General features: G+C 34.6%; 3 protein-coding genes and 1 long non-coding RNA gene across 6 annotated transcripts in view; 1 reads left to right on the top strand and 3 right to left on the bottom strand.

Moving 5' to 3' along the window:
* Eip74EF (Ecdysone-induced protein E74) overlaps window positions 1-18,088 on the bottom strand; it is a 408,268-nt gene extending 390,180 nt beyond the window's left edge. For both annotated transcript variants that reach the window (XM_088274249.1, XM_088274251.1), the window contains exon 1: window positions 17,391-18,088. The gene's annotated coding sequence lies outside the window, so the exon portion shown is untranslated. The remainder of the gene's footprint in view (window positions 1-17,390) is intronic.
* Window positions 18,089-45,400: 27,312 nt separating this feature from the next.
* LOC148300812 (uncharacterized) lies at window positions 45,401-47,812 on the bottom strand. Its single transcript, XM_088274294.1, has 3 exons — window positions 47,521-47,812; window positions 46,829-46,925; window positions 45,401-45,860 (listed from the first exon to the last, which is right to left on the bottom strand). Exons 1-3 carry the CDS (start codon window positions 47,638-47,640, stop codon window positions 45,628-45,630), a joined length of 450 nt encoding a protein of 149 aa, XP_088130420.1. The 5' UTR covers window positions 47,641-47,812; the 3' UTR covers window positions 45,401-45,627.
* Window positions 47,813-48,896: 1,084 nt separating this feature from the next.
* On the top strand, window positions 48,897-57,793 carry LOC148300811 (ubiquitin carboxyl-terminal hydrolase MINDY-3 homolog). 2 transcript variants are annotated; one of them, XM_088274291.1, is made up of 3 exons: window positions 48,897-49,109; window positions 49,231-49,650; window positions 55,793-57,282. In XM_088274291.1, the coding sequence occupies exons 1-3, from the start codon at window positions 49,103-49,105 to the stop codon at window positions 56,800-56,802; spliced, it is 1,437 nt and encodes a 478-aa protein (XP_088130417.1). In that variant the 5' UTR covers window positions 48,897-49,102; the 3' UTR covers window positions 56,803-57,282. The 2 variants fall into 2 exon arrangements, with proteins under 2 accessions (XP_088130417.1, XP_088130418.1); XM_088274292.1 differs by having other exon boundaries at window positions 48,902-48,962; window positions 55,793-57,793.
* Window positions 57,794-64,850: 7,057 nt separating this feature from the next.
* LOC148300810 (uncharacterized) lies at window positions 64,851-70,001 on the bottom strand. The gene is made up of 2 exons (XR_015838882.1): window positions 69,200-70,001; window positions 64,851-68,760 (listed from the first exon to the last, which is right to left on the bottom strand). It is a non-coding gene; the product is annotated as an uncharacterized LOC148300810 (long non-coding RNA).
* Between the last annotated feature and the right edge of the window lie 2,088 nt (window positions 70,002-72,089).

Below are 72,089 nucleotides of genomic sequence, written 5' to 3'. Positions count from 1 at the left end.
TTACCAATAAGCTACTTAAATTACATGGCTGGTAATCGCAAAGGGGGCAGGTACACTATCGGGCACTTTCACATTTTGACTATACACCCATATATTTAGCACTTGCTGTGCCCGGCCACGTGTTTCCGTCTCGGTCCGGTAAAAAGGAAAATAAATAAAAAAGAAAGCGCATGTTTAATATATTTTTATAATACAATTTTTGCGAAGCGATCTGAATATTTTATTATTTTTTTCTCTAACACTTATCCGCACCCCAATGGTGCATAGGGTACTGCATCGTATAGAAGCAGTGTTATCTTAATCTTTAAATACACGAAGGAAAGGTGATTAGACTTCCGCTTCAGGTACCAGTCCAGGGTCATATTAAATAAATATTAGACTGAAAAATCACTAATATTAATTTTGACCCTCTTGGGAATCGAACCCGGGACCTCTAGCATGGTAGCCTAGCGCGCTAACCACTACACTATGGAGGCGGACAGTATTTTAATAAAATTTAATAAAACTTTATAAAACATTGAAAATTGTAAATGACAGCAGCTGTCAAAAAGTACGCTCTCTGCCATGAGCGAATTTTGGTATTGCGCCTGTTCCTGTTACTTTCAATAGATGGCTCTGCCATTACAGTAAAACAGGTGCATTAAAAGCGTCTTTTTACATGTACACCATTAAATCGCGCGTATTCGAACGCCACGGGTTATTACTTTAGGAGATATGAGATTTTGAATAAACGAACATTTATGTTTTTATTTATAGAGATATCTTTTTCAAAAAAATTAGTAGTGTGGCTGTCAATCATGGGTAGAATGGTGAATTGTGTATAAAGTGATCATTTAACCAGCCTATGGCAGGTCTTAAGTCCTGGAAATACCTTAGCATCCGTATTTTACTTCATCTATGTCGAGATGTCAAAATGCAAGATTTCAGTGACCCTACCACTGTTGCGTTATCCGCCATCTTGAATCAAGTATATTTTTAACTTTACGCTAAAACTGGTATGTGTATATATATTATACATATGCTATATCTAGTAACATATTCGGTTATTATCTGACTTGACCTCGATTCAAATCATTGTTTAAAGTAAGTACTTATCAGCAAAGTCCTTGTGATGGTAGGCGTGGAGGTTAGAACGCCCGAAAACAAGATCCGCAATTAACAACCTTTAAAGTTATCTCTTGATCGCTTCAATTATTTTTTTTACTCATTCAATTACACCCGGGGCATAATAAAATATATGTGGAGCCAATACATAGACTTAGGAAAAAAACATGTTTCGATAAAAACTAGTTTCGGAAGCTACAGATGCTTCCATCTATGGGTTTAAATATATACTAAGCATCTGTAGCTTCCGAAACTAGTCGTAACAATATAATACTCTAGTGGTAAAAAAATAGTGTTTTTTAAATAATTTGTCTTACCACAAAGTAAATGCCGAAACAATAAATAAAAGGAGATACATAAATGTGGAAGAAGCGAAAATTGTCTGCAACGACATATTGCTGTGGCGTTCTAATCTCTCTGCCTACCCCTGCGTGGAAACGGCGTGCTGATTAGGTAATTAGTTTTTAGTTGGCAATATAATACAAAGATCGTACTCCGAGCCGATCTGTGCGTATCGGCTCCACATGTATTTCATTATGTACAATTTAATTAAGTTTTAACGATGTTTTATTTACAACATTTTGAGTGTGTCCAAATACTTTACAATATAAAAAAATAATAATAATGTTTTATTTTTTCATGTAGTTATTCGTGTAATTAATGTAGTTGGGAAAAGAAGCAGAGGAAGACCGAGAAAAACTTGGCACAATCGGGTTTGTCAAAGACTTGAAAGTGGCCGGGTCAGGAGTCGTAATAATCGTCGGGTATGTGTGAGGAGATGCATGAATGTAGAAGAGGCGAAGAATGTTTACAAAGACAGAGTGGTGTGGCGTTCGATTCTCTCTGCCTACCCTTGCGGGAAAGTGACGCGAAGGTTTGTTAGTTAGTTTATTTATTCATGATGCAAATTGCTACTACAGTCAGTTAATGAACACATAATATACGTTACACATTGTCAAAATATGTATACAAGTGTTGGAAATTGAGTGACAAAAGATGGATGGCTACATTAATTCAATGTATGCTAATTTCAAATTGTTTAAATACATTATTGGAGACGTCACATAAGTGGTTTCAGGTTGACTAGCCTGATTTCAAGAATGTATCATTGATTTTATTTGACGCAAATTTGTATTAAGTATGTAAAAAATTATATTACATATAAATCTATAAGTATTAATATAATATGTATAATTTTTAAATTAAACTCAAATCTAACATGACTTATTATTAAGCCTTTATCGCGCTCTCATTATTACCCTGAACTGGTATCTGAGACGCAGAACTGGAAGTGTAGTGCCCTATGCACCATTGACTGTGGACGAGGGTTTGAAGAATAAATTGGTTTGATGTCAACCCTTTTCGATTATATATTTAATTCCATCGTTTCAAATTTGAGTTGAATTCAATCGCTCCAGATAATGACAGTGTCAAATTCCATCGTTCCAAATTCAAATTTAATTTTACCACCCCAGATGATATTGTTTATCGAATTGAACTCAATCGCTTCAGATGACTGTCATATTGTTCAACTCCATCGCTCCAAATTCGAATTTCATTTTACCACTCCAGATATACTGTCCGATTCCAATTTTGAATTTCATTTTACCACCCCAGACAATAATACTGTCAAATTCCATCGTTCCAAATGCGAATTGAATTGAATCGCTCCAGATGACTGCTGCCATATTGTTTCACTCCATCGTTCCAAATTCGAATTTCATTTTACTACCCAGATGATATTGTCAAATTCCATCGTTCCAAATTCGAATTGAACTCAATCGCTTCAGATGAGTGTCATATTGTTCGACTCCATCGCTCCAAATTGTAATTTCCCGCCCATCGCATCGCAGCCACGTGCGGCGGGCAGCACTCGAGTTGCGTCACCCCGACACCGCCGTCTGCGCGTTGCGACAGTCCGCTCGCGCAGATATTACGGCGCTGGCCTTCGGTACAGTTCCCGCAAACTTAACCCAATGATAATGACACAGATACCTCGGTCGGGCTCGCACAATCGTCTTGGTGCTCGCGCAACCGGGAACGCGTGTCGGAAGCGACACGCGAAAAAGCGGAAATGTTGCGGAACCTCGGACCTATGCGCCTGGACGCAGAGCCGACATAGCACTACAGCTGCGGTACTAAGAAATACACAAAAACACGAGAAGAGATAGTCTTCCGATATTAAATTATATGAACACTGGGTAACGTAACTAACTAACTAACCATCACAAAGATAATAGAACGACACACCACTCTGTCTTTGCGAACATTCTCGCCTCTTCCACATTCGTGCATCTCCTCATACATACGCGCCGATTATATCGACTCCTGACCTGACCGCTTTCAAGTATTTGACAAACCAGATAATGACAAGTTTTTCTCGGTCTTCTACTACTCCTTTTTGTTTTGCTATTCTTTCTTCACTCGTTCGTTCCGCATGTCCTAACCATCTCAGCACACCATTCTTAATTTTATCGATAATGCTTATCTCAGCCTTGCATTCCTGCCTTATTTTACCATTCGAACATCTATCATACATCGTTTTGCCACACATTTCTCTAAGAAATCCCCTTTCGACTGCATTCAGTTTACTTTCATCCTTCTTTTTTTAACTCCATGCATCGCTTCCATAAATTAGGATTTACATACATAATGTATGTACGGTAAAAAATTTAAATAAATAGTATTTAAATATAAAAAAAAGTATTTTCATTATAATTAAAGTATTATGTACTTGCATATAATATTTGCCAGCCTCCGTGGTGAAATGGTTAGCGTGTTTAGCTACCGTGCTGGAGGTCCCGGGCTCGATTCCCAGTGATAATAAATATTAATGATTTTATACTCTTATATTTATTTAACATTACCCTGGACTGGTTGGTCCCTGAAGTGCAAGAGTGATCACCTTGCCTTCATGTAAGTAACGATCAAGATAACACTACGTCAATACGATGCAGTGCCCGATGCACCATTGAGTGCGGATAAGGCTTCTTTTATTTCCCTTAGTGTTTGTATCCTGCTTATACGAGGTAAATTTAAAATAAGATATTTTTACATAAATATATTAACTAGCGTTTTCGAAAACATATTGTATGGAAAATTTAAAAAAAGCAGTATGAGTTAGAATAATAATTATATATAGTTTTCCATCGAAGTATGTATTGGCGTATACGCCAGTACTCATATAAGGATAGTCTCAGATAGGTATGGCGTTCTATCCTCTTCGCCTGCCAATATTTCAAACGGTAAAAAAACGCGTATTTAAAATTCACTTAATGTATTCCTCCGTCCTTAGAGTCGACAAAAAGCGCACACGCAACTTGTAATGTAACACACACACAGACACATACAAGATTGCGCCCTGTGTGTGTCTGTGCGCAAGTATCCGACACACGCCAGCGCCCTGTGTGTGTGTGTGCGCAAGTAGCCGACACACACACACAAGCCCGCGATATTTGGGCAGACCGTGACCCAGTTAGCCGGCCCCGATTTTTACACTCGGCGTGTGTGTTGGTGAGGCATCACACATGCACAGGGCAGACTGTAGAGTCAAGAGTGACGTCACCGAGGCGCGGAGTAACAAAACTCGACGAGAGAGTTAAAGAAAATGAGAGTTTTCATTGAATTTCTTAGGGATATAGATTACGATCATGAATTACGTGAAATTATAGTAAATTTAAACGTAAAGAGTAAATCCATTCACGAGTAGGTATAGGCCATTATATTTATAAAGTTGGAGCCTAAGTACGGCCGCGATAAACGGTATTGCATAAGCCGTACTTGGACGATAGGTAATTTAATAAAAAAAACGATAGCTTATAACCAAATATTTTGAAAAATATGTATATATGTAGAAACAAATATCTTTTTTATCTCAGTTGGTTTTAATACAAGTTCGTTTCTTCGTCAGGACAAGCATCACACGAGCGTGTAAATACTTAAATTAGTCATATATTCACATCTTAATATAGTTGAAAAATAATATGAAATTTCTCATGATTACTGAGAATATTCACAATTAAGTAAAGAAATTTTGCTGACTTCTTACGATTATTGAGATTATTCACAATTTCAGATTGAAATTTTGCTGTTTTTTCGTGATTACTAAGAATATTCACAATTTCAGATCGAAATATTGCTGTCTTTTCGTGATTACTGAGAATATTTACAATTTGAGATTGAAATATTGCTGTATTTTCGTGATTACTGAGAATATTCACAATTTCAGATTGAAATGTTGCTGTCTTTTCGTGATTACTAAGAATATTCACAATTTTAGATTGAAATATTGCTGTTTTTCGTGATTACTGAGAATATTCACAATTTCAGATTGAAATATTGCTGTTTTTCGTGATTACTGAGAATATTCACAATTTCAGATTGAAATATTGCTGTCTTTTTGTGATTACTGAGAATATTCACAATTTCAGATTGAAATATTGCTGTCTTTTCGTGATTACTGACAATATTCACAATTAAGTATTGAAATTTTGCTGACTTCTCACGATTATTGAGAATATTCACAATTTGAGATTGAAATTTTACGGTCTTCCCATAATTACAGAGAATTTTCAAAATATCATGCCGAAATTTTGATATTGTATCATGATAAAGGAAATTTTCACAATTTCAATCTGTTTTTCCTTTGTCTTTCGAAAAATATTTCATTTCAGCTGAAATTTCAGATAATTGTGCAATTTATACAAAAAAATATATAATTTTTTCGCTCTTTTCAGACAAATTTCAACGTTTAATTAAAAAAGTATATTAAAAAAAAAAAAATATTACCACTTAAAAAAAAGTAACCTTCTTCAATATTGTTAAAAGGCTTGCAATTAAGTTTTCCATTTTCAATGCATTCTTTCACCATTCAATTCAGTTCCGCAAATTAATGAATAATTACTGTTTTAAATTAACAACAGTACAGAACGGTCACAACCTGAAATTACTCGGTCCGTTTATTTTCGGACATCGTACTTCTCCGAACGCCGAACGGTCTAAACCAGCCATACTCAACCTTTTTTTCTTCTTTCCGCATACGTATAATATATCGCTCACTCCTTTCAAAAACGTCATGTAATCAAAGATCGGCATTTTTCAGCTGTGACACAGCACAAGTCGCAGCTGTGTCACGCTGTTTCCGCATTTCCTGTGCAAATTACGAAAAATGAGCGGAACGCAGTCAGGTCCCCATTTAAAAACACTCGATCCACATCGCTCACTCCTTTCAAGAACGTCATAAATAAAAAATCGTAAATTTTTAGTTGTGCATGTTTTCGGAATGCCCTGAAAATGTACTATATCCCAGCAAAAGCGGCATATTTTTAGCTTAATATTTACCCGCTACAGGGCAGAAAGTGTTGTTTTTGCATTTTGAAGAAACTGAATTGTTTAATTATTTTTTAATTATACTACATATTTTTCAAATGTAGAAAAATCCTTTGCACAGTAAAAAGTTCAATAAGTGGCTTGATATTTATTTTTAATACATTTTATTATATTCTTAAACCTTAAAAACGATCTCATGAAAAATCAAGTTTTTTTTTATATTTGACCTTGTTGAGGGGAGTGAGCGATTTTTGAAAAATTACACGGGCCGCAACATTTATAACGAAAATAATCATTTCCCCCCCCCCCCCTAATATTTTAAACATTTTTTAAAATTTAACTTAAACAAAATAATCATACCAGTATTAGAGTGTCCTTCATAAGTAAGTTTAAAAATCGCCACAAATAACTTTAATTTAATTTTTAATTTGAGTTTCTTTTCCATTAATAACACTGAAATGTCGTGTAAAATAATGAAAATATTAAAGCAATTTTTTCAGCTACAGTTAATAATAAAACAGAAAAAAATGAACGACAATACAAAGTGCTTTTTAAACAAAAGTCTTGTGTGCTGCCACAATCAAAATTATTCGCACGCGTACTTGTCTTTCAGTTATATATTTTTTTTTAATAAATCTCAAGATATACGAAATTTAGAATATCACATTTTTTTAAATCACGATAATCGTGTTGAGGGCCGCAGATAAAAGCTTGGCGGGCCGCAGGTTGAGCATGACTGGTCTAAACGAAATGGAAAATACCGTTTTATATAAAAAACATTATGATATCAAAGTGGTTGCACGCAACGCAGTAAAATGCCAAAAAAACATTATTATTTTTTTACTTCAAGCGAGTTTAACAATACACACTTAAGAGTACCGGTAAAGGGATATCCAGTTTAATTTAATAATTTTATTATTATTACTGCTTTGAGAGTTGTATTTATTATTTACCTTGCTTATTATGTCCGCCTCCGTAGTGTAATGGTCAGCACGCTCGGCTACCGTTCTGGAGGTCCCGGATTCGATTCCCAAGGGGGGTTAAATAAATATAAGTGATTTTTTCACTGTCATATTTATTCAATATTACCCTGGACTGGTACCTGAAGCGGAAGGCTGATCACCTTTCCTTCATGTGTAAACGATCAAGATAACACTGCGTTTATATGACGCAGTGCCCTATGCACCATTGGGGTGCGGATAAGGGTTTTATTGTTATTATTATGCACAAAGTTTATGGATCATTAAGTGGATTTCACAAACATACATGAATGGTGAAGTGAAGTGAAACATGAAGTTGGCAAAAGAAGGATGAAGGCAGTCGAAATGAGATCTCTCAGTGCGGCAAAATATTGTACGATAGACGAATGTGCAACAAAACTATGTATGATAGATTTTCGTATAATAATATATAAGGAAAGAATGCACGGCAGAGATAAGCATTATCGATTAATTAAGAAAGGTGTGTTGAGATGGTTTGGCCATGTGAAACGAATGAACGAGGAAAGAACGGTAAAACAAAGTTATGAGGCGAATGAAGTGAAATTGGGCCTGAAGTGCTACATCAATCAGAAATACAAAAATATCATGTAATTCGTGATGTTTATTTTTATTAAAAAAATCAGCGTTTGACTGCTTTAGAGTGGTTTCTGGAGTTGAACTCGGTAACGGACCAACACACAAAGAGAAAATCGAAAGTAACAGCTGACTTTGTAGATTTTAAATTATAATATCGAGTAATTGGCCATTTGGAAAACACTGATACAATTTCTGGCGTAGGTACTCGTTCACTTAGATTTCCCACGTAAAAAAAAACAATATCACATATTTCATCTTATAACAGGTGTAATTTCGTATTTTAAAATACATCCATACAAATAAAGATGTGAGTTCATAACATTTTAGATGTTTCCAAATCCTTGTTCACAAATCTGGATTTCTCTACTAGTTGGTTTTATTAACTTACATGCCCCGCTGAGAGGATGGTTTTTTTGTGTATATTAAGTTAAATTAAATAATGTAAAAAGAACTCCACTGACAAGTCACACAAAATGGCTTGGTGGGTCTCTGCAAAAAAAAGCTAATTATTTTTATGAATTTTTAAAATAATGTATATAGTAAATGTATTTATCTTGTCAGCCTCCGTAGTTTAATGGTCAGCACGCTCGGCTACCGTTCGAGAGGTCCCGGGTTCGATTCCCAGGGGGGGTCAAATAAATGTAAGTGAATTTTCAACTCTTATAATTATTCAATATTACCCTGCACTGGTACCTGAAGCGGAGGGCTGATCACCTTTCTTCGTGTGTTAACTATGAAGATAACACTGTGTTTATATAATGCAGTGCCCTATGCACCATTGGGGTGCGGATAAGGGTTTGAAAAAAATATGTATTTGTTATTTACTTATAACCCTTACCCGCACCTTATGGTGCATAGGGCACTGCATCGAATTGACGCAGTGTTATCTTGATCATTACTCACATGAAGGCAAGGTGATCACTCTTGCGCTCAGGAACCAGTCCAGGGTAATATTAAATAAATATTACAGTGTAAAATCACTAATATTTATTTTCACCCCCCTGGGAATTGAACCCGGGACCTCCAGCACGGTGGCTAAACGCGCTGACCATTAAACCACGGAGGCGGAAAATGTATTTGTACGTATACAAATATATACTTAACAAATTAATATATTTAATTAAAATGTAACTTTGTTTTGATATCAATATAAATATTTTATTTTAACTTAATTATAATATCTACCGGTTTCGAAGCTAACCGCTTCTTTATCAAGATTGATTAATAGTATCAATCAGTCTTGATAAAGAAGCGGTTTGCTTCGAAACCGGTAGACATTATAATTAAGTTATAATAAAAAATTTACAGTGATTTTGAAACCAAGTTACATTTTTATTATAAAATGGAAAATCAGTTAGTGCTCCAAATATTAATTATAAATAAATGTTTCACTTTCAAAAAAAAATGTTTCACTATAAAACACTTAATCTTTCCATACAGTATTTTGACGGAGATTTCTTTAGATGCACTTTCCGAATGCAGTTCGTAATGAATGCATTACTTTGATAACACTAGAGTCATTGAACTGGTCCTCCGTTCACATTAGTTGGGAGTCAAAAGATAAAGATGTACCCACCTGACGGACGAAATTTCCCGTTATTTTCAAATATAAAACCATAAGAAAAAATATTTCAGATTCCGTTTACCAGCAATGAAAATATACCATGTAGCACTAACTATTTTCAACAACGTCATATATAAAAAAAAAACTTGAATTATCGGGAGATCGATTTTAAAGTTTAAAAATATAATGAAATGTATTAAAAATAAATATGTCCGCCTCCGTAGTGTAATGGTCAGCACGGTCGGCTACCATTCTGGAGGTCCCGGGTTTGATTCCCAGGGGGGGTCAAATAAATATAAGTGATTTTTTCACGCTAATATTTACTCAATATTACCCTGTACTGGTACCTAAAGCGGAGGGCTGATCACCTTTCCTTCGTGTGTTAACGATCAAGATTACACTGTGTTTATATAATGCAGTGCCCTATGCACCATTGGGGTGCGGATAAGGGTTTGAATTGAATATTGAACTTTTTACTGTGCAACAGATCTTTTTAGGCAAAACCTGAACGTTTTTTGAAAAATATTTTAAGTATATTTAAAAAAAATACTTAATCAATACCTTTTCATCAAAATGCAAAAGGAACATGCCATGTAGCGGGTAAGTATTAAGTTAAAAACATGCCGATTTTGGTGGGATATAGTACATTATCAGGGCATTCCGAAAACATGCACCACTGAAAATTTACGATTTTTGATATATGACGTGGTTGAAAGGAGTGAGCGATATGTAACAAAAATGCCATCGAAAACGTATGGCGAGTGTTGCTGTTACATTTAACAGATATTGCTGCCGTGCTTTAAAAAAAAACACTTATGACATGTATAACACAAATTTATTTAATTCTTTTATTTATTGTTTCGGCATTAACTTTGTGGTAAGACATGTTACAATGATTACAATAATAAATATATTGTTTCAAAATTCTTCACCATTGCTTTCCATTTTTCCTTTGTTTTCAAACTCCGACCCTTGACTAACCCCTTCCCCTTACTTTCCCCTCTCCTTATTTATAGAACAATTTTAAATTTTATATTTTAGTTACTATACAGACCTGAATGATGGAAGTTTAACTTCTGAAATATGTAGTCTATAATAAAACTCAAGTGGTAAAAAACGAAGTGTTTTCTTTAATCATTTTATTTATTTCATTAATATATTAAGATAGTCAGTCACTTTGGGTAATCTGTATCCATTTTTAATTTACATTTTACTTGCTAAATACCACAATTTCTTAAAATCTATTGTGACACGTGTTTCGATGCATTCCGCATCATTTTCAAATGTGTACAAACAAAACATTATTTTTTTACATTCTTTCAGACTCTTTTCATTCTTCATACATTCAGGCATCTCATCATAATAATAATAATAAAACCCTTATCCGCACCCCAATGGTGCATAGGGCACTGCGTCATATAAACGCAGCGTTATCTTGATCGTTTTCACATGAAGGAAAGGTGATCAGCCCTCCGCTTCAGGTACCAGTCCAGGGTAATATTGAATAAATATGACAGTGAAAAAATCACTAATATTTATTTTACCCCCCTTGGGAACCGAACCCGGGACCTCCAGAACGGTAGCCGAGCGTGCTGACCATTACACTACGGAGGCGGACATCATACATTTTCATCATACATTTTCAAATATACATTTATATATCAAACATAAAACAATTTTGTGACTCGATTTTTTCCAACAATGGCAGTCTTATTTTATCCTTATTTCTAGTAATATGTTAATGAAAATCAACATCTCCTCCTCCCCTGACCCCTCCTCTCTTTCTTAAACTTGCTACCTGATTCTACCTATTTATCATTAGAATCCTAGAATACTTTTTGTCAAATTGTTAATAATTGTTTTTTAGATTTTTGATAAAATCTATTACATCAGACAATAATATGTATTGACTTTTAAAAACGTCTGAGACATTACTATCTGTCATTAGAATCCTAACTGTCGATCAAACCTCCTCCCTCTACCTCCTTCCCTAAACTCCCTTCTTCCTTTGCCCTCCTTATTATCGTCTTTTGTTAATTTATGTTTCTTTTTAAATGTCAATTTGTAATTTACAACATTTTGAGTGTGTCCAAATACTTGTTCACAAAAATGCCCAGACTTCCATGTTCTTCTTCATCTTTGATGAGATGTCAAAAAAATAAAAATAAAAAATAAAATTATAATATCAATTTGTAATTTATGTTTTTTTAAATGTTCAAGTACTATCTGCCCACTGATTGCAAACGGCTATATATGGTATCAAACGTTTTGATCAATATCACTAGTCCGTCTTTGGTCGGTTGGAAGATATTGCTTTTTAGCAATAAGCCCGCCAATGTACTTTTTTATTTTCTGTACATGAAGTTTAAATAAAATAAATAAATAAAAACATAACACATATGGTTTCTAGTAATATGTCGAAATTGAATAAAAATGCGGATACAGCAAACAAAATACAGGTCACAAATGACATCCTTTGATGGATCTAGACCAGTGCAGTCTTCAGTTATGTAATTTTTAAATTAGGTTTATTTACGAATTGTGTTTTTTGTTTTCGTAAAACTGCATGCATGCATTTTGATCATGCGACCTGGTTTAGTTAAATGCACTTGGCACAGTTATCTATTATTTACAATAAAATATCTAGTCAAATTATAAGTTTAAACAATAAAAATGAAAATGAAATTTTCTGGCGTTTCTCGTGTGTGTGATTATAATCCGGGATTTGGACCTCACATACTAATAAAAGAGTTTCAATGGGAAGCTTCTTTTCATCTCACCAATAGATCGGCTGTCCAAACACAAAACACAGTAAGGGACAATAGATTTATATTATCCACTGACACTTGATGGAATTGCATTTAATATATTAGATTAAAACCAATATGTTTTGAATATTGAAAGCATTAACTTTGTGGATCATCTTGATATATTATTTCGAGAAATAAAAATACTTTGTGTTCTGATCCACTCACATTTTTATTTAACCAACTAGTTTCAATGTAACCCTGAAGAGGGCAACAGGTTGTTGCCGAAACTAGTTGGTTAAATAAAAATGTGAGTGAATCAGAACACAAAGTATTTTTATTTCTCGAAATAATATAAAACCAATACTTTTAGCTTTTCCACTTTATTTTTATTTGACCAGCGACCGGGTTTTAATCTAATAATATATTAACAGTAAGGGACATTTTTTTGTAGTACGTTTTTTTGCACTTTTAGACTAAGTAGATTCTACTTAAACATTTTGAGTGTGTCCAAATACTTGTTCACAAAATCTGGATTATCTCCAATTACATTACAATAAGAATTTATGACGTTCTTGAAAGGAGTGAGCGAATTGTCAAAACTAATAACAAATGCCATAACTTGGCGATATGTTGCTAAAATAAAAAAAATAATTTATAAAAATTCTTGCACCTGTTCCAGGGATTCACCATGTGTTACACAATTTAAAAAAATATGTCGTAAAAAAAATTGTTGTATGAAAATGTTATGCACAAATAAATTAACTACGTATTTTGCACCTGCCTTTTTTAACTGTGCTTAAATAATAACGTTTTTACCAAGATTTAAAAAAAATTACACAATAATTAATTTTTTCACGCAATAATTACGCCACAGTAAAAGCCAACGCATCAATAGACTTTAAAATTAAATTAAAGTCTTCTGATCCTCCACCATCTATTCTATGCAGTGCCCTACACACCACCGAAACCGGACTGGTACCTGAAGCGCAGGACTGATCACCTTGCTTCCTACCAGACTTCCATATTCTTCTTCATCTATGTTGAGATATCAAAAAATAAAAAAATACAGTAGGTAATATTCAATAAAAAGTTGATCATTTGATCCACTTTGTTCTACATTAAACATATGGTGAATGTTGCGCGTGTGTAAAGTGATCACTTAAATGAGCCTAAGACAGGTCGTAATCCCCGTAAACACTCAGATTTCCATATTCTCCTTCATCTATGTTGAGATGTCAAAAAATATATGGAAAAATAATTACAGAAGTTAATTTTCGATAAAAAGTTGATCATTTAAACCACTTTCTTCTACATTAAACATATGGTGAATGTTGAGCGTGCGTAAAGTGATCACTTGCCTATGACAGGTCGTAAGCCCTGCAAATACCCAGACTTCCATAATTTACTTCATCTTTGCTGAGATGTCAAAAAAGAGATTTATTTAAACATATTAAGCATTTTTGATAAATATGACACTGTTTTTAAAAATGTCCATTTATTTATTTTGCTTAATGTTATTGTAAGGAATGTGGGTGTGTTGGTGACACGTTGTTGACAACAACATAGCCGCAATCGTGTGCATACTCGCATAGTCTAGTAAGCGGATTCTAGATTTCACTCTCCTAGAAACCAATCACCCACTTAGAGCTACCTACCTAATTATAATAATAAATAATAATAAACCCTTATCCGCACCCCAATGGTGCATAGGGCACTGCTTCATATGAACACAGTGTTATCTTGATCGTTTACACACGAAGGAAAGGTGATCAGCCCTCCGCTTCAGGTACCAGTCCAGGGTAATATTGAATAAATATTACAGTGAAAAAATCACTTATATTTATTGGACCCCTCTGGGAATCGAACCCGAGACCTCCAGAACGGTAGCCGAGCGTGCTGACCATGACACTACAGAGGCGGACCTAGTTATACTTCCATATTACTCTTCATCTTTGTCGAGATGTTAAAAAAATATATAGAAAATATATTATTTTTGTATCTCCTGTATGTTATGTTTATAATCTAATCATTAAAAAAAATATATATTTATTAAAAATTAAAAAAATATATATATAAACTTTGTATTACCATGTTAGTATTCGGCTCAACACAGGCCATGCCTAAAGAGCCGTAATACGTATAATAAATGTGTATATGAAATTAATATGTATATTGAATGTATCTATGTATTATGAAAAAAAAATAATAAAAAAAATAAAAAAATAAAAAAATTGAAAAGTATTTTTATTGCATTAGATAACATATGTACAATGGCAAGTTGATCACCCAGCACGGTTTGTTTTTGTTGGTCGACAACCGGTTTCGCCACTCTAGCGGCGTCGAAAAAACATTTTATATCACCGTATTATTTTATGTTACGAGTGTCACGGGCGGCCCGAGCTAAAAACGAAAGTAAAAAAAAAGTTAAAAAAATCTCCATCGGACGCCGAACGAAAGTGAATCACGTTTCGCGTGTTGTTATTGCTGTAGAAATCAGTCTGGCGGTAAAAAACGCTTTTATTCGAGTGTTTCATTTCATATTATTTTGCAAAAGAAGGATGAAAGCAGACTGAATGCAGTCGAAATGCGATCCCTCAGACGAATGTGTGGCAAAACGATGTTTGATAGATGTTCGAATGATGAAATAAGGAAAGAATGTAAGGCTGAGATAAGCATTATCGATAAAATTAAGAACGGTTAAACAAACTTATGAGGCGAATGTAGTTGGAAAAAGAAGCAGAGGACGACCGAGGAAAACTTGGCACAATCAGGTATGTCAAATACTTGAAAGCGGCCGGGTCAGGAGTCGTAATAATCGTCGGGTATGTATGAGGAGATGCATGAATGTAGAAGAGGCAAAGAATGTTTGCAAAGACAGAGTGATGTGGCGTTCGATTCTCTCTGCCTACCCCTGCGGGGATGCGGCGTGATGGTTAGTTAGTTAGTTAGTTTATTTTTGTAACATTAGCCGATGCAAAATCAACGGTAGTGTAAACATATCTCTCCATTTTGGATTATAATTAGGAAAAAATTATTCTTTATGAAAGTCACATTATTTTTTGACATCTCATCAAAAATGAAGAAGAATATGGAAGTCTGGGCATTTACGGGGCTGACGACCGTCATAGGCTGGTTAAAGTGATCACTTAACATACTATATTCCATATTCCATGAAGAATCATCTTTGATTAGATGTCGAAAAATAATATGAAAAATAACTCCTATAATAGGAGATAATCCAGATTTGCGAACAAGTATTTGGACACACTCAAAATGTTGCTTTATGAAAGTACACATATACACATAACACATATACACAACATATACACATGTATACATATATACATGTATAATGATATGTATAACAGTTAGCGTGTTTAGATACCGTGTTGGAGGTCCCGGGTTCAATTTCCAGCGGGGGTGTAGGTGCAATCTAATAATTATTTAATATAACCCTGGACTGGTCACTGAAGCGCAGAAGTGATCACCTTGCCTTCATGTAACTAAAGATGAAGATAGCACTACTTCAGTACGATGCAGTGCCCTATGTACCATTGGGTGGGGATGAGGGTTAGAAGAAGGAAGAAGAAGAAATATTTTAATGTAAAATAATTTAATCAATTGATTCGGCAGTCACTGGTTATATCTATCAATTTTTAATTAATGTTTTACTTGGCCAATACCACTATTTTTTTTCAAATCTATTGCGACACGTGTTTTAATGCATTCCGCATCACGCGGTGTTTGAAAATGATGCGGAATGCATCGAAACACGTGTCACAATAGAATTTGAGAAACAGATAAATTAAAAGATCTTTAAGGTGGTATGGACATGTGGAGCGAATGGATAACGAGAGAATGACCACGAGAGTATATTTGGCGAATGCGAAAATTGAAATATGACTTGATTGAAGATGGCCAAGAAAATACCAGATCATTCATCTGGCCGTGTGAAAAGTCTACGTAATCGCAGGGCATGTATGACTAGATGTATGGACGTGGAGGAAGCTAAGATTGTTTGTCAGGACAGAAGAGTGTGGCGTTCCATCCTCTCTGCCTACCCTTGTAGGGGAGTGCGTGATGGTAGTAAGAGTAGTAGTATATATGATGATCAACATAATATGATGAAACAGCAATCCATGCCCTCGGACCCGTAACCGCAAAGACACGATTGCCAAATTTATAAATTGTCAAGTCTACGCTTCTTGTGCTAGACCGCTGGTAACACAATGTAGTGTAAATTTATATGTATATATATATATATATATATATATATATATATATATATATATATATATATATATATATATATATATATATATATATATATATATATATATATATATATATATATATATATATATATATATATATATATATCCAGTATGAATCCAGGCTAGTACATGGTAGCTTCACGACCTAACCACTAGGCTACGGATAAAAATATAAATTACAAATTTATTATGATAGAGTTCACAAAAATATTTCGTGCTATTTCAAATATGTACGCATTAAAGTATGTTAAAAGATATTTCGCCTTCAACAATTTTTTTACAATTAATTTAACGATTTTTTAAAACGTAAATTTTTTAAAAAATATATTCAAGTGTTTTTAACGATATTAAAGCAGTATTGCACAAGTCATATGAAATTATGTATTTGATGGATTACCGCTTTCGCCCGTTAACAGACATCTTCAGAGAGGTACTAATAATATATCATACAACCTACAATATCGATCCGAATTGAAATTCAACGAAAAATTTCAACGAAATTTCAATAAAAATATTGGTTACAAAAAACACTTAATTAAGCCCTGGTGAATTGTTATAATTTTTTTTTAAATATATCTCAACAAAGAGGAAGTTGTTTGGAAATTTTGAACGAAGCGAAATGGTGCTCTAACTGGCATACGAATGGTTGTTTATATATACAATACATTTTATGTATACAACTTTTAAAAAACATTATTATTTAGATGTTCATTGCTCGTTTTTTCTCCTTATATTAATTATTGCTTCTTCTCTGGTGTGGTATTATTTTTTAATACATATATTTTAAACTTACCAGTTGTGGTGTTATCCTCATGTTTATCCATCTTTAATCCATAGTTTTATTAAAATTCCAATCCATAGCACAAAAAAACATTATTAAAATGAAATATTTCACAATTAAATGTAATGTCCGCCACTGACACTTCTCACAGTCTTAAAAAAAAACAGAAAACTTTAAATTAATAACTGAAATTATCAATTTCTACTTTAAAAAACTCCGCTGTACATTTATTTAAATGTTTTATCAATTATTCAAAGAATATTGCGCAATGCCAGTAAAATTTCCACACTGTTACAAAAGCTACCAGCGTTAAAATCAAAAGTGTTGAATTCGTATAGAAAAGAAAGCAAATTTACTTTCACATTCGTTATGTTATAATATTACATTATTATCAGTATAAAATCACTTTGGCCGCCGCAGCGGCGATCCGATTGACAAAATCCACACGAAACCGTCAAAAAATCACTTCAAATCCATCACTGATCACTCGATCCTGCGACCGATCGATAAAAAGGATCGAGAAAAAATCGCGACTCAAAAATCGACCTTCAAGAACGCGCCCGCTCTAGTTTAGTTTTCGATTCGAAAAGTTGTGCGCGGGAAAATCGTTCCCGCCGCAAGGAGTCGAGTGACGTACGAACAAAATCCTTCCAGACGAAATTACGCGAGCCGGCGACACAACCGACACACACGACAGACGAAGAGTCACTGACATTTCATACCAAACACAAGCGATTTGAAGAGCGCGCTTCCATTCTAAGCATATACCGCTCGGTCGGCAACATGCAGCTCGGTAGTTTTCTCTCTCTTCCCAGTAGTTTGCGGACACTATCCCTCTCTCTTTCGGACTGTGGGAAAGATGGCGTCGCGAACATTTTTTTGGTTTTTGCAACAAAAAAAAATCAAAAACAATCAACGCTTTTTTTGAGTTTATTATGCTATCACGACTAGTTTTGAGAACTACAGATTTTTCTCATCAAGAAAGTCGCATTTTTTATAACCAAAATTGTTAAACATTTATTAATATAAAAAACATGTCCGCTCCCTAGGTGGAGAACGCGGGACCTGCAAACTTCTATCCAAACACATTAACCATAGCACTACGGACTTAAATGTGCATAAAAATATATGTGAAAATTCTAGAAACTATAATAATACTTAACCACAACACTCACGAAAACAACTACATATTTAACTTTGCCACTTTTTTTTTATTTACCAGAGACCGGGATTCTTCGTTACCGACATTATCAGACTGGTGATGTTGGTATCGATGAAACACGGTCACAGGTCAAATAAAAGAAAATGAATAAAAAAACAAATAGTTTTAGTTTCATTATATAAAATGCAATTCCACTAAGAAAGGTCAGTACAAGACTTATAAAGCTATTATTAAAATGTAACTTTGTTTTAAAATCACTTAAACAAAGTCATATTTTAATTATAAAATGGAAAATTACAGTAAGTGTTTCAGTTATAAATTATAAAATTAAAATGTAACTTTGTTTTAAAATCACTTTAAAACAAAGTCAGATTTTAATTATAAAATGGAAAATTACAGTTAGTGTTTCAGTTATAAATTATTTAATTAAAATGTAAATTTGTTTTGAAATCACTTTAAATATTTTATTATAACATAAATATAATGTCTACCGGTTTCGAAGCTAACCGCTTCTTTATCAAGACAATCAAATAATTATAAATTAATAGTATTAATCAGTCTTGATAAAGAAGCAGATAGCTTCGAAACCGGTTGACATTATAATTAAGTTATAATAAAATATTTTTAGTGATTTTAAAACAAAGTTACATTTTAATTATAAAATGGAAAATGACAAAGTTAGTGCTTCAAATATAAATTATATGCTTCTGAGAAAATGTTGCCGACAAATGATACGTCTAAATATACCCATACCACTCTATCAACATTGCAAATCGTATAAGTTTGTCTCTGTTGAATAAAGCGTGCGACGTAATAGGCTTGGACTCTGTCTCGCTTACGTAACTCTGCATACTGCATCCTTGTCTTCTAAACTTGCATCTTTTATTTTACTACAAACTGTGCTTCATAGTAAATATTTCAAGTATTTCTAAATTTCATATTATTTTTTTAAATCTCAACATATATGAACAAGAATATGGAAGTCTGGGCATTTACGGGGTTTACGACCGTCATAGGCTGGTTTAAGTGATCACTGTACGCACGTGTAACATTCACCAATTCTACCCATGATTGACAACCGCACTACTCTCTTCTTCATCTATATAGAGATGTCAATTGTTTTCATGAAAAATAATTCCTGTAATTGGAGATAATCAAGATTTGTGAACATGAATTTGGACACACTCAAAATGTGGCAAATTTATAAATTTATTTATTTATGTAGAAGTAATAAATCATACTTATTATAATAATTAATATTTAAAGCACAAAATTATTTCAAGTATAATAAATATTTGGAGTTAAAAAATCACTTGGATTTATTTGACCCCCTTCGATGGGAATCGAACCCGGGACCTCCTGAACAGAAGTCGAGCGTGCTGATATTTATATATATATTTATATATATATATATATATGTATATATATATATATATATATATATATATATATATATATATATATATATATATATATATATATATATATATAACATATATATATATATATATATATATATATATATTATATATATATATATATATATATATATATATATATTTATATTTATATATATATTCATATATAAAAAATAATTAAACAATACCTTTTCTTCAAAATGCAAAAACGACACTTTCTGCCCCGTAGCGGGTAAATATTAAGATAAAAATATGCAACTTTTGCTGGGTTATAGTACCTATATTTTTTGGGCATTCCGAAAATATAAACAACTGAAATTGTCGATTTTTGATTTAAGACGTTCTTGAAAGGAGTGAGCGATATAGTTTAGAGTCTGAACATTAGACTTTAAATAAAGAAAAAGGTACATAATATTCATATAAAAATATGAAATAATTCCTTCTTTTCTGCCTTTGAAATGAGACGGGCGCAGAAGGTAAAAATACCCTTCCCGTCCTTAAGGATTAATCGACCGAACGGGTAAAAATACCTTTCCCGCCCTTAGTATGTTTATAATAGAATATTTTTGTACTTGTAATGGATCTTTATCAGACGGGAGGAATATCTAATTTAACATACTCAACCTATAAAGGATTGTATTAGACTCGTGAAGTGTTTATAACAGCCGATATAATTTATTTTCATTCATCATTTTCTTTTAGAAAATTCGTACTTCGAAAAAACGTTATTGTCGTAAGTTGGCAATCAATGACGTCACAGAAATGATGGAGTTATTTTAATGTTGGTGTCATTGCTGAATTATTTGCGGCTCTATTTGTTGACGTCTATGGTCAACCCTTAATATTTGTACAACACAAATGGAAGTGTAGTGGTAAATAAACAATCCATACTACAGTATCTACTCAATGAATTAGGGCCACCCATTATTTTTTTGAATACTCTGAAATCTTTTGGATTATTATATTTATTTTACATAAATACTTTAAGTTTTCTATTGACATCTAATATCATGTATATTACCTTCAATAATATGTAAAATATACCTGGATTATTTAAGCCTTTATAAAATTTCAAACCCTTTTTCTGAGAAAGGTCCCTAATTAGCACAGGTAGACAGATAGTTGAAAGTTCAAAAAATAGTCCTATCTTATTTATTAGTGAAGTTTCTTGAGTTCTGGTTGTTGTTTTGTTCAGAGAAGTTATATAGTTATCGTGTCTTGTGAAAAAAACTTAATTTTTAATTTTAGTTCATAAAGTATAATTTTTTTTTGTAAACACAAGTGTTTTTTTTGAAAAGGACAAAATGGGAAAAAGTAAAGATATTTCCGAGGAAAAAAAGTCTAGTGTTATAGTGCTACTGAAATTAAGAATACTATCTATTAGAGAAATTTCAAAAAAAGAAAACGTTTCTCGTCAAACAGTGGACTAAATTTCAAAATCAATAAAAAATCAGTCACCCGCCACCAGCAATCGGCGAAAGAACTGTCGTAGGATTAGAAAAACAACACCGAGGACTGATCGAAAAATCGTTCAAAGTGCCTTAGAAAACCGTAGTGCATCAGCAAAAACATTAAAAATAAAATTGGAAGAAGAGGGTATAAATATATCGGTATCAACACTGAGGCGACGTCTTTACGAAGTAAATCTGAAATGCAGGCGCCCTGTAAAAGTACCAAAATTGACACCACGAATGAAAGCGGATCGATTAAAATGGGCCAGGCTACATCGAAATAACTCGGTAGATGATTGGAAAAAGGTATTTATTTAAATTGAATTTTCAACATATCATTATAGTAAATAAACTTATATATTTGAATTAAACTTAAATTTTCATTATTTTTCAGGTCATCTTTAGTGATGAGTACCGGTTAGAAGCCGTGACAGAGAGCCGTCGATTCGTCAGGAGAACACCAATGGAACGTTACGATGAGGCCTGTGTGGTAAAAGTTATCAAACACCCCCCTGCAACAATGATATGGTCATGTATTATTAACAATTTACCTGGGCCGTTGTTTTTCGTGGAAGGAATAATGAACCAAAATTCCTATAAGCAGGTCCTCGAACGAATTTTATTGCCCTTCTACCATACACTCGACCCAACAGAAGGTCCATACACCTTCATGCAGGATGGGGCACCTTGCCACCGGGCTAAATCAATAATAAAAATTTTGTCTAACAAAAATCTGCCTTTGCTCCCCTGGCCTGGAAATTCTCCGGACCTTAATCCTATAGAAAACGTATGGAGCATGTTAAAAAATAAGGTATACTCATTTCCAAATCCGACAGTAGACTGTCAAAAAAAAAATATTAAAAAAATTTGGTCAGAAGACGAAGAAATAAAAAACATGATAAAACAGTGCATTTTAAGTATGCCAAAAAGAATTGAGGCAGTTATTTCTGCCAAAGGTGGAAATACTAAATACTAACTATATTTATATGAAAATATATGCATAATTTAAGCGTAATAAAGTGTTCATGTGTAAATAAAATTCAATGTTGTTTTATTCAAGGTTTTCTCTGAGTTATTCCTGTTTGAATTGAGAAATTGCGCGAAATTCTGCGTGGCCCTAATTCATTGAGTAGATACTGTACTACTATTACACCTCTATAAACCATAGATAATAAACCATATGACGTCATAAAACGTTCGGTGACGGAAATTTTATGACGTATCTCTCACTCCTTTCAAGAACGCCATAAATCAAAAAACTTGATTTTTCAGGAGAACGTTTTTAAAGTTTAAAAATATAACACAATGTATTAAAAATAAATATCAAGCCACTTATTGAACTTTTTGCTGTGCAACAGATCTTTTTAGGTAAAACCTGAAGGTTTTTTGTACATTTGAAAAATATTTAGTATGTTTAAAAAAATAATTAAACAATACCTTTTCTTCAAAATGCAAAAACAACATTTTCTGCCCTGTAGCGGGTAAATATTAGGTTAAAAATATGCCTCTTTTGCTGGGATATAGTATATTTTCAGGGCATTCCGAAAACATGTATAACTGATAATTGACGTTTTTTGATTTATGACGTTCTTGAAAGGAGTGAGCGGTATGCGAACGCACTTTTTCCGTTTTATAAAAATATCTGAAGTGTAAACCTTCTTCTTCGTTTATCCGCTATTTCTCTACATATTTCAATAGGAATGCTACCGATAGACTTGTGATTTTTCATATTATTCATTTATTAGCCAATAATCACAAACTGGCAGAGCACAACGGAGTCCTGGTTCCAACTCTAATGTATGGAAGTGAAACATGGAGTTGGCAAACGAAGGATGAAAGTAGACTGAATACAGTCGAAATGTGATCTCTCAGAAGAATGTGTGACAAAACGATGTATGATAGATGTGCGAATAGTGAAATAAGGAAGGAATGCAAAGCCGAGATAAGCATTATCGATAAAATTAAGAAAGGTGTGTTGAGATGGTTTGGACATGTAGTACGAATGAGTGAGGAAAGAACGGTAAAACAAATTTATGAGGCGAATGCAATTGGGAAAAGAAGCAGAGGAAGACCGAGAAAAACATGGCACGATCAGGTATGCCAAATACTTGAAAGTGGTCAGGTTAGGAGTGGTAACAATCGGCGGGTATGTATGAGGAGATGCATGAACGTGGGAGAGGCGAGGAATGTTTGCAAAGACAGAGTGGTGTGGCGTTCTATTCTCTCTGCCTACCCCTGCGGGGAAGCGGCGTGATGGTTAGTTAGTTAGTTAGTTTTCACACATCGTGATATTTACCCATTACATTATAGTGTGAAATGCAAAAATAAATATGAAGAAAAAGTTTTAAAAAATCTGTTCATATCAGGCTGTAATGTAGCAAAGGGGCATTTACGTATTAATATATTATTAGATTAAAACCAATATTTTTAGCTTTTCCACTTTATTTTTATTTGACCAGCGACCGGGTTTCGTCGTTACCGACATCATCAGACTGGTGGGAGGCTATACAAATTGTTATGTTATATATAAAACAAGGCAGGAGTTGATAACCTGCCTTGTTTTATATATAACATAACAATTTGTATAGCCTCCCACCAGTCTGATGATGTCGGTAACGACGAAACCCGGTCGCTGGTCAAATAAAAAAAAAGTGGAAAAGTTAAAAATATTGGTTATAATCTAATAATATATTAAAAAATTATCAGACGAATGTGTGGAAAATCATTGTATGACAGAATTAAAAACGACGATATAAGAAAGGAATGTAAGGCTGAACGAGGAATAATTGAAAAGATTAGAAAGAGCTCTTTGCGGTGGTATGGACATGTGGAGCGAATGGATAGCGAGAGAATGACTAAGAAAATATATGTGGCGAATGTGAGAGGGAAAACAGAACGTGGACGACCGAAAAAGACTTGGCACGATCAGATCAATCAGAACCTAAAAGCTGGCGGTGTCAAAAGTCTGCGTAATCGGAGGGCATGTATGACTAGATGTATGGATGTGAAGGAGGCTAGGAGTGTATGTCAGGACAGAAGAGTGTGGCGTTCCATCCTCTTTGCCTACCCCTGCGGGGAAACGGCGTGATGGTAGTAGTAGTAGTAGTAGTTTATATTAAAAATGCTATTCCATCACGAAGTGTCAGTGGATAATATAAATCTATTTACGTATTATTTTCTATCAATCGCCGACCACGAATATAAAACACCTTTTCACCATTTCATTTCATTCTAATGAGGTTTTTATAATTGTGGTTACGTGTGCCCGCATACATAATTGAATGTAATAAAAATTATTACTAATTTTCGTACTGACCTTACTTGCATCGAAGGTGTTCACTTTCTTGCAAGCTGCCGTGCGATAATTGCACACATAATACTATACCTCTCTCGCTCTTACCGGCTAATTTATCATATTTCCATCTCAGCTGCCTCGAGAGCGGTGCTGCAAAGCGCGGTAAACGTTATTTCATAATAATAAAATGAAAGTGGTCAGGTTAGGAGTCGTAACAATCGGCGGGTATGTATGAGGAGATGCATGAACGTGGAAGAGGCGAAGAATGTTTGCAAGGACAGAGTGGTGTGGCGCTCTATTCTCTCTGCCTACCCCTGCGGGGAAGCGGCGTGATGGTTAGTTAGTTTTTTTTTATAAAATGAAAATTGTATGTGTTTTATTTTTTATAAATTGTGTATGAAAACACTTGTTTTTTACGATTTGAGCTATATTTATTTTAACGACTAGTTTCAGAAGCTACAGATGCTTCCTTCTTCGGGTCTGATTATAAACCAGTGTTTTCTTTTAAATTTCATCATGTCTTACCACAAAGTGAATGCCAAAACAATAAATATTTTTTGAATTTATTTAACATAACAATTAAATTCATTTGCTAAACATTTCTACTTGTAACATACATATATCATTCTAGTAATGTAGTGCCTCTCCAAAAAAGAGACTAAGCTCTTGTGCTTGGAGAGGTGTAAGTCCCTCAATACTTATGGTTTATTCTTATTGATGATATTACAGTATTTTTTGTATTGTTTTTTTTATTTCCTTTGTAATATATTACTTTGTAATAAATGATTGATACTCGTTTATGAAATTTCAATTGTCTCCCTTTCAAAATCTCCTTATATGCAGTTGGAATATTTTGCGTGGTATAAAATCCTTGTAAAATCTCTTTTCATACAGTAAGGGCGTTTGTGCAATACACGGAGTTTTACCGTCCGGTACTTCAGTTAGCGTTTTAAAATGATGATTGGCTTGGATTGGCTTTTGCTTTGTCCATCTTTCTTCGGATCGGTGCTCTCGCTCGGTACATAAACACATTGCGCGTAAATTCGATCACGCTAAACTGTCGTAGTCGCTTTTATTTTTAAAAACCGGACCGCCGGACTGTACAATTCTGTGTAGTGCACAAGAGCTTTAAAGATAGTTTACGTGGTATAAAACTTAGTAAAATCTCTTTACATGCAGTAAAGGCTAGTTCATACTATAAAACTCTTATACAATCTCATAATATGCTGTTAAGATAGTTTTCGTGGTAGATTTTGCCGCTTACCTCGCTCTGACAGCTCTGGCATCACTTTCCCCGAAGCAGCCTTGCGGACGAGGCCGAGCGCGGCCGACCTTTCCCGAGGGCAGCCGAACGCGCCCGAACATTGCCGAGCGCGCCTCGGCAGAAGAAAAAGTCCCGCGCTTTTCGCCAGACTTTTGGGGGTTTTCAGCGCGACGTCATTTTTTCGGGAATTTCAGGCATGCGGTACGATTTAAATTAATATATGCTTGCCTTGACAGTAACCTACGTAGTTATCCATATGTATAATATCGATTATAATACATTATCTACATTTACGTACTATATATCGCTCACTCCTTTCATCAACGCCATATATCAAAAAGTTTGATTTTTCAGGAGATCGTTTTTAATGTTTAAGAATAAAATAAAATGTATTTGAAATAAATATATAACCACATATTAATTTTTTTACTGTGCAACAGATCTTTTTAGGTAAAACCTGAACGTTTTTTCTCCATTTCAAAAATATTTAGTATATTTAAAAAAAAATAAAACAATACCTTTTCTTCAAAATGCGAAAACAACACTATATGCCCTGTAGCGGGTAAATATTAAGTTTAAAATATGCCGCTTTTGCTGAGATATAGTACATTTTCTGGGCATTCCGAAAACATGCAAAACGAAACTCGATTCAACGAACGTCCAAATTTTAGGTTAATTTTAACAAATCATATAAATAAAAATCTGATATTTTCTATTATTTTTGACATCTCATCAAAGATGAAGAAGAATATGGAAGTCTGGGCATTTACGGGGCCGACGACCGTCATAGGCTGGTTTAAGTGATCAATTTACATACGTGTAACATTCACCAATTCTACCCATGATTGACAACCACACTACTCAAATTCTCGGAAGCTCTATACACATATGATCCAATTTCGAAACATTGTACAAGAATCAATAGAATTTTGACGAGAGACATCTATTGGTGACATGAAGCAGCTTTTTTATTGAACAGAAACTCTTATATTTCCATAAATGCTCAGGCTTCCATATTCTTCGTCATCTTTGTTGAGATGTCAAAGAATAATATGAAAAATAACTCCTATAATTGGAGATAATCCAGATTTTATACGAGTATTTGGACACACTCTAGATGTTGCTAATTTGATATTTGTTTCCTGTAATTTTCCCTTACATTTGCGGGGTTTTGTATACAAAATAGGTCGTTCAACCGCCCGTGGGTGGTCACTTTTTAAACGCATCTTTTTTGGGACATTTTTCTCCGTAATAAGGTCACCTTTACACCTGGCTCCAAAAATAGGGCCGTTACGCACTTTTTTATTTTTAGTTAAAAAAAACTCAATAAAACGCTTTGACATCTCAGCATAAACAAGAATTGGGATTTCTGGGTATTTATAGAATTAATACATTTTATACGTGTAAAGGCTCTACATAACCATGATACACGATTTACACACAACGAAGGTTTGATAGTCCCAAGAATTAACAATAAATATGGGAGTCGAACACTGCAAAATATCGTTCCGAACATTTTTAATTTGTTGCCGACGGAGGTTAGAGGTTAAAATAAAATATGGAACAAAGGCAAAATAAAGGAATGGGTAAATGATCAAGAGTTATTTTTATGAAAATTGTAAAATATGATCAAAAATTTGAATCTCTTCTCTGTCTTACTCCTCATTACTAAGGGTTGTGACCCTTGTGGAAGCAATGACTCTTCTCCAGTTATCCCTTGACTGCGCTGCACGTAGCGCTCCAACCACCGAGGTGCCTGCTGCTGCCTTAACTTGATCGGTCCATCGTGTGGGAATCTTCATCTCCCTCTCTTCCCCTCCAGGCTACTAATTACAACCAGTCGTTCCAGGCTATCTGGAAAATCCGTCGTGTACACCCATTACTTGTAGTGTTAAACCCATTATTCTGAAGATTATTCTTAATATTTTTTTAATTATTAAGAAAATAATCCAATTATTAATTGTAGAATAATTTTTTTGACTGGTAAAACCGCATATGTTACTTATTTATTGTAACAGCAGACAGTTGGTAGAATTCCATATTGAATTGTTGGGTAATATATCCAAAATAAAACAAGGTTTGTTGGATTTAATTTTACATTTATTTATGTATATTTTAATACGTGACGCGTTTCGTCTTCTTAGGACATTATCAAACACGCAATTTGTGTTTGATAATGTCCTAAAAAGACAAAACGCGTGACATATTAAAATTTACATAAATAAATGTAGAATTCAATCCAACAAACCTTGTTTTATTTTGGATATATTACCCAACAATTCACATGTATTACGTTGTACCTAATTTATTTAGGGAATCCGTCGCGTACAGATACTGGCCAGGTCAAGTCATCCATTTTTTTTTCTGTATATGAAGTTAAAATAAATGAATATTCGAGAACTTTGTCTCGTAGCCCTGTCGGGTGGCTGTGCACGCCATATCCCGGCGATACTTGGTTCGATGCCAGAGATTTATGAGCTAATTTTTATGTTTTACATTTATTCCTGTCACATGACATAACGCGACACGTTGGCGGATGGTGGCATGTGTCAGTCCGGACACACACAAACTTGGAAACGCTCTTTGGGCTAACGAACTCGGCCTGCTCTATCTAACCAAAACACAACAGATAACTAATCGCATTAATTGATTCGGCAGTCACTGTGTGGTAATATCTATACATTTATAATTTTAGTTTTACTTGTAAATGTAAACACTTGTTTTTTTACCACTTGTGTTAAATTTATTTTAACGACTAGTTTTGGAAGTTACAGATGCTTCCATCTCCAATGCAAGTTTCACTTGGTAAATATCAATATATTTCTTTATTTTTTTTTTAAATAAAAAATTATTACACACACACACACACATATATATATATATATATATATATATATATATATATATATATATATATATATATATATATATATATATATATACATATATATATATATATATATATATGTGGCTGATTTACGGGGCTGACGACCGCAATAGGCTGGTTTAAGTGACTACTTTACCCACGTGAAAAATTCACCAATTCTACCCATTATTGACAACCACGGTACTCAAATTTTTGGAAGTTCTATATACATGAACCAAATTTGAAACATTATTTCTGAATCACTAGAACTTCACTAGATACATCTATTAGTGAGATGAGAAGAAGCTTTTATTCAGCAGAAACTCTTTGATTAGTATGTGAGGTCCGAATCCTGGATTCGGACCTCACATACTAATCAAAGAGTTCGGAAACGCCAGGAAATATCATTTTCATTTTTATCATTTTAGCTTATAATTTGACCAGATAATTTATTTACAACATTTTGAGTGTGTCCAAATACTTGGTCGTCAGCCCCGTAAATGCCCAGACTTCCAAATTCATCTTCATCTTTGATGAGATGTCAAAAAATAATGTGAAAGATACTCCTGTAATTGGAGATAATCCAGATTTGTGAACAAGTATTTGGGCACACTCAAAATGTTGTAAACAATAAGTTCTATTGGGAATGTTTTGTATTGCATTTGGTATTGTAAAGTCATGTTGGTATCTGGAAGATGAATTTTTGTTTAGATTCAAGTATTTTCACCCTTAAATAGTTAAAGATTTGATATTTTTTTTATAAATGTTTCTGCTTTTGTGAGATGGAATGTTGAAAATCATACTTGAATATCATGTAAGATATGTTTTTCTTTCTTTTTTAAATGACTTTAACGATTGCTTTCTGAACTGTAATGTTGTAACACGTGTTTCAATGCATTCCGCGTCATTTTCTAACACCGTGTTTGAAGCTAGGTCGAATTTATGTTGTGATCTTGCGACGTTGAAGGATGAAAAGGGGGTAGGTGTTTCTTATTTTGTATCAGTGGGAACATGGACAATAGGGGGAGGCTTTAGACATTGTCATATTGTTAATTATGGGTTTATTATTATTTATATTTCTATGAATTTCTATTGCTTCAAAATTATGCAGTTCATAAATTTTCGTGTTTCGATGCATTCCGCATCATTTTCAAACACAGTGTTTGAAAAACTTAAACTAAAAATAAATAAATAAATAATATAATTACAAAATAAATAAATAACTGGTCATATCATAAGCTTCATTTTAGTTTAATTATTACTTTTTTATAACATAAATTGTATACATTTATTTCAATAACGATTTTAAGCATATTTAAAAAATATATTCGTGTGTCTTGTAGGTGGAGTTCTTTTTTAATACATTTTTTTAATGTTTTTAACCATTTTAACTTAATATACACACAAAAAAGAGAGATAAATTAAGAAGATCATTTACCCATCCCTTTATTTTGCATAAAAATTGAAAAACATGTTTTCAGGCGCCACCCAGTATGTAAAATAATCCAATTCCTGGCTTCATCCCAACTTATCGTCTTTGTAGACTGTTGGGGTCAGCTCTTCTCGTCCTCAGGTTAAAAGTTTAAAGGTTTAAAGCTCCCAGTCGAATCACCAGCGCAATTGACGGTTGTAGGTCCTTCTGTCATGGACAACGTCACCTAGATCGTGCCTTCGTATCATGTTATCTTTCTGCAGCATCCATGAATTCTTTGGTCTTCCTCTAGATGTCTTTCGAGGAAGATCCATGGCGATTGCCTGGTTCACAATATGATCAGGTTCTCTGCGTCCTATGTGGCCATACCATCTCAAAGGCCTTTCCTCTACCTTACTATGTATTGAGTAATTACAAATTTATGAGGCGAATGTTAGTGGGAAAAGAAGCAGAGGAAGACCGAGAAAAACAAGGCACGATCAGGTATGTCAAATACTTGAAAGTGGTCAGGTTAGGAGTCGTAACAATCGGCGGGTATGTATGAGGAGATGCATGAACGTGGAAGAGGCGAAGAATGTTTGCAAGGACAGAGTGGTGTGGCGCTCTATTCTCTCTGCCTACCCCTGTGGGGAAGCGGCGTGATGGTTAGTTAGTTACTATGTATTGATGTTTGTTACCCACAGGCTTCCACGGTTCAAAAGCTTTCTCAACCCTTCCATAGATGGCTCTTGTGAACTCATGTGTACTACGTACTCATATATGGCTTCATTCTTCAAACCCTTATCCGCACCTCAATGGTGCATAGGGCACTGCATCAGATAAACGCAGTGTTTCTTGATCAACACGTGCAGGAAAGGTGATCAGCCCTCCGCTTCAGATACCAGTCCAGGGTAATATTGAATAAATATTAGACAGTAATATATTTTTAATTGTCCGCCTCCGTAGTGTAATGGTCAGCACGCTCGGCTACCGTTCTGGAGGTCCCGGGTTCGATTCCCAAGGGGGGTAAAATAAATATGAGTGATTTTTTCACTGTCATATTTATTCAATATTACCCTGGACTGGTACCTGAAGCGGAGGGCTGATCACCTTTCCTTCATGTGTAAACGATCAAGATAACACTTCGTTTATATGACGCAGTGCCCTATGCACCATTGGGGTGCGGATAAGGGTTTTATATTATATATATATATATATATATATATATATATATATATATATATATATATATATATATATATATATATATATATATATATATATATATATATATATATATATATATATATATAAATATATATATTTTTTTTTTATATATTATAATTTATGTATAAGTTCCAAAAAAATTATAGTGTAGTTGTCAATCATGGGTAGAATTGATGAATATTGCACGTGTGTAAAGTGATCACTTAACCAAGCCTACGACAGTCGTAAGCCCTGTAATAACAAGCATTAGCCCAGACTTCCATATTCTTCTTCATCTACAATGACAAAAATGTTAAAATAAAAGTGGTTAAAAACAAAGTTTGATTTTTTTTATAAAATGTGCCACAAAGTATGTGGAATAAACATTCAAGAATAAATATGTGAATGTCTACGATTATTACAATCTTCATTTGAACAAAATGTTCTTACTTAAGAGATATCGCTCACTCCTTTCAAGAACGTCATAAATCAAAAAACTTGATTTTTCAGGAGAACGATTTTAAAGTTTAAAAATATAATACAATGTTTTCAAAATAAATATCAAGCCACTTATTGAACTTTTTGCTGTACAACACATATTTTAAGGTAAAACCTGAAGGTTTTTTCTCCATTTGAAAAATATTTAATATCTTTAAAAAATAATTAAACAACACCTTTTCATCAAAATGCAAAAACAACACTTTCTGCCCTGTAGCGGGTAAATATTAAGTTAAAAATATGCCGCTTTCGCCGGGATATAATGGGCATTCCGAAAACATGCACAGATGAAAATTGACGATTTTTGATTTATGACGTTCTTGAAAGGAGTGAGCGATATGTGAATATCTAAAATTAATACAATCTTCAATTGAACAAAATGTTCTTTCTTAACAAATATGTCTTCATCTCTTCTTCAAACCCTTATCCGCACCCCGATGGTGCATAGGGCACTGCATCATATAAACGCAGTGTTTTTTTGTGAGGTCAAGGGATCTTGCATCCCTGATGTCACTGCGACCAAATAGGTCTATTGTGATCGGTAATAAATGAAGGAAAGGTGATCAGCCCTCCGCTTCAGGTACCAGTCCAGGGTGACATTGAATAAATATTGAGGGAAAAAAATCACTGGCAATCGAACCCGGGACCTCCAGAACGGCAGTAATAATTACTATAATTAAATCATTTTTCAATGGTCTATTTACTTTAGCTTTTGGTGTGCCGCAGAATACTAGGAAGAATTTCAGTGTGTCGTACATGCATAATAGATATGTATATATTTATATTTTCCTGTCATTCTCGATGCATGTTTTAGATTAGTTTTTTTAAAGAATAACGCACAAGCTTCTGTTTTGGATGCTTGTCTGCAGGTAGGATAGTAAGGATAGGGGTTTACATGTAATAGTGGCATTCTATCCTCTGGCTGTAGACCCGGGGCAGAGTGTAGAGAGTAGAGTGTGGTCAGGGCTGTGTGAAGCTATTTGCACAAATCAGTTTTCCATTTCACTCGGTGGAGTACATTGTATAGCTCCATTACTCTCTACCCAGTGCGCTCAGCGACCCCAGTGTTGCCAGGGTGACATTATATCGATGGTTGACGCACTTGGCTACCGTATGTGAAGCCCATGTTCAATTCATGGTGATTCACTTTACATTCACCCATAACCTAGGGTTGGTGGTCCCAATACTGAAGAGTAATTTTTTTTTATATATATATATTAAAAGCATTGTTGACTTGTTTTTAAAGTGGTATTTCACAAAGTGAACGACGAATAATAAAGAGAGTGTTCGGCAGTCACTTCTAAAAATGGTAAAACCTATCCATTTTTTATATATGTTTTACTTTGTACATACCACTATTTCTTAAAATCTACTGTGACACGTGTTTCGATGCATTCCGCATCATTGTTTGAAAACGATGCGTAATGCATCGAAACACTTGTCACAGTAGATTTTAAGAAATAGTGGTATTTACTAAGTTCCATATTCTTAAATAAATATTGAGTTTGGGTAAGTTTTCAATTTTTAAGTAAATTTCACTGTTAAGTACCACTTTTTCTTAAAATCTATTGTGACACGTGTTTTGATGCACTGCGCATTATTTTCAAATACCGTGTGTTAAGGTAAGTCTAAATTTTAAAGTTGTTTGCTTGGAACGATGATTTGTTTGTTGATTTTTGATAATTGGCTTACGATGAGCATATAAAATTGGATTGGAATGAGCATATAAATAGAATGTCAGAAGACAGACTTTCACGTATCGCCCTTCAAGGAAACCCTGAAGGACGCAGACCACCAGGCAGACCTCCAAAAGGTGGAGAGATAGCTGGGAGTCAACATCCCAAGAGCGACAGGCGGAGGCACAAACAGATCCTTAAGATCTACAAAAAGAAGAAGAAGAGGCTTACGATATGCTTTATTATTGACTGGCGCGGCTCTCAAGTGAATGTAGCGAGTGTTTTTGCCTAGAATTTTCACTCTTGAATTACGTTAAATTATTCTTCAAACCCTTATCCGCACCCCAATGGTGCATAGGGCACTGCATATAAACGCAGTGTTATTTTGATCGTTAACACATGAAGGAAAGGTGATCAGCCCTCCGCTTAAGGTACCAGTCCAGGGTGATATTGAATAAATATTAGAGTGAAAAAATCACTTATATTTATTTGACCCCCCTTGGGAATCGAATCCGGGACCTCCAGAATGGTAGCCGAGCGTGCTGACCAATACACTATGGAGGCGGAACATGAATATTACACATGGAATTATAGTAACATTAAACATAAAGAGTAAATCCACTCACGAGTAGGCATAGGCTATGAAACTTATAAAGTTGAAGCCCGAGTAGGGACATGGTAAACGGTGTTGCATAAGCCGTAGCTAGATTTCAGAGTCACTTGGACGTTAGGTAGTTAAAAAAAAACACACACAAGTGAATGTGAAAAGCGGACTGACCCTTTCTCTGTAACTCGCTATGCAAAATGTCTCTTTAAAAGAGCAACTTTTTTACATTTTTTTTCTTGTTATGAGAGATGCTCGTTATGAGAGGTTCCACTGTATATGTATATGATGAAATAAAAATAAAAATATATAGTCATTAATTTTCTCCTTGCAACCTGGCAGCACTGGAGATAGAAAAGACGTTCATTGCACCCGCGAGGGTGAATGACTCTTTCACTCGGCCGGCCTACTCGCCGTCCCTGTCCGCCGTATGGCGCCGTCCCGCTCGGCCGCCGTCCGCGAAAAGAAATTTCTTCTCGCACACAATGTTACGTGTGTCGTGTGAGCGAACAACAGGGTTACCACAACATGACGATAAAACACAAAAAAAATATATGCTTTTTTTTGAGATGGCAATTGCATTTATTATTTACTTTGCTTATTATGTACAAATATAAATATAACAAAATTTTTATTTTTTTATTATGTACAAATTTTAATATTGGTAAACGGAGAGATTTTGGAACAGGTAGATGATTTAGTGTATTTGGGTAGTATGTTTTCTAGGGATGGAAAGATTGATAAAGACATAGAAAGGAGAGTGAATGCTGGGAACAAAGTGAATGGTTCACTGAAATCAGTTATAGCAAATAAAAACCTATCAGCGGAAGCTAAACTGGCAGTGCACAACGGAGTCCAGGTTCCAACTCTAATGTATGGAAGTGAAACATGGAGTTGGCAAAAGAAGGATGAAAGTAGACTAAATGCAGTCGAAATGCGATCCTCAGAAGAATGTGCGACAAAAAGATGTATGAGACCGAGAAAAACGTTGCACGATCAGGTATGCCAAATACTTGAAAGTGGTCAGGTTAGGAGTCGCAACAATCGGCGGGTATGTATGAGGAGATGCATGAACGTGGAAGAGGCGAAGAATGTTTAAAAGATAGAGTGGTGTGGCGTTCTACTCTCTCTGCTTACCCCTGCGGGGAAGCGGCGTGATGGTTAGTTAGTTTTTTTAGTTAGTTTATTATGTACAAGGTTTATAGATCATTAAGTGGATTTTTGTTTCTTCTAACTAAATATCGCGTACATAGTACATAGTAAGTCAATATTCATATCGTGGTGTGTCCCAATTTTAACGTGATTTGTCTTGGACTTGAGCTTTGATTTTTTTGTTTTTTTTTTAAAGGAATAACCCACAAAGCGTCTATTTTAGAGGCTTGTCTGCAGGTAGGTTAGTAATGATAGGGATGATAAATGTAAAATATACATCACAAACACTCAGACCAATTGAAAATAAATATTTCATGAATTTATTTTCCACTTGGCGGGAATCAAACCCAGGACGCCAGATTCGCAGTCGAGCGTCTACCCAACTACGCCACAGCGCCTGTCACATAGGGATTGGCGTGAATTATTATTTTTCTTCTTGGTGTAGGCATTTCGGCCTTTTTTAAAGGGAGATTAGTGTCCTGCTATGTCGATTTTCAGCTGTTTTCCATTTCGTTTTTGTTGTTTTCCATTTTCCATTTCCATGTCTTTGGTGGTCTACCTTGGGGTTAGCCGTGCAGTTCAATGTGGGTGAGTCTGGATAGTTCAATTTTCCTCACATTTTATTAATTAATGCTCCCTCAGACGAATTTGTGGAAAATCATTGTATGACAGAATTAAAAACGACGATATAAGAAAGGAATGTAAGGCTGAACGAGGAATAATTGAAAATATTAGGAAGAGTTCTTTGCGGTGGTATGGACATGTGGAGGGAATGGATAGCGAGAGAATGACTAAGAAAATATATGTGGCGAATGTGAAAGGGAAAACGGAACGTGGACGACCGAAAAAAACTTGGCAGGATCAGATGAATCAGAACCTAAAATCTGGCGGTGTCAAAAGTCTGCGTAATCGGAGGGCATGTATGACTAGATGTATGGATGCGAAGGAGGCGAGGAGTGTATGTCAGGACAGAAGAGTGTGGCGTTCCATCCTCTCTGCCTACCCCTGCGGGGAAACGGCGTGATGGTAGTAATAGTAGTAGTTTGTATATGTATATATATATGTATATATATATATATATATATATATATATATATATATATATATATATATATATATATATATATATATATATATATATATATATATATATATATATCAAACCCTTATACATTAAAGGATCAAGGATTTGGAAACACGCTAAATATTTTGAAAAACATTAAAGTTTTAATGAAAAATGGCGGAGATTTGCGTAACCCTGTCAAGTTATCAGCGTTTGCAACAGTTTCGATAATAATTGTATTTTAATGGGTGCACTGATTAAATAAAAACGAACGCGTTAAATAATATATATTGTCTATAAATGTAATTGTATATACACACTTATCGCTCACTCCTTTCAAGAACGTCATAAATCAAAAATCGTTAATTTTCAGTTGTGCATGTTTTCTGAATGCCCAGAAAATGTACTATAGCCCAGCAAAAGAGGCTTATTTTTAACTTAATATTTACCTGTTACAGGGCAAAAAGTGTTGTTTTAGAATTTTGAAGAAAATGTATTGTTTAATTATTTTTTTAAATATTCTAAATATTTTTCAAATGGAGAAAAAACATTCAGGTTTTACCTAAAAAGATCTGTTGCATAGTAAAAAGTTCAATAGGTGGCTTGATATTTATTTTTAATAAATTTTATTATATTTTTAAACTTTAAAAACGTTCTCCTGATAAATCAAGTTTTTTGATTTATGACGTTCTTGAAAGGAGTGAGCGATATGTACCAATACAATATACCTTTATTGGTATTGACGTCAAAAGTTAAAGGGAAAAAAAACAGATTGGAGGTGATCTCGAAGGGTTTCGGCGAGCTGTAATGGCATACCAAGGTACCAATACAATGCGGTGTGTGAATGATTCACCTAACCTAACCTAACCCAACCTGACCTAACCTAACTGATGACCTAATCCAGCGTAACCTAACTGACTGCATTTTGGCATTCTCGCCGGATGGTCCTCAAATATTTGAAATATCGCTGTCCTTTCAATAACGTCATAAAAAATATTAAATTATTTTTAATAACATATATAAAAAAAAGATTTTTCAGGAGATCTTTTTTAAAATTAATAATATAATAAAACCTTTATCCGCACCCCAATGGTGCATAGGGCACTGCGTCATATAAACGCAGTGTTATCTTGATCGTTTACACATGAAGGAAAGGTGATCAGCCCTCCGCTTCAGGTACCAGTCCAGGGTAATATTGAATAAATATGACAGTGAAAAAATCACTTATATTTATTTTACCCCCCTTGGGAATCGAACCCGGGACCTCCAGAACGGTAGCCAAGCGTGCTGACCATTACACTACGGAGGCGGACAAAAAAAAATTAAATTAAAAATTAAATTTTAAAATTAAAAAATATAATGAATTGTATTCACTTACTCCTTTCAACAACGTCATATATCAGAAATCGTCAATTTTCAATTATGCATGTTTTCGGAATGTCCAGAAAATGTACTATATCCCAACAAAAGCGGCATATTTTAAACTTAATATTTACCCGCTACAGGGCAGAAAGTGTTGTTTTTGCATTTTGAAGATAATGTATTGTTATATAAGGTAATTAAATATACTGAATATTTTTTATTTTTCAAATGAAGAAAAAACATTCAGGTTTTACCTAAAAAGATCTGTTGTTTAGTAAAAAGTTCAATGAGTGGCTTGATATTTATTTTTAATACATTGTATTATATTTTTAAACTTTAAAAACGTTCTCCTGAAAAATCTTTTTTTATTTTTTATTTATGACGTTCTTGAAGGAGTGAGTGATATGTGTATCTGTAAAATTATTTTTAGTTGATTTTTTTCCTTTAATAACGCCAATTTGTACATAATATATTACATGGTATATACTTTATGATAAAATAATATATTTTCTCTTTTTAAGTTTATTATTGTTACGAAAAGTTCTTATCTAAACAAGGATGAACATATAAAACAAGGAATTATGCATTAGCCTGAAATATTGTATTTATTATAGCTTTATAGTTAGGAAGTGCCATATTCCAGATATCGATATGGTCCGTGAGATCATTGCCGAGGTTTTGCAGACACTGTCGGCTGTTATTATAATAAAATGTTGTTATTATTATTGTCCGCCTCCGTAGTGTAATGGTCAGCACGCTCGGCTACCGTTCTGGAGGTCCCGGGTTCGATTCCCAAGTGGGGTAAAAGAAATATAAGTGATTTTTTCACTGTAATATTTATTCAATATTACCATGGACTGGTACCTGAAGCGGAGGGCTGATCACCTTTTCTTCATGTGTAAACGATCAAGATAACACTGCGTTTATATGACACAGTGCCCTATGCACCATTGGGGTGCGGATAAGGGTTTTATTATTATTATTATTATTATTATTACTTTAAATGGAATATTGTATTGATAAATGCTGTTTCAGTCTAAATATAAGAAAACACATGAAAGTGTTCTTATGTATGGATATAGGCAGAGAGAATAGAACGCCACACCAATCCATTTAGCTAACAATCTTCGCTGTTTCCATACAATAGGGTTGGAGCCAGGACTCCATTGTGCACTGCCATTTTTTATTCAAAGTATGTATTACAGTGTGAGTCTTAATTATTTAAAACAAAAAATAAATGAATTTATATACACATGCATAAACTAATGTATGTATTTTCTTGAATGTTTTTCGCAGATACATTGTGGCACATTTTATAAACTTTATTAAATAAAACAACTTTCTTTTTAACCACTTTTTTATTTCATGAATTGATTCGGCAGTCACTTTGTGGTAAAATCTATCCATTTTTAATTAATGTTTTACTTAGTAAATACCACTATTTCTTAAAATCTACTGTGACGCGTGTTTCGATGCATTCCGCATCATTTTCAAACACCGTATGGATGCACAAAAATGCACACAAAATGATGCATCGAAACACGTGTCACAGTAGATTTTAAGAAATATTGGTATTTACTAAGTAAAACACTTTTTTATTGGTACATGTTAAACCCTGATGATGAGAAGGTTCTTGTTGAAACCGGTTGGAGAAAAAATGTACCAATAAAAAAGTGGTTAAAAACAAAGATGTTTTATTTTATAAAGTTTATTGTATGTATCTGTATTGAAATAAATCTGAATATATCAACTAGCACCATCTGCCCACTAGATTAAAAAAAATTGAGCAAAATGTTTTGGACCAGTCAGTTTTTGATTGGTTGGAAGAATAAAGTGAATAATCCCATATTTTTTGTCCACCTCTTTGGTGTCGATTAGCGTGTTGAGCTACCGTGCTGGGGGTCCCGGTTCGATTCCCAGGGGGGGTGAAAATAAATACTTTACACTAATATTTATTTAATATAACCCTGTTTTTCGCAAATACTTTGTGGCACATTTTATAAACTTTATAAAATAAAACAACTTTGTTTTAACCACTTTTTTATTGGTACACTTTATCCAACCGGTTTCGACAAGAACCTTGTCGTCATCAGGGTTTATGAAATAAATTCTAAAACATTGAAATACTCATAGTTAATTACCCTTCCCTTACCAAAAACTTCCACGCGCTCCGTACACCATATGAAAATAATAATAAACCATATCCGCTCCCTAGGTGGAGCATATGGAGTCCACAAACTGTCTCCAGGCTTTTCTGTCGGCTGCCAGCTCCCTTGCATCCTCCCAAGTCAGATCCACGTCCCGAAGTTCTGACGAGAACTGCCGACGAATTGTCAGCAGTGGTCGTCCTGGGCGGCGCGAACCTGATGCCTTGTAAAAGAGGCAAGCTTGGTTAAGGCTCTCAGGAGGCATGCGGAGTACATGGCCAAGCCAACTGAATCGCCTTTTCTTGACGACAGTTGTGACCAAGATTTGCTGCCAAGATATGAAAATATGATTTAAAAAATATGATTTAAAAAAATATGATTTAAAAACTCCTAAATGTTGTTTTTATTGTGCATTGCGTAGCGAATGCGTCAACTCCAAATGACAAAAATAATGTGTTCTCTTGTAAGAAAAGGTTCCATTTAGTGCATTATATCCAAAAACAATGTTTTAAACTCTCGTGTGTCATTTTCAAAAGGTTATCTTTGGGGCAAAATACACGAATAACGATGTTTTCCATTCCCGTATGACATTTCTAGTACTCATACTCATACATACTCATACATAGTTGTTATTAGCAATGTGTTCATTTATTTTATCGTATCTGGATCATTAATTCAAGAGCTGACGATGTCGCGAGTTACTTACTCAATTCGCTGGCGCCAGTTACTAAAACTGAAAAACGTCAGACTATTAGAACCTCAGAAAAATTCAAGGTCCATCACGCATAAAAAACAAATTTCAGACGCATTTTTTTTTGGTTCACTGAAATTCCTCTACTGTGCTTTGGTTAGTTCCCGCCAATTTACTCAGCGAAATAAAAAATATATATACAATACTGACATCTATCGGTCAGTAGAATAACTACGCAGAATGGTTTACACATTTTTGTTTAGAAAATGGTTTGCGTCACAGCTAAATAATTTCTCTTTTATTTTGTCTCCGTCTGGATTCTTCTTAGATTTTTCTTTACGTGGAGTAAATGCCAGATATATTATTGATCTGTGACATAAAAGCGCAGTCATTAATTTTGAAACCATTTTCCAATAATGGGGTATTTGTTTCTACTAAATTTAGTCACATCACCCCTCTACTTCACCTATTGCAATAATTATGCTTTCCCCAAAGGGTAGAGTATAAACTCTGGCTGCTTATGTATAAATCAACGCATAATATGGCTCCAGAGAATCTAAATGAGCTGTGCATTCCAGACAGATTGATGAATAGATGTCTCACACTTCGGTTACAACAACCGCTACGGGTAAAGTATCTCACCATGTCTAAATTTGGCGAGCGTGCCTTTGCTGTTTTGGACTGATGGCGTGGAATGCTCTTCCACCAATAGTTGGAAACAGTAAGTGAGATGATCTTTAGGAAAAGACTAAAAACACATTTGTTTGCTAAATCATTTCCACTAACACCTTTTCCCCAATTAAATCACAGTGATGCGACCTTGAGGTAATATTTTACAAAAATGGGGTAATGTGAATTATTATTTTTAACCCTTATCCGCACCGAATGGTGCATAGGGCACTGCATCATAGCGAGACATTGTTATCTTGATCGTTAATTGCATGAAGGAAAGGTGATCAGCCCTGCGCTTCTAGTAATAGTCCAGGGTGATATTAAATAAATATGAGAGTGAAAATCACCCATATTAATTTTGATCCCCCTGGTAATCGAACCCAGGACCTCCAGTACGGTAGCCGAGCGTGCTGACCATTAAACTACGGAGGCAGACAAAATTATAACCAGGTTAATATTTATACATAAATTTAATAGGGTATAATTTTAATTTTTTTATATTATTTTATTTATATTATTTTATTTTATTTATTATTATTTTTTTTTGACATCTCATCAAAGATGAAGAAGAATATGGAAGTCTGGGCATTTACGGGGCTTACGACCGTCATAGGCTGGTTTAAGTGATCACTTTACACACGTGTAACATTCACCAATTCTACCCATTATTGACAACCACAATACTCAAATTCTTGGAAGTTCTATATATATGAACCAATTTAGAAACCTTGTTCATGAATCACTAGAACTTCACTAGAGACATCTATTGGTGAGATGTAAAGAAGCTTTTTATTAAGCAGAAACTCCTTAATTAAAAATTATATTATAATCCATTATTGTGTATGATTATAATCCAGGATTCGGATCTCACATACTAATATAAGAGTTTCTGCTTAATAAAAAGCTTCTTTACATCTCACCAATAGATGTCTCTAGTGAAGTTCTAGTGATTCATGAAAAAGGTTTCTAAATTGGTTCATATATATAGAACTTCCAAGAATTTGAGTATTGTGGTTGTCAATAATGGGTAGAATTGGTGAATGTTACACGTGTGTAAAGTGATCACTTAAACCAGCCTATGACGGTCGTAAGCCCCGTAAATGCCCAGACTTCCATATTCTTCTTCATCTTTGATGAGATGTCAAAAAATAATTAGAAAATAACTCCTGTAATTGGAGATAATCCAGATTTTGTGAACAAGTATTTGGACACACTCAAAATGTTGTAAAAATTTTTTTTAAGTAAATAAAACTTCAATTTCAGGTTACATATTTTTTATAGTGCAATAAATTATTTTCAAATATACATAATTTGATAGTGTTTTCTCAGACAACAAAATTTTTTTAAAAATTCAAGGAATAGTCACATTATCATAAATCCAAGGCATAGGGGAAGGGGAGTTGCGCTCTATGATCGATATTCCTGAAATTATCCGGAGCATTGGTCTGTATGTTCCCGTTAGTTACCTAAGACCGTGTCAGCATAGTTTGTTTCACATTCCTATATACAGGACCAACCTGCCGATGGTTATGCCTGTAGGAAGAGCTACCGCTATGTTGAACAATATCACACTGGATATTGATCTGTTCCATTGTCAGAAGGAGTATTCGAAGCGGGATTCTTCTACATCTTTAACAGTCTTCTTGCTTACTTTTTAACTTTACTTTTTTTAATATATACGACTTAAATGTTTGTAATGTATATATTAAGTTTTTTAATAAATTTAATTGAATTGAAGGGAGGGAGAGGATGATATGAGAACTAGTGAATGGGTGAATGAAACTAGCATATCCTGTTCAAATCGGTCACTAAAGGATGCCAGAAAAATCTAAGTTATGTCCTTGGGACGTTGAAGGATGAATACCTTCAGCTATATCTTATTTTACAACATTTTGAGTGTGTCCAAATACTTGTTCACAAAATCTGGATTGTCTCCAATTACAGGAGTTATTTTCATATTATTTTTTGACATCTCATCAAAGATGAAGAAGAATATGGAAGTCTGGGCATTTACGGGGCTTACGACCGTCATAGGCTGGTTTGAGTGATCACTTTACACACGTGTAACATTCACCAATTCTACCCATTATTGACAACCACACTACTCAAATTCTTGGAAGTTTTATATATATGAACCAATTTAGAAACTTTGTTCTTGAATCACTAGAACTTCACTAGAGACATCTATTGGTGAGATGTAAATGCCCAGACTTCCATATTCTTCTTCATCTTTGATGAGATGTCAAAAAATAATATGAAAATAACTCCTGTAATTGGAGACAATCCAGATTTTTTGAACAAGTATTTGGACACACTCAAAATGTTGTAAATAAATTATCTGGTCAAATTATAAGCTTAATAATAAAAATGAAAATGGTATTTTCTGGCGTTTCTCATGTGTGTGATTATAATCCAGGATTCGGATCTCACATACTAATATAAGAGTTTCTGCTTAATAAAAAAGCTTCTTTACATCTCACCAATAGATGTCTCTAGTGAAGTTCTAGTGATTCAAGAACAAAGTTTCTAAATTGGTTCATATATATAAAACTTCCAAGAATTTGAGTAGTGTGGTTGTCAATAATGGGTAGAATTGGTGAATGTTACACGTGTGTAAAGTGATCACTCAAACCAGCCTATGACGGTCGTAAGCCCCGTAAATGCCCAGACTTCCATATTCTTCTTCATCTTTGATGAGATGTCAAAAAATAATATCTTATTTTTATTTTTTATCAGTGGGAACATAGACAATATTTTACTATAACAGAATGTCTATTTTCACTGGCTCCGCGTGGCAGAATGTTTTAGCCGCTGTCCTTGTGTAAGTAAGTGTCGCATTATGATAGGTTTTTTTTTAAATATAAAGAGAAATATTTGTGTTTTTATTATATCGTAGTCATACAGGAAAAAGTGACCAAGTGCATTGTTTTACAAAAACGTGATCATTGACTATTTGATATCTTACTAGCTTAATATTGCCCTGAAAAACATCCCAAAGGATTTAAAACTTGGAAGTATAATATATTGACTAGTTAAAAATGACTAACTGCATTGGTGTTTATTTTCTTGCCAAGCAAAAGTGACTTAAATTACCTGAACATTTTACGTTTTGGTAGTTGGTCACTTTCTCCTGTACGACTACGATATGCACAAATATTTCAATTTCATACTACATATTTCTGTGAGCCTAAGCGGCTCATTATTTAAAAATAGGTATCAAATTGTGGTAGACTGGATTCGAACTGAGAAACTCTGACTTAAGAGTCCGCGACACTAACCATGGGACCATAACCCGACACTAATATTTTAAGGTTGAAAAACACTAATGTACTTAATTCATAACAATAGGGTATTATCACTCGGGAGGAATATCTCATTTAACATTCTCAACCTACAAAGGATTGTGTAAGACTAGTTTTGTGTTTATAACAGCCGATATAATCAATATTTTCTCATCCATCATTTTCTATTGCGAAATTCACCTTCGTAAAAACGTTTTTTTCGTAAGTTACTAACGAATGACGTTACATAAATGAATCCACACTATTAGGTACTATTACAGCTCTATAAAGCAGATAAATAAAGGGATACGCCCCATAACAAACCGTAACGATGACGTAAAATTTGATGACGTATACTAATGTGTAAAGGCAACTAGCCGTAACTCAAGTTGCAACTGTTTAGCGTAACACGGCTCAAAGCATTCTTATAACTGGTCTCTATCATATACAGTCACAGATTTTGCTATATCTCTTTTCTTTACTGAGATATCCAATATCCAAGTAGCCGCAAAATTGTATTAATTTGATACATGTTTTGGCAAAAAGTATTATTTTAAGTTATTTTATTTTTTGACATCTCATCAAAGATGAAGAAGTGTTCATTTGATACATGTATTGGCGAAAAGCATCATTTTAAGTTTACTATAAATGCGTTTATCTCAAAACTACTGTTTTTAACTTGCGGCTATTAACCTTTGCATATTAGTATAGCGAAGTCCGTTTTTCGTTTTATCAAAATATCTTAAGTTTAAACCTTCATATCTCCCTTAGGTGTCTACAGATTTCAATAAGAATGTCACCGATAGTCTTGTGATTTTTCATTTTAATTTAATTTTCAATTTCAATTGATTTATTTATAGATAATATACACATTACAAACTTAAATTTAAATCGTATACATTAACAAAAATAGAAAATAAGCAAGAATACTATTGCTAAAGGTGTAGAAGAATCCAACTTCGGAAAACTCCTTTATTAGCCAATAACACATCATGAGATTGATCCATTGTTACATGTTTTTATTTCATCGCTAGAGCGGCCCCATTCCCAGGTTGGGCCTGTCGCTGTTTGCGTTGCTGTCGTTCATCACGACGTCGTTGTTGTTGTTGCCCCCGTTGAGCCCGGCGCCCCCCTCCCCGTCCGCGTTGCTGTGCCGCGCGGACACGAACATGCCCGGGGCGCCCTCAGGCCCCGGAGTGTAGACTATCTCCTCATCGTCTTCATCATCGTGCGTGTCTTCCGTATCCTCGGAATCATCATTACCTGACAAACATAAAAATGAATTGATATTTCTATTTTTTTACACACAACTACTGATTCTGTGTATAGGGCACTGCATCAAATTGATGAAATGTTAATTTGATAGCTTATTATATGAAGGAAAGCTGATCAATCCTGGTGATTTCCCATTTTCAAATCGCATTTTAATATGGTGTACAAAATACATATCATATGCACGCAGAAGTTTTTTAGCACCATATAGGTGGAGACTGACCGGAGCATTTCGTCGTAACATAACGTCGTAACATCGCTGACGGCGAGCATCAGCGAGCATCCGAAACTATGGATGGAGCGCTCGGCTCGCTGTACTGACTGCCTGAATGCTCGCATCGTAACGTGGTACGTTACGACGAAATGCTCCGGTCAGTCTCCACCTTAAGGGAAAGGTTCATAAAGTTCACGCTTGAAAACGATTGTTCAAACGAATACGCAGAGTCGGAGATATTTGTGCCGGACCCGCAGGTCACAGAGCTAAACGAGTCAAATAAAGAAATACAAACCTGGATTATCCAGATTTTGTGAATAAGTATTTGGACACACTCAAAATGTTGTAAATGAATTATCTGGTCAAATTATAAGCTTAAAAAAATAATAAAAATGAAAATGGTATTTTCTGGCGTTTTTCATGTGTGTGATTATAATACGGGATTCAGACCTCACATACTAATATAAGAGTTTCTGCTTAGTAAAAAAGCTTCTTTACATCTCACCAATAGATGTCTCTAGTGAAGTTCTAGTGATTCAAGAACAAGGTTTCTAAATTGGTTCATATATATAGAACTTCCAAGAATTTGAGTAGTGTGGTTGTCAATAATGGGTAGAATTGGTGAATGTTACACGTGTGTAAAGTGGCCACTTAAACCAGCCGATGACGGTCGTCAGCCCCGTAAATGCCCAGACTTCCATATTCTTCTTCATCTTTGATGAGATGTCAAAAAATAAATACAAACCTTCTTCTTCGTCAGTTTCAGCCTCTTCTTCCATCGGTTCAGGGGCTATTTTTCCCAGCGGGTTTATATTGATATATCTTTGACCCACGGATGTCAGCTGAAATAAAAACAGATTTAATCAAGTTAGTATTGTAAACTAGGTCTTTTTGTTTTAACATGTGGAACGAATGAGTGAGAAAAGAACGGTGAAACAAATTTATGAAGCGAATGTCGTTGGTAAAAGGAGCAGAGGAAGACCGAGAAAAACTTGATGTGATCAGGTATGTTAAATACTTGAAAGTGGTCAGGTCAGGAGTCGAAATAATCGGCGGGTATGTATGAGGAGATGCATGAATGTGAAAGAGGCGGAAAAAGTTTACAAAGACAGAGTGTTGTGGCGTTCTATTATCTCTGCCTACCCCTGCGGAGAAGCAGGATGATTAGTTAGTTGGTTTAAATGTGATATTCACAAATTGACCAGTGCATAAAAGTGTCAGGCTGTGGTCCCGTGGTTAGTGTCTGGACTCTTAAATCAGAGTTTCTCGGTTAGAGCCCACTCTACCACAATTTGATACCTATTTCTAATAATGAGCTGCTTATGCTCACAGAAATAGTATGAATTTGAAATATTTGTGTAAATAATAAAAACACAAATAGTTGTCCTTTTTTTTAAAATAAAAATAAAAATCATGATATTTACAAGGCATATTTACCCATAGTTGAAATTTTTGTTCTATGGCTGCAACCTCGACTTCTTCATCACACGGAGTGTCGGCAGTGAACCACCTTGAATCCACTATCCTTGGCGTGAGACTAGGGAAGTCCAAATTCATTTTTATTTATTTTTAAATACTTATATATACCTAAATGTTAACAAGTCTAACTTGCAATTAAAACGCGTAATGCTCTTCGTCAATTCTAGTTTTTACGCGACTTTTCAAATTAATAACAACTTTTGACAACCACAAACAAACGTCTTCGTTTTCTTGACAAAGGATTGTTTGTGGTTTGAAATGTTACCATAATGGCTAAAAAATATAATTTTGAATTAACGGGGCGTGATGTTACATTTTGACTTCTACTACTACTACTCCCATCACGCTGTTTCCCCGCAGGGGTAGGCAGAAAGGATAGAACGCCACACTCGTCTGTCCTGACATACACTCTTCGCCTCCTTCACATCCATATATCTAGTCATACATGCCCTCCAAACTTTTGACACCGCCAGATTTTAGGTTCTGATTGATCTGATCGTGCCAAGTCTTTATTTTGGTCGTCCTCGTTCTGTTTTCCCTCTCATATTCGCCACATATATTTTCTTAGTCATTCTCTCGCTATCCATTCGCTCCACATGTCCACCACCACCGTAAAGAACTCTAAAAAGAAAGTTAAATTTAAATGAATTATTTTATCTTGCGAGTACTAGAGTATGTTAATTGTATGATTACACTTTGTTAATATATGTTCAAGGATACTCCAGATCTAAAATATAATGATGAAGATAAGGTCAATTAGTGTAATTTGAAAAATATATAAATAAAACATTTTTAAATATATATTTATACATATCAACCGCTGAAAATATAACAATTAATTGAAGCCTACTTATTTAATAAAAATAAATGAAAATGAAATTGAATGATCTTTATATGGTAAAATTCTTAATATTACTGTTTATCTTAATATTACTACCAAACGAGGGAAATCCCATTCTAAGCCAGACACTTATTCATAAATAATTATACATAATGATTATCCGAAATGAAGTAGTAAGTGTATTTGGCTACCGAACTAATGATCCAGGAATCGATTTCCAGGGGGGTCAAAAAATATGTATAAAATATTTTTACAGCAGTGTTTATTGAATATTGTTCTGGAATGCCTAAAACATTAGATTGATCACACTGTCTTCATAATTAACAATCCAGCTAACATTGCGATGGTTTGATGCAATACCCTATGCGTCATCGTGTACAGATATGGGTCAAAAGAAGCATAGTATATTTTTATTTATTGCATTTTATTACGTAATTCTATAGGAACCACTATTTGAAAATATTTCATATTGCAACATTGATCATAAAAGAGGGGGTAAATAAGAATGGCGCCTCCTTTTCCGTGCTCAGTGACGTTTTTGTGAGCGTATTTTTGTATTGTAAGTTGAATATTTGAACAATAGAAACGAATAAAAACACTAAATTCCACTACTATAGATGTTCTTCCTTTCGTTTCGCCGTTTGGTCGACAGCGGCCCTCTCGCGTCCGAGCGAAGCGCTTTACATTGTTTTCCAATAAATGAAAGGTTGGGTTTCTATTATATTCATTCTATCTTTATATAGAGCGACTCGATCGCGGCGCCCGCGATAGTTTTTATTGTTTGCACGCTGAGTATTTTCGGTGTTAATGTTGAAGGACCTTTGCAGATAAGTTCGGCAGTTGCGAAGATATGCCTATGATAAGTCCCCTACAAGCCCGATCCGGTAATAATAGCAGCTCCCTCGAGAGTAAGAAGCGCGCCATGGGCGAGACGGACGTCGGCCAGGGCGAGTCGGACATAGCGGGAGTCAGAAGGCTGCTGTGGGGCGACGCCATCAAGGAGGACGTCTTTCGGAGATGGTCGCAGGGCTTCCGCTTCAGCAGGGCCGAGCCCAGCGCTCTGGTGCAGGACGAGGGGGGCCCGTGCGCCGCCATCGCCCCCGTACAGGCGTTCCTCCTCAAGATACTCCTGGCAGAGACCCCGGGGCATGGGTTCCAAGACTTGACTCCGGAAAAGTGTAATTCTTTACTAGTGCGTGCAATTTGTAATGTTCTGGCGCAGTGCAGTCCACAGAAGTTCCGCATAGGTATAATTATTTTATTTTTATTTTATTTATTAATAATGGTTCACAAACAATGAAAAACATATTAAAATAAATGAAATACAGTGCAATACAAATTGTTGGAATGTTTTTCATCAATTAGATGAGAACACAACAAGTTACAGAAACAGTAAAGGTGCAGGTTAAACACATATATACAGAATAGAAATTTGGTTGTAAAAAAAGGCTAATAACAATTAAAAGTAATGAAATAAGAAAAATACAAATAAAAGTTAGAAGTAAAAATTAAAAGTGAAATTAAACTACGCTACATAAGGTACAAAATTCAAGGCTCAAGAGAAATCAATTTGAAATTGATTTCACCAATCTGGTAATACACCTCTTGTATTTCTCCGTGCCATCATTAAATATGTCCATGGTGACATTATCAGTATATATATAACAATTATTTATTCTTATGTTTAACACGTTGACTGCCAACTACGAGATATACTTATGAATTTATTTATTGACTTGGCGTTTAATTTGTAGAACTCCATTTTAATTTATGTATTAATTTTAAATCAAACACAGATTTTTTGAGTCTACTAAGTTGTATTTTATTAACAAAAATCACATAAAAAATTATATTGTGACAATTGTTTCGCCTTGTTATGGCATTATCAAACGAATGTCATTCGTTTGATAATGCCCTAACAAGGCGAAACAATTGTCACAATATAATTTTTTATGTGATTTTTGTTAATAAAATACAACTTAGTAGACTCAAAAATCTGTGTTTGATTTAAAATTAATACATAAATATACTTATGTATGTTGTTTACTTGTACAAGAAGCCTACTACGAGTTACCTCGTCCCTTCATTATCACGATTTGTATAGCTACAAGAAAACTCGTAACATAACAGTGTAAAAATGAAAACAGTAAAACCCCCTATAACATGTTGAGATAGGTACCTCATTATCAGAGGAAATTTTATAAGTGCTTAATTTTTTAAATTGTATTTGTAAAAATGTAAATTTTGACCAGCGGAAAAGGCTGAAATGAGTCATTTCAAATTAAAATACAATTTAAAAACATTAACGCTCTACAACATTCTCATTGATAAACGCAGTACCTATCTCAACGTTATAAAAGGGTTTACTGTAGATGGCCTGAGCAAAGAAAATAAAAAAATCAATTTTTGCTTAAATTAACAGAAAATACATAGTTTTATCATTAAATTATTACTATGCACTGTGACATTATTAAAGTTTTTAATAATTTATTTATTTATTTATTGAACCGCTAATGCCTTTAACAAAATACATATCGCTCACTCCTTTCAACAACGTCATATATCAAATAACATGATTTTTCAGGAGATCGTTTTTAAAGTTTAAAAATATAATACAATGTATTTAAAATAAATATCAAGCCACTTTTTGAACTTTTTACTGTGCAACAGATCTTTTTAGGTAAAACCTGAAGGTTTTTTCTCCATTTGAAAAATATTTAGTATGTTTAAAAAAATAGTTTAACAATACCTTTTCTTCAAAATGCAAAAACAGCACTTTCTGCCCTGTAGCGGGTAAATATTAAGTTAAAAATATACCGCTTTTGCTGGGATATAGTACATTTTCTGGGCATTCCGAAAACATGCACAACTGAAAATTGACGAATTTTGATTTATGACGTTCTTGAAAGGAGTGAGCGATATATACAGTATCTAATATAAAAATACACTAATGAATACACTAACAGAGAAACAAAAAGTCTTAAAAATAAAATAATAATAAAATAACAAATAGTAAGCACTGGTAAATACTCGTCTCCGTCACACACTATCAGCGAGCAGCGAGAGAGAGTGAAATACAACGTTTAAATTTATCCATTATAACATGGAGAAGAAATGCTGAGAAAGTACAGACTTCAAGATAACAATATATAAAATAAATCTATACTTTCAAAAGCATTGGCTAACATGTGAAGCCGCGGAATCGGAGAGAACATGGCATAGTTTGCATTATGTACAAATACTGCGAATATAGATTTTAGCCTAGTAGCTCTTCGACGCACGCTAAGCTTTATTTGATTTAGGAGATCAGGGTTGATAATACAACATAATTTAATCAATTTGGCTCTATAGACTGGAATTGTGAAAAATTCCATGGCAGTCAATGTGTTAAAGCTAAAGCTAACTAACTAACTAACTAACCATCACGCCGCTTCACCGCAGGGGTAGGCAGTGAGAATCGAACGCCACACCACTCTGTCTTTGCAAACATTCTTTGCCTCTTCTACATTCATGCATCTCCTCATACATACCCGACGATTATTACGACTCCTGACCCTAAGCTAAAGCTATCCTGGCAATACACAATAGAGTCCTTTTTCCAACCTAATGTATGGAAGTGAAGCATAGAGTTGGCAAAAGAAGGATGAAAGTAGACTGAATGCAGTCAGAATGCGATCTCTCAGACGAATGTGATCGTTGTGATTTATTTGATCGTAATGTGTAATCACAAGTTTGATCTCAATTTTGTCATTTTAATGTGAAGGTTAGATATGTATATTTGTTTTGTATATCACAGCAATGCGATCCCTCAGACGAATGTGTGGCAAAACGATGTTTGATAGATGTTTGAATGATGAAATAAGGAAGGAATGCAAAGTGGAGATAAGCATTATCGATAAAATTAAGAAAGGTGCGTTGAGATGGTTTGGTCATGCGGAACAAATGAGTGTGGAAGGAACGGTAAAACAAATTTATGAGGCGAATGTAGTTGGAAAACGGAGCAGAGGAAGACCGAGAAAGACTTGGCACGATCAAGTATGCCAAATACTTGAAAGCGGTCAGGTTAGAAGTGGAAATAATCGGCGGGTATGTATGAGGAGATGCATGAACGTGGAAGAGGCGAAGAATGTTTGCAAATACAGAGTGGTGTGGCGTTCTATTCTCTCCGCCTACCGCTGAGGGGAAGCGGTTTGATGGTTAGTTAGTCAGTTAGTCTAGTTATTCTGCTGTACTAAGCGTAAGGAGGGTATCTAGCCGATAAAACCATACATAGAAATCAATTTCCATGTATGGAGCAAAACCACACATAGAAATCAATTACTGGCAGATTACTACTCTATTTGCGATTTGATTAAGCGCCCTTGAGGTAGTTTTTTTACGAAAATGACGCTATATTAGTATTCGGCTATTCATGTTACTATTCGGCTCAACACAGGCCATGCCTTAAGAGCCGTAATACATATAATAAATGTATATATGAAATGAATACTATGTACTATGTCCGCCTCCGTAGTGTAATGGTCAGCACGCTCGGCTACCGTTCTGGAGGTCCCGGGTTCGATTTTCAGGGGGGGTAAAATAAATATAAGTGATTTTTTCACTGTAATATTTATTCAATATTACCCTGGACTGGTACCTGAAGCGGAGGGTTGATCACCTTTCCTTCATGTGTAAACGATCAAGCGTTTATATGACGCAGTGCCCTATGCACCATTGGGGTGCGGATAAGGGTTTAATATTATTATTATGTATTATGAAAAATAAATAAATAAATAAAAATATATAAATAATCAAAATTTATTATTATTATTATTACGATATTCTTCTTGGATTTTATTAGTTTGGATCGTTCAATGTGTCATATCAGTGCTATTATTTATTTTTTTTACAATTTTTTTTAATTTTAAATCTATTTAAATGGTTATATACTAATATTATTAACATTTTTGTAAAAAAATAAAGTACGTAAAAATGACTAACCACAAAGTAAATGCTTTAAATATTAATAATATTGAGAAAGCTATCATATTTGGTATGCTAGAATTCCCGGGTTTGATTCCCAGGGGGGTCACAATGAAAAAATTTAAAATTGTTTGTTTTTACAGATTTTTAACATGCAAAATAAAAATAGATCTTTAAAGCGTCAGGTTATAGTTGGTAATTACTAATAAGATCACATATTCAAAATAATCTAAAAATATTTATTGATTTGGCGTTTAATTTGTAGACATTTTCAAACGAATGTCTTCGTTTGAAAATGCCATAACTAGGCGAAACAATTGTCACAATATTAATTTTTTATGTGTTTTTGTTAACCCTTTAACCGCGTTAACTTTGTTCCTGAGAGACGCCCGTGCGCGGCGGTATTTCGCCGTTTTTTAAATGATTACTTTTATCATGTATTTAGTTAAGAAACGATTTATTTTCCTAAACAAAAACGTTCAATGGGATTCATTGTGCCTTTTTGGTACTCTATAATACACTTGTGTCACATAATTCTTGAAATATATCGTAATATAAACAAATAAGATCGTAACATAAATAAATCAAAGCATGCATCGCGTGTCACTTTTACCCACTGGCGATGCGTAGCGTCGAGAGAGAGACAGATATAGGGCATGATTATGGCCTGAACTAATTACCGACCGCAAGAAAAATCAGGGATCTGTTCTTTTATTTATCCTTGTGATGTTACAAATTATTAGTCAGATATTTCAACAGATGTCATAAGGCCGAGGATTGACATATTATTTTATCCAAAGTTCCACACCATGAAAAAATCCCTCCAAGTTGAACTGAGGTTCGAAACTTGGAGCAAAGTAAAAACACATACGGTTATGTCAGCCGCGTACGGGGAATGTTTTGTGAAAACACATACGGTTATGCGAGCCGCGTGGATCCGGTTAATAAAATACAACTTAGTAGACTCAAAAAATGTGTGTTTGATTTAAAATTAATACATAAATTAATCTGAAAAGTTCACATTAGACATCTAACTTTGAATAACTAGAAATTTCAAAATTGTCAGTACATCAATACCCATTTTAAAAAAAAAATTATTTCTATATTAGGCATCTTCCAGACGCAACGTTTTGTATGGTCGTTAATAATTTTCAATCATTATGAATCATATTCAATCCAACATGGCCTTGCTTCTAAAAATTACCTTATACTATGTAAATATATGCCCATTACATGAATATCTTTAAAAAAAATATATAAGAGAAACTATTATACCATTATATTATTTTGAGAAATAAAAAGACTTTGTTTTTTTATTCACTTATGATCATATTTCATCATCAGCCTGTGTCCGTCCACTGTTGAACGTAGGCCTCCCGCATGAGTCTCCATCCTCTTCGATCCTCCGCCTTCCGCATCCAGGTCACTCCCGCTATTCTTCTTATATCGTCAGTCCATCTTGCAGGGGGTCGGCCGATGCTTCGTTTGCCAGTTCTTGGGCGCCATTCCAATACTTTTCTTCTCCATCGACCGTCGTCTCTTCGACAGATATGTCCTGCCCATTGCCACTCGAGTGTGCCTATTCGTTGGGTAGCATCCACTACTAAGTAGTGGATGATCATATTTATGACTTAATTAATTAATTAATTAATCCCTGAAGAGGGTGTGGCAACCCACACATCTATGGCAACTCGAACCGAGTGAATAACCGAACGCCCTACTGAGCCCGCAACGAGCTGAAACTGGCCCGTCACATTTCGTCACCGCCCGTCCTCTGATCGACACGTATTTCAACTGTTCTCATATTAGAATCACGCGATTATTCTTAAGGATTTCTTGATTGTAATTTTATAGAACTGAATAAATTTGTGTTAAAAGTAATCCGCTTTCATCTTGCTTCCCTTCTGTTAAATTAAATTGGTATTCAACTAGAAACCATAAAGGCAACAGGTTGTTGCCGAAACTAGTTGGTTGTTAATAAAAATGTGAGTGGATCAAAAAACAAAATCTTTTTATTTCTCAAAATAATATATCAATATGATCCACAAAATAAATATTCAAAACATATTATACCATTGAAAAAAAAACCTTGAGTGTAAGTCCCTCTCCAAGCACAAGACGGCTGTCCAAATTTAAAACACAGTAAGAGACATTTTTTTTGTAGTACGTTTTTTTTGCATTTATAGATTAAGTAGACTCTACTTAGTCCAAAAATGCAAAAAAAACGTACTACAAAAAAAAATGTCCCTTACTGTGTTTTAAATTTGGACAGCCGAAGAGCTCAGTCTCTTTTAGAGAGGCATAGCGAAACTAAAATTATAAGTTTGCCGTATGAATAATTGTATCAAATTGTATTTTTAAAAATGTAACTATATTAAATAAATAAAAAATTAAAAAATATGTTTGCTAACTAATCTGAAATAACAGCGCTGCTGAGGCCGTGCCCCGCCGAGGAGGGCTGCTCCTCCGAGGACGCGGGGGAGGAGCCCCCGTCCCCCGGGCCCGCCTCCCCCGGGCCCCCGCCGGGCGCGCTGCACTCGGACTCCTTCCACGAGCGCCTGCACGCCGAGGACTTCCCGGGCGGCATCCACGACGTCGAGCGATTCTACAGCTCCAACTTCCGAGTGCTCAGCGACCAGTACGGAGTCCTGCTGCTACTGTATTCGGCCATCTTGTCCAAGGGGGTCGAGAATGTCAAGCGGGAGCTGTCTGATCTATCGGATCCTCTTATTCACGGTACTTACGGCTACGGCTCGCAAGGTCTTATCAACCTCATGCTAACAGGCCGCGCTGTGGGCCACGTATGGGACCATGAGCAAAGAGTCGGCGGTCTACGCCTTTCGGGGATCGATCGCCAACCTGACGTCGGCTTCATTACGGTCATGGAACACATGCAGTACTGCACCGTCGGATCTTTCTATAAGAACCCGAAGCATCCTGTCTGGGTCATGGGCTCCGAGACCCATCTAACGGTGCTGTTTAGTTTCGAGAAAAAACTAGTGTCGCCTGAAACCGCGGCAGAGTCCGCCCGGCGGATATTCCGCTCATTCGATCCGGACGGGAACAACTTCATCCAGAGCGCTCTCTTGCAAGACCTGCTGTGCGCCGTGGACCTCGTGAGCGACCCCGAGTACGCAGACATAATGCGCAAGAAACTAGACTCGGAAAACCTCGGGATAATTCTTCTCAACGCGTTCATGGAGGAGTTCTTCTCGGGGCAGCAGCGATCGACGCCAGACACTTTTGCGCTGTTCCATTATAATGGGCTGGCGCGGTCCAACCCCGGCGGAGAGGTGGCGTTCCGTGCGGGCAGCGCGGTCCGGCTGGAGGGGGACCTGCGCGCGTGCTGCGAGGACCCCATGCTCACGTGCCTGCAGACCAAGTGGCCCGGGCTGGAGGTGAGCTGGCAGGGCGGGAAGCCCCCCTCCCTCAACTGACGGCCCCCCCGACACTGTACATACATTCTCGACTAATTTAACGATCCCCATTATATTATATATATATATTTTTGTTGTAACTTTCCAAATTTGAGCGGACACTCGGACGAACGGTGCTTCTGATCTCGCGATGGCGGACGAAATGTGGATTGAATAAAAGACGACAATCTTATCAATATTTAAACCGCTAACCTTGTGATTTTTTTCTCCATTGCATCACTTCACACTACTTTGTTTTAAATCAAATTATGAAGTCAGATTGCGGTCTCCATTCTGCCCCAACTGGATTCAAACATAAATATACAATTCCATTAATTGATTCGACAGTCACTTTGTGGTACAATCTATCAATTTTTAATTAATTTTTTACTTAGTAAATACCACTATTTCTTAAAATCTACCGTGACACGTGTTTCGATGCATTCCGCATCATTTTCAAACACTAAGTAAAACATTAATTAAAAATAAATAAACAAATTTATATATTTACGTTTGTTTTTTTTAAGGAATAACCCGTAAAGCCTCTACTTTTAGAAGATTGTCCGCAGGTAGGATAGTAAGGATAGGGAAGGTAAATGTGAAAAATACATCACAAACACCCAGACCGATTGAAAATAAATCTTTCTTGAATTCATTCAGCACTTGGCGAGAATCGAACCCACAATGCTATTTTCTTGTGATTAGTATACTGTAGTTACTTGTGATTAGTATACTGAGGGTCGGGCGGCAGACTAGCAGAGTATAATTCGGGTCAGGGTTGATGAAAAAACAGCCTGACAACAGTGTGTTGATATTATACGATTTAAGTAATTTTGAGAATTATTTCCAGTGCGTTGTTCTTCAAACCCTTATCCGCACCCCAATGGTGCATAGGGCACTGCATAATATAAACGCAGTGTTTTCTTGATAGTTAACACATCAAGGAAAGGTGATCGGCCCTCCTCTAGGTACCAGTCCAGGGTAATATTGAATAAATATTAGAGTAAAAAAATCACTTTATTTTATCCCTCCTTGGGAATCGAACCCGGGACTTCCAGAACGGTAGCCGAGCGCGCTGACCATACATAGTAGGATGTACGTAGGATAAAAAAATCAGTACGCCAAGTAGAAAAACAGACAACATCATGAGTGTGTCCAAATACTTGTTCACAAATCTGGCTTATCTCCAATTATAGGAGTTATTTTTGTATTATTTTTTGACATTTCATCAAAGATGAAGAAGAATATGGAATAATGGGTAGAATTGGTGAATTCATTTATTGATTTGGCGTTTAATTTGTAGAACTCCATTTTAATTTACGTATTAATTTTAAATCAAACACTGATAATGCCCTAATAAGGCGAAGCAATTGTCACAATATAATTTTTTTATGTTTTTGTTAATAAAATACAATTTAGTAGACTCAAAAAATCTGTGTTTGATTTAAAATGAATACATAAAAATTGGCGAATGTTACATGTGTATCATAAAGTTATCACTTAAACCAGCCTATGACGGTCGTCAGCCCCGTCTACCCAGACTTCCATATTCTTCTTCATCTTTGATGAGATGTCAAAAAAAAATGTTTTAATCTGCGTTTGGTCGTTAGTTTTCCATCAAAAAGCCAACTGGTCGGTTTTTTGTACTCAATGTGTGATTCAGATGAGGTCGCATTTGATTTGTACGGTCTAATTTGGTTTAAAACGAGTGTGGAGTGGTGTTTTTACAAGATTTAAATCACGCAAGGTTTCCGTGTGTGTGAAACGATAAAGCTGCGGGCTTCAAGAGATTGGGAAGAGACTGAAATTGGTTGAACATAGTGTAAAATTATTATTTTTTACGAAATATCGGTACAGGATACATTGGCAGCATCGGAACTAGAGTATTATCGATCCTTGTTGAGAATCTCCAAAGTGTATTGTGAAAACGGGCGGACTCCGGTGACCTCCTCCCGGCTCTGCACACCTTGTATTATTTCATGTTTTCCCGTTACTTCTGCCTTGAATCCGTAACCCAGTAACCTTAAATATCCTTGATTTTTAACATTGCAAAAAAAAAAATAGTTTATAATTGAAATATTTGAAACAATAATCATGTAATTTTTCTTTTAATTGCTTGAAAAAACACCTTATTATCAAATTGCTATATTTCGCTGGTATACTGGCAAAAAATGTCTACTCTAAAATCCCTGTTATTTAAAAAAAAATTGACATTACAAATATAAAAATAGTTTATAATTGAAATATCTGAAACACTAATCATGTAATTTTTCGTTTAATTGCTTAAAAAAACACTTAATTATCAAAATGCTATATATCGTGGGTATACTGGAAAATAACGTTAACTCTAAAATCCCCGTTTGAATAATCCCTATTATTTAAAGCTTTTAGCCTGAAGAAAATTCAATTCTATTCACACCCTTATCCACACCCGAATGGTGCATAGGGCACTGCATTATATAAACATAGTGTCATCTTGATCGCTAACACACGAGGGAAAGGTGATCAGCCCTCCGCTTCAGTTACCAGTCCAGAGTAATATTGAATAAATATTAGAGTGAAAAAATCACTTGTATTTATTTTACCCCCCTTGGGAATCGAACCCGGGACCTCCAGAACGGTAGCTGGGCGTGCCGACCATTACACTAGGGAGGCGATAGAAGAAAATACCCGCTATTAAACTTAAAGTTGAATTTACTTTTAAAACCGCATATATCGCTCACTCCTTTCAAGAACGTCATAAATCAAAAAACTTGATTTTTCAGGAGAACGTTTTTAAAGTTTAAAAATATAATACAATGTTTTAATAATAAATATCAAGCCACTTATTGAACTTTTTACTGTCAAACAGATCTTTTTAGGAAAAACCTGAAGGTTTTTTCTCCATTTGAAAAATATTTAGTATATTTTAAAAAAATTGTTGAACAGTACATTTTCTTCAAAATGCAAAAACATCACTTTCTACCCTGGAGCGGGTAAATATTAAGTTAAAAATATGCCGCTTTTGCTGGGATATAGTACATTTTCAGGGCATTCCGAAAACATGCACAGCTCAAAATTGACGATTTTTGATATATGACGTTCTTGAAAGGAGTGAGCGATATATGACATTTCAAACTACTTAGTGTATTTTGCCAGTTTATAGAATGTTGTAAACATTGTAGTATACATCATTAAGTCACAATTGCATATTTTTGAGTTAACGTTTTTTGCCAGTACACCCACGTTATGTTGACTGGTTTCGTATGTAAGATATATATATACAGTGGAACCTCTCATAATGAGCATAATTCGTTCCAGAATCTTAATCGCTAAACGAAACATTTGTTTGGTTTTACTGACGCGGAAGTGAATATTGTAAAAATGGGACTTATTTATTGTAACTGCAGACAGTTGGTAGAATTCCATATTGAATTGTTGGGTAATATATCCAAAATAAAACAAGGTTTGTTGGATTGAATTCTACATTTATTTATGTACATGTTAATACGTGACGCGTTTCGTCTTCTTAGGACATTATCAAACACTCAATGTTTTTGATATGTATTTGATAATGTCCTAAGCCATTTATGTGTTTGATAATGTCCTAAGTCCTTTGGCATTATCAAACACTCATCATTATCAAACACTATGACATTATCAAAAACAAATGTGAGTGTTTGATAATGTCTAAATAAGACGAAACGTGTCACGTATTAACATATAATAATAATAATAATAAAACCCTTATCCGCACCCCAATGGTGCATAGGGCACTGTGTCATATAAACGCAGTGTTATCTTGATCGTTTACACATGAAGGAAAGGTGATCAGCCCTCTGCTTCAGGTACCAGTCCATGGTAATATTGAATAAATATTACAGTGAAAAAAATCACTTATATTTTTTTGTTTTTAATAATAATAATTAATTTTTTACATTCTTTCAGACTCTTTTCATTCTTCATACATTCAGGCATCTCATCATAATAATAATAATAAAACCCTTATCCGCACCCCAATGGTGCATAGGGCACTGCGTCATATAAACGCAGTGTTATCTTGATCGTTTACACATGAAGGAAAGGTGATCAGCCCTCCGCTTCAGGTACCAGTCCATGGTAATATTGAATAAATATTACAGTGAAAAAATCACTTATATTTATTTTACCCCCCTTGGGAATCGAACCCGGTACCTCCAGAACGGTAGCCGAGCGTGCTGACCATTACACTACGGAGGCGGACAATACTTAAATAAATGTAGAATTCAATCCGACAAAGCTTGTTTTATTTTGGATATATTACCCAACAAAAAGGGACTTGCCCGTACTCTGTAACTGTTATACAAAATGTCACTCATTAAGAGGGCTACTTTTTCATAATTTTTTTGCTTGCTATGCGAATCACTCGTTATGAAAGGTTCCACTGTAAATCGATTTTATAACAAACCTATTTTTTTTTATTTACAACATTTTGGATGTGTCCAAATCCTTGTTCACGAATCTGGGTTTCTCCACTTCTTTTTGACATCTCAGCACAGATTAAGAAGGATATGAAGATCTGGGTATTAACAGGACTGGTTGAAGTGATCACTTGAAATCAAATAATAAATCTCATGACGCTTTACGTTCAGGTATTCTAAGAGTTATCCAAAAAAGTGTGGTCGTCAATCATGGGTGGAATGGTGAATGTTGCACATGTGTAAAGTGATCACTTGACAGGCGCCGCGGCGTAGTTGGGAAGACGTTCAACTGCGAAACTGACGTCGCAGGTTCGATTCCCGCCAATTGCAAAATAAATTCAAGAAAGATTTATTTCCAATTGGTCTGGGTGTTTGTGATGTATTTTTTACCTGCAGACAAGCCTATTAAAGTAGGAGCTTTTAACCAGCCTATGGCAGGTCATAAGCCTTGTAAATATCCGGACCTCCATATTCTTCTTCATCTGTGTTGAGATGTCAAAAATGCTATTATAAGTTATAAAAATAGGTAACGTTGACAATATGCTTGAAAAGTAACTAAGCTAAGATTATGATAACCTTGCTTGAGTACACGTGTGATCCATACATTCCATCTGTGTATCGGTCGGTTCATCTCTTCATTAGCTTGTTGCGGCCGTAAGATGTGGCGTTTGAGACATTTTCTGATGAAATACAGTAAAACCTCGATATGACGGACTAATTGAATTGAATTGAACAGAAAATTATGCGTCTTAAGACGCTTTAAGCAGTTAACTGGTTAACAAGACATTTAACAAAAAAAATATTACATTTGTATGGACTTTTTGTCCCTTATATCCGAAGTTTGTTAAATAGTGGTACGTTATATCGAGGTTTTACTGTATATTTTTCATTAACCTTTTAACCGCGTCAACTTTGTTCCTGAGAGACGCCCGTACGCGGCGGTATTTCATCGTTTTTGAAATGATTACTTTTATCGTGTATTTAATTAAGAAACGATTTATTTTCCTAAACAAAAACGTTCAATGGGATTCATTGTACTTTTTTGGTACTCTATAATACACTTGTGTCACATTATTCTTGAAATATATCGTAATATAAACAAATAAGATCGTAACATAAATAAATCAAAGCACGCATCGTGTGTCACTCTTACCCACTGGCGATGCATAGCGTCGAGAGTGAGACAGATATAGGGCATGATTATGGCGCTGACTAATTACCGACAGCAAGAAAAATCAGGGATCTGTTCTTTTATTTATCCTTGTGATGTTACAAATTATTAGTCAGATATTTCAACAGATGTCATGAGGCCAAGGATTGACATATTATTTTATCCAAAGTTCCACACCATGAAAAAATCCCTCCAAGTTGAACTGAGGTTCGAAACTTGGAGCGATGTAAAAACACATACGGTTATGTCAGCCGCGTATGGGGCATATTTTATGAAAACACATACGGTTATGCGAGCCGCGTGGATCCGGTTGATATATTTTTTAGATATTTTCTAACCCTTAATGACTGAATTCAGAACTAAACATGTGGTGCCAAAAATGAGAGTACTTTTTCAAAAACGACTCAATGGCAGCATGCCAATACGCTGATAGTATGTGTACCGTACACTAGTATCACGCACGCTCGGGCAATATAAAGGTTACTCATCTGATATTGCACTATGGCATTCTTCTTGGCGTCTACTTTGAAGGTGAACCGCCTTTCCGAGTTGTGAGCTGCGACAGTTTTAAACTTCCCGCCAAATATGCCGTTGCGACATCTAGACCCAAAGATGGCCGCTGCGTAACACCGCCAAGAGTGCAATGCGTTACTTTTCCAGCATACAAGTATGCAGTGGAAGCTCTTATAACGAGCATTATTCGTTCCAGAATCTTATTCGTTAAGCGAAACATTTTTTAATTTTGACTGAAGTCCCGGATCACGAGTGAAAGTCGTGAAAAGGGGACTTTCTCTGTAACTCATTATGTGAAATTCTGGTCGTTAAGTGAGCAACGAGTTATTAGGAGTGCTCCTTATGAGAGGTTCAACTCTACTCTCTTTTACATGTATACGTAAATTGGCATAGTGTGAGTGAAACGCATCGTATACTAATTCTATCAGTGTATTAGTATCTACCTGTACGCTTGTCGTTGGAATTCATAAACATTTTATACTTAGGGTGGTATTACAGTTATTTTCTTTAAAAAGAGATATATTTGTGTTTTTATTATTCACACAAATATTTCAATTTCATGCTATTTCTGTGAGCCTAATAGAATTATTAGAAATAGGTATCAAATTGTGGTAGAGTGGGTTCGAACCGAGAAACTCTCACTTAAGAGTCCGCGACACTAACCACGGGACCGCAACCCGACACCAGGTATGTAAGAACTTGACCGATACACGGATAGAATATGTATATATATATATATATATATATATATATATATATATATATATATATATATATATATATATATATATATATATATATATATATATATATATATATATATATATATATATATATATATATATATATATATATATATATATATATATATATATATATATATATATATATATATATATATATATATATATATATATATATATATATATATATATATATATATATATATATATATGTTTCTTTTGTTATAATTTTATAAATGAATGTTGTAAAATGTGCCCTTGGCACTTGAAAACTCAGTAAGGGCACATTATTGTAAATCGTAATTCTTTATATGATGAAATATATATATATATATATATATATATATATATATATATATATATATATATATATATATATATATATATATATATATATATATATATATATATATATATATATATATATATATTTTACTTGCACTATGGCAATTTATGTATGGTGCGAAAGGGAGTATGGCTACACACTTACAATGAAAAATAATCCTCATGAATTGCATTGCACGTTAGGTTATATTCTTTAAAATAAATACTAAATTCCAAAGAAAAAAATTGTTTCACATTCTCGATTGGTCCAAACATTTTTGAAATCTTTGCGTGAAACGCCAAAGTTCAAAGGCAAACTCGTAATTGAAGACTTTATTTATTTTTTAATAAAATGCTGACGCGTTTGTGCCTGAGTATTTATGCTTTAATTATTATATTTCGTTTACTCCAGCCAATGAGCATCCTATGGGTTATATACACTCGCAAGGAAAATAGGATAAAACTTTTTTTTTTGTGAGGTCAAGGGATCTTGCATCCTTTATGTCACTGCGACCATATTAGGTCTATTGTGACTTCTCTGTGTCATAGCTCACTCTCAAGATCCACCCGAGTCATGCACTCACGACCCGTCTTGGTGTTAGGAGCTTCATCTTCTCGGAGTCCAGTAGTGGCCCTCCAAGGATGTAACTTGCTCGTCATATAAAATGGTTTTTAACACAGCTCATTCGGGGCCTGTCCAGCGCAAGTTAACCACCCTACTCTCGGGTTATTTTCTGACTGAATTCTGTAGAAAAAAATATTGTTTCAAAATTAATTATGAGTTGTGTAACATATCGCTCACTCCTTTCAACAACGTCATATATCAAAAATTGTCAATTTTCAGCTGTGCATGTTTTCGGAATGCCCAGAAAATGTACTATATCCCAGCAAAAGCGGCGTATATTTAACTTAATATTTACCCGCTACAGGGCAGAAAGTGTTGTTTTTGCATTTTGAAGAAAAGGTATTGTTATATAATTTTTTTTTTAATAAACTAAATATTTTTCAAATGGAGAAAAAACCTTCAGATTTGACCTAAAAAGATCTGTTGCGCAGTAAAAAGTTCAATAAGTGGCTTGAAATTTATTTGTAATACATTTTACTATATTCTTAAACCTTAAAAACGATCTCCTGAAATATCGAGTTTTTTTTTATTTATGACGTTGTTGAAAGGAGTGAGTGATATGCGTAGTCAAATTCATCTCCTCTTTTAACATTCCCTTTTTGATTGGTTTAATTATAACAAAATTGTATTAACTTAGCCTTAAAAAAATGTCATCTTCAATTGATTTTTTAATAATTTTTTAGTGTAGTTTACATAATTAATCTACCCTCATCCATGCCCGACCACTGCTGACCCTTATCCATACTCAATGGTGCATAGGGCACTTCATTATTTTGATGCAACATTTAGTTGATCATTAATTGTGGGAAGACAAGGCAATCAGTCCCTCGCTTCATATGTATGATATTAAATCAATAATTCTTCAATGTTTATTGTGGACCTCCTGGGAATCGAACCTGCCATCTCCAGCATGGTAGCCAAATGCGGTAATCACTGGAGGTATAATCCAAACTGCAATAATAAAAAATATATTTTATCATTTTTCATTTGTCAGTAAAATGCGGTATATCTTCATCGTTCAATTTGAATGTACCTTTTAAAAATTGGCTGGAGTAATTGGCTTCCACATTATCAATGAATTTTTTTTAATTTACAAATATATCGTAGTCATACAGGAGAAAGTGACCAAGTGAGTTGTTTTACAAAAACATGATCATTGACTATTTGATTTTTTTACTAGCTTAATATTGCCCTGAAAAAATCCCAAAGGATTTTAAACTTGGTAGTATAATATATTGACGAATATAGAATGTGAAAGAGGAGAGGATACTGCACGATAAAGACCTCTCGCTGCGCTCGAGGCATCGAGATTGTGAGAGAATTCTTCAATTGAAATTTTCGGCGCGTGAATTTCAGTTTTTGCGCAAAAAACGTTAGCTAAATAATAAGGACTTGTTAAAAATGACTAACTGCATTAGCGTTTATTTTTTTGCCTAGCAAAAGTGACTTGAATGGCCCTCCTGAACATTTTACGTTTTGGTAGTTGGTCACTTTCTCCTGTACGACTACAATATGTTTTTTTTTTTACTGAAATTAAAGACATTGTAAATTTTAGACACTTATTTTTTGTGAAAACAGTGAAAAAAAAAACAATCATTAGCTTCTTATTTATAATTTTGTATTCTTAGAATTCGTCTTTGTAGTTGGTTATTAGTTCAACTGGCATAGAACATTTATGTACCTAGCATGTTGTGAATTTTACAGATTATAAATAAATATTCATATTTATTAATGAATTTGTGTTTATTAAAAAATAAATATTCATATTTATTAGCCCGTCCGGGGTGAGCTTCTGCGGAGAAAACTGTATCTGGGGAATGAGTGTTTTTTTTCAATTTTTTGTTTTTAATAATAATAAAAATAATAAAACCCTTATCCGCACCCCAATGGTGCATAGGGCACTGCGTCATATAAACGCAGTGTTATCTTGATGGTTTACACATGAAGGAAAGGTGATCAGCCCTCCGCTTCAGGTACCAGTCCAGGGTAATATTGAATAAATATGACAGTGAAAAAATCACTTATATTTATTTTACCCCCCTTGGGAATCGAATCCGGGACCTCCAGAACGGTAGCCGAGCGTGCTGACCATTACACTACGGAGGCGGACATTATAATTTTTATGATTGTCAATGCCATGAAGCAACATATTTTCTTGAATATAAAAATATATTTACACCAGTAAACATGATTTATATCAAAAGAATCTATGTTTTATTTCGTGGGTTTTCTTCGACCATCATACGATGACCTTACACAAACTTTGTTCCAAGTAAAATGTTGTGAGTACAGAAAAATAATTTTAAGTGAATTGTCAAAATATAACCACAGATGGCAGTACAAGTACCATTTTAGAAATAAATGTCACGGAGCTTTAGTTATAAGGGCAGCCGTTTATCTACTCCCATACTCCTTTAAGGAAAGTTTTGATTGGACGACCGTGTACGCCCACACTCCCGGACAGAGTCATTTGATAAATATTAATATTTATTTATGATTAAATCAATATGACGCCTTGTATTTGATAACAAACTGTTCGAAAATGCCTAGTAATAATAGAAAATAAAATTATATTAGATGTACAGCCGATCTATTGCGTGACATCATCTTCTGCTAACGGAGTACGGTAAGGATATGAACAATTGTGTCTTTATTTATTGATTTGGCGTTTAATTTGTTGAAATCAATTTTTAATTTATGTATTCATTTTTAAATCAAACACAGATTTTTTTTAGTACAGGTGAAGACTGACCGGAGCCATTTCGTCGTAACGTAACACGTTACGATACGAGCATTCGTATAGTCAGTACAGTGCGCCGAGCGCTCCATCCATAGTTTGGGATGCTCGATGATGGTCGCCGCGAGCGATGTTATTACGTTACGTTACGACGAAATGCTCCGGTCAGTCTCCACCTTCCTAAGCTGTATTTTACTATCACATAAAAATTAATATTGTGACAATTGTTTCGCCTAGTTATGGCATTTTCAAACGAACATTCATTGTCATAATATCAATTTTGATGTGTTTTTTTTAAATAAAATTCAACAACATTTTGAGTGTGTCCAAATACTTGTTCACAAAATCTGGATTATCTCCAATTACAGGAGTTATTTTCATATTATACTAATATAAGAGTTTCTGCTTAATAAAAAGTTTCTTTACATCTCACCAATAGATGTCTCTAGTGAAGTTCTAGTGATTCAAGAACAAGGCTTCTAAATTGTTTCATATATACAGAACTTCTAAGAATTTGAGTAGTGTGGTTGTCAATAATGGGTAGAATTGGTGAATGTTACACGTGTGTAAAGTGATCACTTAAACCAGCCTATGACTGTCGTCAGCCCCGTAAATGCCCAGACTTCCATATTCTTCTTCATCTTTGATGAGATGTCAAAAATAAAATAAAATTCAGCTTAGTAGACTCAAAAAATCTGTGTTGGATTTTAAAATTAATACATAAATTGTGTCTATCTTGATATTTGCAAAACCTGTTTATTTGAATGTATGTTACATCTCTCGTACGAGTTCTGAAAAACTAAGCTGTAAGAGAGTTATTTTATTTATTTATTTTTACATTGAATTTATTTCACAGTGTCATAGGCTAACCAAAAATAAAGTTATACGGTGGAGTGCGCTTATTGTGTTCATCTTGGAACCCGTTTGATTTGATAACATCAAGCAGAAGATGGGATAAATGGATATTTAAACATTGTCAAAAACAATGTCATTTTTGACAAAAATACAGTAGAAATATCCGGAAATCCGAACAAGATTTTGAAGAAAAACATTTGCAGGAAAATAATTTAAAAAACACGTAAAAACTGAAGAACTCATTTATTATTTCATGAAATTATTATCTTCTTCTTCTTCTAACCCTTATCCGCACCAAATGGTGCATAGGGCACTGCATCGTAGCGACGCAGTGTTATCTTGATTGTAAATTGCATGAAGGCAAGGTGATCAGCCCTGCGCTTCTTGTACCAGTCCAGGGTGATATTAAATAAATATGAGAGTGAAAATCGGCCATATTTATTATTATATGAAATTATTATTTACAACCTAATTTAGTTTAAAATTTATTTAAAAATGAATAAAGTATACAGTACTGTACCTGTACCTGCTACTCAAGTAACGTTGCAAATGATATATACATACAGTGGAATCTCTCATCATCATCATCTTCTAAAGGCAGCGCCTTGTTGTGTCAGCCACTTGTCTCTGTCAGTCGCCATCCTCTTGAGCTGCGAATAGGAGGAGACGTCCATGAGCCGCTTCAAATCCTGGAAGTATGAAGTTCTTGGGCGGCCTCTTGTTCGTTTTCCCAAGATTCTTCCTTCGAAGATGTTGCTAAGAAAGGTGCTATGTCTAATTGAGTGCCCTATTAGCTTGGCCTTCCTCTTCAAAATATGATTTATAAGCTCTCTTCTTTCTTTTACGTCCTGCAACACCTTTTCGTTGGACTTCCTTACGACCCATGATGTTTTGGTCATCTTCCTCCAAACCCACATCTCAAATGCTTCAAGCCGGTCTTTTTCGTACTTTTGGATAGTCCAGGTTTCACACCCATACAACAAAACACTCCAAACAAAAGCCTTTATGAACCTCTCATAACAAGTACATAATTCGCATGACGAGCAAAAAAAAGTGAAAAAGTTGCTCCTTTTCACATAATTCAGTTACAGAGAAGGGGCAAGTCCCTTTTTCACGACATTCACTTGTGAGCCGGGACTTCCGCACCAGTTAAAATAAAACATCTTTCGCTTAATGACTAAGATTCTGGAACGAATTACGCACGTTATGAGAGGTCATATAGTACTTCATTATCATTAGAGATGAATGTACAAGAAAAAACACATAACGTCTCCTAGTATGTAAAATTATACGGGAAGAATCTAATATACATTTGCTGGAGGTTTCTGCTAGTAAAATCTTACCAATTTCAACCATTTTTTTTATTACAAAATACTTTTTTTTGATAATTGTTTATGGATTGGCTGTTTATGTTAACAATAAGCCATTGATAACATTTTCAATGATCAGAATGAGCGAAATCCACTGTATAAAATTTATGTATCATCAATTGTGATAAAACTGATATTATGTTAATAATGTTCAACTGTCTGTTATAGATATTTCAATGTGCCCTACATAAAGTGCTCTAACTACATTTTTGTACATTTTGAGATATCCGGTGTACGTTATCAACTGACCGTTATCTATAAATATAAATAAATAAATAAAATCTGTAAAGTAAATTATGCCTAGTTTTCAGGCGTATAAGACGCTATCTACATCTTTTCAAATTGAACTGAACTCCTAAAACGCCAACTACTGAATTTTGGCAAAGCATAAAGTTCTAAAACGATTTTACATTATTTTAACGTGTTTTTGAATGGATAATACTAGTTTAGAATTTCAGATAAAACCGTTAATTAATAATAAAAAAATACGTTGAAAAAATCTCTCACCTGTAAAGTAACAGATTTGTAGATAGAGTACTTTACGTAGGGGCCGTCGATTTTATATAAAATAGTTTGAATTGTAAAGCCGTCGAGAAACTATGCGAAGAAATTCACAGATGTCACTATAAGTCCTATTTTTTTATGATGAAATTTAACAGTGCTCGAATTGTATGTTTGCACGAAACATTTTGTCTATGCCGCTTTGTGACATTTTATTCCAGACGTCATCGTCAAGTCAATAAATTTCATCGGCGATGTTGCAATATGTATCTTGCACCCATCTTTACAGTTAATTTTGCGGTAGTGCAAAAAAATGTGAATATTTTTTTTATTATGAGGTGTTAAGACATTTTTGTTAAAACACATCAACACTAGATCGTAATGCAATGTCTCCGGTGAGTCGCAAATTTGTCTTATTGTTTTTGCACAGTTGAAAAAGTTGCTTTTATTTTTAATTAAAAATAATATCAGAAAATTGATTTAACCCATTGCACCACCAACAAAGATGACATTATTTGTTCATACAACACACTATGTAATTTTAACACATTTTTTAAATTACAATAACACAAAATAAAAATGGAAAAATTTAAAACACTTTTTTTTTGTTCTGGAAGAGTGTGTTCAGTTCAGAGCTGTGAAAGTTATTGTCATTCAGTTTTAATGTAAAAAAAAACACTTCAAGGACAAACCAGCGAATTGCCGGCTTTGGGAGTCAATGACAAATTGATCTCGGCCTGCGATTCGTTGGCTTTGTGTTGCAATGGGTTAAAATCAAGTGCTGGTCGGCATACAATATCCGTGTACATATGGCCCTGTGAATCCATCAAAATTGTCCTCATTTGTAGTACCTACTCCATGAAATGTCAGCGCTAATCTGTAAGATCCAATAAAGCAACATCTTAGTTTACCTTCCTAAAAAAGCTTTTATTTATTGACAATTATGTATATTTTCACTTAGCTTATTATCGTTGAGCATAACTTAGTTTTAAACACACACCCAAGTTAGAAAAACCTAAACGTTCAATGCTAACGTAAAAGATTAATTATTTTACTGGGTTGGTCGGTACATAGGTCACATTTTTTTATTATTTTTACGAATGTCAGAATATACAGCGGAACCTCTATCTATCGTTTTTAAAGGGACCTATTGAAATAAACTATGAATGCGGGATTAAGAGGTACACAAGGATATACGATGGAGTAAAGATATCGTCCTCCCAATCTGCATAACCATTGGTAGGTAAAAATTCTAAGAAGAATACAAATTTTAGATGTAAATAAATGTATTTATTAAAAAAAAATACAAAGCTAAACAGAACTAAAAAAATATCACACAAGCTTTCGATACTTTCTATCCCATACGTTGGAATTTTGTCATCTAATGCAGTGCTATGCAAACTTTTTCTATTCAAGGTACATCTACCAAGTTCAGAAATTTCAGAGGTGCATATTTACCATATTATGGTAACATATTATGCACAGGCAATAAAAATTTGGAGAAATTTTTTTATTTTCACAAAACTAGACTTTTTTCCGCGGCACACCAACTAATCAGCGCGGTACACCAGTGTGCCGCGGCACACACGCGGCGGAATAATGATCTAATGTAACAAAATTGAGAAGAATGTTAAAAAAACAGACAAAATATATCAAATATGCAACGTAATATTCAAACAATGAATGCGGTAAACTTGTGATAGAGAAACGATCGATGCAATCTTTTTTTGTATGAAATGAATCTGGGGTAGGAGAAATAAACGACACATCCGGGAAAACGATTATTCGAGGAACGATCGATAGAGGTTTCCCTGCAGTTAATATTATGTATTATATAAACTTTGCAAGTCATTGTGATTACCGATGAATTTATACAATTTGTTCCAGATATGTCACAGAACCTATCTGTAAATCTAGCCAGTGGAATGTTTAATTTAATTGCTTGAAATATGTTCTGCAGCAAATAGGTACCCCATATTCCAATACATTAGAATGGCTACTCGGAGCGTGGTTGGTAGCAACTGGCTACT

This window comes from Brachycentrus maculatus, unplaced genomic scaffold, assembly GCF_059751285.1.
Source record: "Brachycentrus maculatus isolate JH-2025_06_01 unplaced genomic scaffold, ASM5975128v1 h1tg000653l, whole genome shotgun sequence".
Classification (NCBI taxonomy): Eukaryota; Metazoa; Arthropoda; class Insecta; order Trichoptera; family Brachycentridae; genus Brachycentrus; species Brachycentrus maculatus.
This window is presented reverse-complemented; position numbering and strand designations above follow the sequence as displayed.

Excerpts from the sequence above, each read along its gene's own strand:
- LOC148300812 (XM_088274294.1), bottom strand. The coding sequence starts at position 47,640 with ATGAATTTGGACTTCCCTAGTCTCACGCCAAGGATAGTGGATTCAAGG. Across the intron at positions 46,926-47,520 it reads AACAAAAATTTCAACTATGG|CTGACATCCGTGGGTCAAAG; the intron begins GTAAATATGCCT and ends TTTTTATTTCAG. Across the intron at positions 45,861-46,828 it reads TGAAACTGACGAAGAAGAAG|GTAATGATGATTCCGAGGAT; the intron begins GTTTGTATTTAT and ends TATGTTTGTCAG.
- LOC148300811 (XM_088274291.1), top strand. Across the intron at positions 49,651-55,792 it reads TCCACAGAAGTTCCGCATAG|CGCTGCTGAGGCCGTGCCCC; the intron begins GTATAATTATTT and ends CTGAAATAACAG.